Below are 71,722 nucleotides of genomic sequence, written 5' to 3' on the forward strand. Positions count from 1 at the left end.
TCGATCTGCTATTTATGTCTTTTTGGGTTATGATGAAGGTAAAAAGAGGTACCGTTGTTTTGATCTAATAATTCAAAAACTTTATGTCTTCTCATGTTGTTTTTCTCAAGCATATACATTTATTTTCTATTTCATCCATTACTCATATCCCGACTAGACCTAATTTTATTCGTATAGATTCTTTTTCTGAGGATTATGATAGTTTATCATCTTACGTTCCTAGTACCTCAGATACCTCTCCCTATGTTCGACCAATTTGTACTCATCAATTCACAGGTACTGACACTTTACTCTTTGGCATACTTGAAGCTCCATTCTCATCTACAACCCCTCAAGCTTCATCTGAGATTGTGGATTCACCTCTACGTCAATCCGTACATATTTGTAAGTTCACAAAATTACTATATTTTGCTTATTTTTGTTATTCTTTATCATCTACTTCCTTTAAGCTTCTATTCATTGTCTCTCTAAGCCCTCTTCCTATAAAGAGGCAATTCTTGATCCTTTTTGGTAGCAAGCTATGGATGAGAATCTTTTTACCTTGCATAAGACAGATACTTGAGATTTGGTTCTCATACCTTTTAGTAAGAGTGTTGTTGGTTGTCGTTGGGTGTATAAGATCAAGATTAATTCTGATGGGTTTATTGCGCGATGCAAAGCTAGGTTGGTTGCAAAAGGATACTTTTAACAATATGGTATGGATTATGAGAAGACATTTGCCCTTGTTGCAAAAAGAACTACTATTCATACTTTAATTATCATAGCTTCGGTTTGTTAGTGACATATCTCTCAACTTGATGCTAAAATGCCTTCTTAAATGGAGATCTTCAAGAAGAAGTTTATATGGGGTCTTCTTCATTGACGGTATCTCAGTTTGAAGACAAAGTTGGCTAGACAGTTTGAAATAAAAGATTTGGGTTATCTTCGATATTTCTTGGGTATTTAGGTAACTTACTCACCCAGAGGTTACCTTCTTTCTCAATCGAAATATGTTGCAGATATTCTTGAGCGGGTTAGACTTACTGATAACAAGACTGTAGATACTCCCATTGAAGTTACGCAAGATATTCTTCTTTTGATGGTTTACCTTTGACAAAACCTATTTTATACCGTACTATTATTGAGAGCTTGATATATCTCACCATTACTCGTCTAAATATTGCTTATGTTGTTCATGTTATTAGTTAGTTTGTTATTTTCTCCTACTACTGTTCACTAGGCAGTTGTTCTTTATATTTTGCGATATCTTCGGGGTACAGTCTTTTAGAGTCTTTTACTTCTATCCACCTCTTCCTTGGAGTTGCATGCATACTCTGATGCTGACCATAACAGTAATTCCATAGATCACAAGTCTGTTACTGGTTTCTGTATCTTTTTAAGTGATTATTTTATTTCATGGAATAACAAGAAACAATCTATCGTTTCTCAATCCTCAACCTAAGTAGAATATTGTGCTATGACATCTACTATAAAAAAGATTGTTTGGTTACGTTGGTTACTTGCGGATATGAGAGTTTCACTTTCTCATCCTACTCCTATGTATTGTGACAACCAGAGTTCTATTCAGATTGCTCACAACTCGGTTTTTCATTAACAAACTAAGCACTGAGATCGATTATCATCTTACTCGTCATCATCTCAAACATGACACCATTACTTTACCTTTTGTTTCTTTTTCCTTGTAGATTACAGATTTCTTTACCAATGAGTATTTCATTTCTCATTTATATTTTCTAATTGACAAACTCTTGATGCTTGTAGCGCCACATCGTGAGTTTGAGGGAAGATGTTAAATAATACATTTATTTAGCTTTATTTATTAAGAGTATAATAATATTTTTATTTCAACCTATATATAATCTTTTTGTATTTAGATTAACACAAATACTTTAGAATAAACAGATTAATAAAAATTCTAGCATTCTTCTCCTTATGTTCACATTTTTTTATGCTAATTTGAATTACTTTAATAATATACATTTTATATATCTATATTTATCACCTGTTATATAAAATATAATTAAGATTTTAGGGCGTTTTAAATTTATTGAGACAATTCACTTTTCATTGAGTTTTTTAAACACAATAAATATTTATCTTACTTTTTTGGTATTGATAATTAAATATCATTTTATAATTTAAACGAGACTAAATTCTATTTATTATCATATGATGTAATTTTAGTTAATGTTGAAAATTTTGGTTGAGTTGTTTTAACATTTTATTCTTTTACTTCATTCTTTAATGTCTAAACTGAAGAAAAATAAATAAAAATAATACCTTGTTTATTTAAATGGTGCCTCGTGCCCTGAAATCAAGTTGGTTCTCTTTACTTTCAGGTCCGTAGTTTATAATTTAAACACGCGAAGTTAATATAATTTGAACAAACAAATAAGCTCTTCTTGTTCCTCGTAATCATAAGCTCTCTCTCGTGTCACAGTCCTGTCCTGCTGCCTGAGTCCACTCCTCTCTTTCTTTCTATAAATGCGCAAAAGCAGCAAGAACCATCACAACCAACTGAACCAAGAACAGCTCCTCTTCGATCTCTTTCATTAACACTCTCCAAGACACACAAGAAAAACCCTCAAAACATGCGGGGTTTATGGCCCCCTTTCTTCATCACTATACTACTACTACTACTACTACTACTACTATTCATGTCTGTGTCGGTGGTTTACTGCGCTAGTCTTCTCCAACTGGAGAGGGCTTTTCCTTTAAACAACCACGGTCTTGAACTCTCCCAACTTAGAGCTCGAGACCGACTCAGACATGCCCGTCTTTTACAAGGCTTTGTTGGTGGCGTTGTCGACTTCTCTGTTCAAGGTTCCCCCGATCCTTACCTCGTCGGGTAATTTTTTCAGCATCCCCTCTTTCCTAATTTTAAGGTTTCTTTATATGGTTTATTTGCGTTATTTAAGGTAAAAAGTTTAATTTAAGTCATGGGTTTTGTTTAAAATTGGTAATTTGTATTTATGGCACATGATTTTCTGCATTTCTTGCTCACATGCACACACTTAAAAAGAACTTGCGGTGGGGATTGCTTGCTTGTTATTCTTTCTAAAAGAGGAAGGAAAGGAAAAGAAAGGATATGGGATTTTTGTGCATGTTTTGTTTTAATTATATTAACTGAAGATTGATTCTTTGCCTTTTTTTGTAACCAAAAAATTGATTTTTTTTTGTTATTTATATTGTATGCTTAGATGATTATTATTATTATTGACTAATTTTGCTGTTCTTTCTGTTTGGGTTTCCATTGCAATCAGGGTCACCGGAGCTTCAGAGCCCTTGTAATACATCTGTCTTGGTTCTCTTCAGTTTTTTATTTTGGCGCTCGTCCACATTCTCTTTAGGATTGGATTTGATAACTAGTCATTTTTCAGTACTTGATGATTATAGGCGTTGATATGGTTTAATTCTTTTCTTTGTGTTTAGACTTTATTTTACAAAAGTGAAATTGGGCTCTCCTCCTAGAGAATTCAATGTGCAGATTGATACCGGAAGTGATGTCTTGTGGGTCTGCTGCAATTCCTGCAATAATTGCCCACGTACTAGTGGCCTTGGAGTAAATCCTCTTTCTTTACCTTGTCACGGGTCTTTCTATACATATGCAGAATTGGAAAAAATAAGCCTCAACTTCCCCGTGGTGCTTTGTTTGCGTTAATGCAGATTCAGCTCAATTTCTTTGATTCCGGCAGCTCATCAACTGCAGGGCTGGTCCACTGTTCAGACCCAATCTGTACTTCAGCAGTTCAAACCACAGTAACTCAATGCTCTCCTCAGACTAATCAATGCAGTTACACATTCCAATATGAAGATGGAAGTGGGACATCAGGCTATTATGTGTCCGATACACTTTATTTTGATGCTATTTTGGGGGAGTCATTAGTCGTTAACTCTTCAGCTCTCATTGTCTTTGGGTAGGTTTTCTAAATTGTACTGTTGAATTAGTATGGGCGTGTTCAGATTTTTAAGATTGACAATGATTATTTGTTTAGAGAGAAGGGATAGGTACAAGACTAAAAAAATGAAGCGTAATATTTTGCTTAATTGTTGTTGTTAAAGATGTAATATGCAGTCAGTGAATCCACACAAGGGTATGGTGTTTTGCTGCACAATGACTACATGACAAATCAGTCACCACCTGGTGCTACGTGATCATAACCAGTTCACTAATGGCATGACCTTCTTATGGTAACCATTCTTATGCTTTCACAGCAAGGGGCATGTTCACCCAAAATACACAGCTATTACTGTAAAATAGTATTGTTGTTGCTGGACTATTTGAATGATTTATTGCCATTTCATTCTTGTGGAGTTAGCCAGCAAACTTAACTGATGCCAAGGAATAAAGGACTGAGTCCCCCTTGTGACAAAATATGAGTTGTGTGCTTCCTTTGCCCTTCATATATCTCATACTCTCCTATTTGAATAAGTTTCTTTTGTTCCAAGATTGATCTGCCTTTTTTGTATGTTTCTTATTTCGCTAGATGGTGGTGTTGAAAACAGGTGCAGTACCTACCAGTCTGGGGACTTGACTATGACCGATAAAGCAGTTGATGGGATTTTTGGATTTGGCCAGGGGGAACTCTCTGTTATATCACAATTGTCAACCCACGGGATAACACCCAGAGTGTTCTCTCATTGCTTGAAAGGAGAGGGCATTGGAGGTGGTATACTGGTTCTTGGTGAGATTCTGGAGCCAGGCATGGTTTATAGTCCACTTGTCCCATCACAGTATGTCATTTTTTCCTTGGAAACCTTTTCTTTCCCCAACAACCCAACTTCTTTAGATTGTTATCCTTGCGTTGTATAAGCAGCAGCAACTGAAATCTTATTGCCTGAGAAATGTCAAGGCAATGGGACAAGCTTTGATATTGCACACAGATTTTTAAAAGAAAATTGTTTTTTCGAGCATCTTATTGGTCAGTGATAAGACATTTTCGCAGTCACTTGTACATTACTTTTACCTTTAGCTAGGATACCATATATTACTGGTGTTTAGGAGTAGACAAGCACTTCACAGGCTTTGTTCAGTTGGTTTTGTATTTGGAATAACCTTTTAGAATAGTACCAAGCCAGATTTGCTTTTAGGATTTCTCATATTTTGCAGGAATCTTTCTAGGTATTTAAAGTGGTCACAGAAATTGGATATTTTCAATGTGAACAAGTCCAAAGAAATGAGACTTTAACTGCTTAAGAACCTTTCAAAAACTCAAAGAGGAGTTACATTTTATCACCAAATCTGCTTACTATCACACATCTTTCTCTTGTGAATGTTATTGCTCTGTTGCACAACAATTTGTATTTTTTTTACTTTTTGCATTCCTCATGCAAGCGTATTGCTGTCTGCCATCTTTAGTTTGATTTTGAGCAACACTAATTTGCTGTGATTTCCTTTTCAAAAATTGCAGGCCTCATTATAATTTAAATCTACAAAGCATTGCTGTTAATGGGAAATTGTTACCAATTGATCCATCAGTGTTTGCAACATCGAATAGCCGAGGAACAATTGTTGACTCTGGAACAACTTTGGCGTACCTTGTGGCAGAAGCTTATGATCCTTTTGTTAGTGCTGTGAGTAATTTTCCCATCTATACATGCAAAGGTTCCTGTTATAATAAATGATGTTTGCAGCTGAGAGAAATGAGCTTTAATGTATTATTTTTTACAATCTTAAGCTATTCTAACACCATTTTTTTTTCCATTTAAAATATTAGGAATCCTTCAATATGATTGACATTGTGATAACTAAGTTATACAGAACCTTGTTGCATAGTTTCATGACGAGACATTTTATGAGAAAGCAACTCATTAAGATATTATATAGGGTTTCATTCTTTTTCTCTTTGTGTTGCATGAGGCAACTTGTTAAGGTATTTTATAGGGACTTGTTCTTGTTCTCTGGTGTCAGCCAAACATTTCTCTACAGTAACTATGTCTTCTCAGTCTTTCATATTTCTGCAACCCTGATCTCACAAATACAAAGTGGACAGTTAAAGTAAAAATCAGAGAATGTAAGAAAGTTTCTTTTATCCACATGCAATCTCTTATAATTAGTAAGTTTTTTCCCAAAAAAATAAAAAATAATTATTTTAAGTTCTCCCAATAAGGTGATTTTAAAGAGCTGGTTTTGAGCCTTTTAATAGTGAGATAATAATGGTAGTGAAGTTATTGAACTGGAATGTAACAAGGTATTGAATTAGCATGATTTAAACAATCACAACTAAATTCACTTTCAGCATGCTAAGTTTATTTGATTGGTGAATGTCCAGGTGAATGTCGTTGTCTCGCCATCTGTTACACCTATAATATCTAAAGGAAACCAGTGTTATCTTGTCTCAACCAGGTTCATTCTTCTATTTTATTTCCAAATGATGTTTTTGCTGTTATGTTACACCACAAAAGTTTTCTTTCTAGCTTTTACTTTCCCTTTTTTCTTCCTCAATAACTTAATTGGTTTTTTTTTTTTCTATGCAGTGTATCTCAGATGTTTCCCCTGGCCAGTTTTAACTTTGCTGGGGGTGCATCTATGGTGTTAAAACCTGAAGACTACCTTGTACCTTTTGGTCCCAGTGTAATTTGCTGCTCTTCACTTTTGCTAACTTATTCATTTTCCCATCAGTATTGAACTGAACATGTTTAATCAGAATATATCTGCCATTGTCACTGCACTGAATGAATTGTAACATGGACCACCTTTCTCTCTCTCTCTCTCTCTCTCTCTTCTGTAGCAGGGTGGTTCTGCGATGTGGTGCATTGGTTTTCAGAAAGTTCAAGGAGTAACTATCTTAGGAGGTTGAACTCTAAACTTTTACTTCTTTTATTGACATGAGTATATCTGGGGAGAGGCTTAACCTTTTCTCCTTACCATCAACTGGTCATAATGTCAGTGCTGGGGGGTGGGTAAGTTATGAAGTAGGTGGGGACTTTAATAAAACATGCACAACTTTATGGTGGGCAACATAAGTTTTCTTAAAAATAAAAATTATAAATGCAGTGCAAAGTTGAAAATATTGGGGGGCGGGGGGGGGGTCTCTCTAGCTGCTGGCCCTGCAAATGGTCTCTCTAACTCCTGTTGATTGCATTGGCTTTGCAGATCTTGTTCTGAAAGATAAGATTTTTGTATATGATTTAGTACGACAACGGATTGGTTGGGCTAACTATGACTGTAAGTTCAAAAAACTATGATGGTTCGGTGAACTCCTTTTCTGTTTGCCTTGCACACATGGAAACTAACCCCATACATTTCAATTCTTTCTGTCAGGCTCCTTATCTGTAAATGTTTCTGTAACTTCTAGTAAGGACTTCATCAATGCAGGACAGCTGAGTGTGAGCAGCTCATCAAGGGACATCATGCTTTTTGAGCTGCTGCCTCTGACCGTTATGGTTCTCACTATGCACATATTATTGTTGGAGTTCAAATTTTTGTGATCTAAACCTCAAATTTAAGTTGATTCTTTGCTCAGTCTTCAGTGTGCGTTGGGTTGGCTGGTTTTTATTTATGGTGACCGGAAAGCCTTGTGCTGTTTATTTGGATTGCAGAGGTAGCTGTTTCTTGTTACATAATACTTCTCATGTTCTGGTGATTGGAGCATCGTCTATTCTTCTGATGGGAAACTCTATTTTCTTGTAAAGGATCCTCCATATTCAGCAGTGCAAGAATTGTAAATTATCTCCACATTGGATCAGGTGGTGTTGTGTATTGTAATTGTTGAAATGGGAAGAATAATTTACAAAATATGCATCTTTCTTGGAGGCTATAATTTCTCTTGAGCAATGTAGTCATATGATTCTTTTATTTTGGTTTAACAAAATAAGCATAAGTTTTCAAAACATGATTAAAAGATTTAGAAAGATTTGTTGTTGTAATATCAGTGACCTCCATCATAAGAAAATATTTATTTTTCTTTTGGTATCTACTCAAGTCATTTTTTTCATTCTAAATGATTATCGCCCATGTAATTAAATTATACATTAAATTTATGCTTTAAAGATTCATAATACATCCTAAGCAATATCTTTATGGCCAACAAATCTTTAAATTTATGATTGAAGTTGTTTGTTAGGTGTCTAACACAATTAATATTATCCAATCAATTCAGGCTAAATTTCTTTTATTTCATGCTTAGGTCCCGTTTGTTTGCTGGAAAGTAGTTTCTTTTTTTAAAGTGAATTCTAGAAAAGTAAATTATTTTTCGATGTTTGGTAGTGTAATGAAAAATAAGTTGGAAAACACTTCCAGTGTTTGGTTATGTCATGAAAAATAAACTGAAAAATAATTTATTAATGTTTTATTTTTTTCAAGTTTATTAAAATAACGAGAAACAAATCTTATAAATTAAAAAGTTGAATGATAATGAAATTGAAAAAAATATAATTTCATAAATTATCTCAAATAAAATTAATAATAATCAAAATAATAGAGATCAAATCTAATAAATAAATAAAATTAAAAGATGATGAAATTAAAATAATAATAATTACCATTTCATAAAATAAAATAAGTAACAATCAAAAGAATGAGGATCAAATTTGATAGATAAAAATTAAAAAATGATAAGGGAAAAGCAAATAACAATTATAAAAATGAGGACCAAAGTTAATATAAAAATCAAATTCTAAAGGATGAAATTGAAAACAAATATTCAAAACAAAATATATATAGCAATTAAAAGTTTGAGGACCAAATTTGATATAATCAGCAAATAATATGACATTTCTAATTTTTTCACAACTTCCGGAAAGTGTTTTCTGTCCAAAATAAAAGAAATAAAGGATGTGTTATGAATCTTTGAAGCACAAATTTGATATATGATTTGATTATATGGGTAATAGTCATCTAGAACGGAAAGAATGGCTTGAGTGGGTACCAAAAAAAAGATGGACACTTTCTTATGATGGGGGTCACTAATATCGCAATATAACAACAAATCTTTCTAAATCTTTTAATCATGTTTTGAAAGGTGCACATGTTTTTCCTATTTCTGCTTTAGTCCAATTGATATTTTTTAAGACTAATGCTTATTTTGTTAAACAAAAAGAGGATGCATATGACTACATTGCACAAAGAAATTATAGCCTTTTGTTGTTCAGCTAAAATTAGATGCCAAAATATTTAGATACAGAGATCATATTGCGATACTTTTCAATGTTGATGATGAAACTTTTCAGGTGATGCAACCATATTATTCGATAGTTTCACCCATATTTAACTAGTGTTTTGCCTGTATTTTATATATAAAATACCTTGATATTCTTTGTTTTATGTTTTGAAGGCACTTTTAGATGAAATATGCAAAAAAGAGTAAATTGGAGATAATTGGCAGATTTGACATTCAGTCAATGTTTTGTGCAGAGCGTGACCTCTAGAGGTCGAAATGAAGTAATTCCAGTGGCATTAAAAAGCTAACATCCATACCTTTTTGGAAATCTAAGACAAGAAAATAAAATAAGGAAAAGCATGAAAATTGCAGCCTTCAAAGTCAAATATCGCAATCAGCTAGTGTTGACCTTCGGCCATTCTAACTTGAATATATGGAGCTGCAGGAGTCTAAATGATGCAAACTCAATTTTTTTGGATTCCTGACTCAAAGACCTATCAACACTTCAAATTTAAGTAAAAACAGATGTCATATGAGGGAGATATGAATTTTCAAAGATGACAAATGAATTCTGCCAGCAAACAGGTTTCGTGAAGAAATGAGTTCAAATTACGTTCTGAAGCATCTAAACTGACATTCAAATTACGTTCCTCTAAGTCAAAGTTTGAAGATTTCATGCAAAGCTATTTCTCTGTTTTTTAGGAAAATAGTTATTAAAGTACTTAAATGTTAACTGTCTACTTAAGGGAGGACTATTTTGTAAAATAGAGACTAGGGTTTCCTAGGGTATAAAAAAAAAAGGAAAAGAGGAGAAGAGAGGGGATGGCCAGAAAGGAGGAACACAAACCCTTTCTTTTTTGTTAGTTTTTCAATAGACATACAAGGCTAAACTCTTTTTCTTGGTTGTAAGAACATAAAAACCTTTGGATTTCAAGAATTGTGAGATTTATTTTACCTTTTCTTTTTAGTTTATATGATGAATGAATATGTTTGTTCTCCTATGTTTATTTCCTATGATTGTTTATTTTAATTGCTAGAGCGGACTCTAAGTTATTATTATGAATAATCAATTGCTAAGTTTGCTATCAAAACCGGAGTTGTGGTATATACACTTGTGAAACAACTGAGATTAATAATTGTGGCGAATCCAGATTAGTAATCTTAGGGAGAACATTCAATTAATCAAATCAAACATGAAGTGTGGACAATTATATTGTTTAGATTAATCAACTCATTTAGTTCTTAAGACTGCCATTGAATTAAATTATTAGTGCGGACACTGTGGTTTTTTTATGGTTAGGATTAATTATACAGCGAATCTGTTAACTAATCAACATAAGAAAAGATAGATATTCATAGTATAAATTGACATCTCGGTTCTATGATCAGTTCTGATTTCTGTAGGTGGATGTTTACTTGCGATCAATGTTTGTTTTCTTGATAAATTTATTTAAATTTCACTTGATATTTTTTTGTTTACTTTTGCTTTAACCTAGATAACCTCCAAATCCCTCTATTGCATATCATATAGCATAAAAATCTAAACTAGACATTCCTCGTGGGATCGACTCCTTATTTGCTCTATATTATCTTGGGTGCAGTGGTAGAGCTAGAGTTTTTTAAACGAGGGGGGGCAAGTTATATAACCTTTAATTAATTCAAAACAATCAAATCAATGCCTATTGTTCAAAATGTTGCAGGTAGTCCACTAGCATTCACCTTTAATTGATTCAAAACATTATACATATCAAAACCCTTAAATTATCATAAACCCTAATATTTTTAATAACTAATTATAAAAAAATAAAAATTAAATTAAATAATAAAATAAATAGAAAAGATAAAGGAAATCTACCTAAAAATTACTTGCTTAATTGTACTTGAAGAGAAATTTATATAAGTGGGAGAGGCAGGAAGAGTAGCTAAAAAAAATAAAAAAGCTATCGGATAGTGAGCGGAAGAAAAAGAAAGAAAAGGTAAACGTGTGGGGAAATGAGAAATGAGTTGGAGTGTTGGAAGCCTAGACATATATTATATATATTATTTATTATATTAACTTACAAGTCAACAATATTTACTCTGCGTCTCTGCGTGTGTCAACCCCTCACATTACTATTATATTAATATTCTAATATAAAATATATTCAAAACATAATTAAAGGGGACAATTGCCCTCTTTTGACCCTACGTGGCTCCACCACTGCTTGTGTGTTGTGTTTTAAGTTAGGATAATTAATTCGTGTGACCGCGACATCACAACATTTGTTCTCAACACTATAGTTATTGATTCTTTAAATAAGATTTGAAACTCTTTTTAGGTTTCATTCTATCTTGCGCGGGGATTTACAATCAACTATTTGAGAATGTATAAAATATGTTTTCTAAATCACTTAGGGTGATGAATTCTCTTTTAATTACTCAAATACCTTCTTATAGTTCTTGTTATACCCAATATTCACTTGTTTGATACCCTTGATTAGAACTTGTATCAAGATCAAAGCATAACATTTTCTATATAAGATAACTTAGTGATTTTAAGTCTAAAGATCACTTACACAACCATCACGTGAGTTTTTTCATAGGCACCAGTGATCTTTTCATATAAAATTATCGTACAGGTCAGTTCAATGTATATGTCATCTGACAAGTACTTATATATTAGTTCTAAGTATCTCTCATACCTCAACTTACGAGAAAAAATACTTTCTTTCACAAAGAAAAAAACATACTATGCACTAGTCTCAACAACTCTAATTAATGTTCAGTCTTAATAGAGTATTGAATATGAATATTCAAGAACAAAACTTTAATGCAATAGAAAACTCATAATAACAACTATATAATTTTTTTTTTGCAAAACATTTTTGTCTCAGAGACTTTATCTTTACTCTAGATTCATTAATAAAATATTTGATAAATATTAAAAATAAATAAAATCTTCATTAAATATAAATATATTTACATGAATAAAATTAATATAACATGTAAGCAATCGATTGGTTGCAGATATATATATATATATATATATATTCTGGTTCTGTATGATTTGGAACATTGAAGATATGTAAACATTGCCTTGCCATATAAAAAAAAGAATTGTAAGCATTCTAAAAATTTCATACCCAATAGCACAAGCAACTTGCTGGGAGAATAAAACAATAAAAAAAGAACACAACGAGAAGAAGATAGGATGGGGAGTAGGATTTATACAAGTAATTAGTGCATTTATGGCTATGCTGATGACGTATTTTTACCAGCTTATACCAGCAGATTCAGTTCTCTTTGAGGCGAAGTGCAGAAGCAATCTGGTCTATAGAAAAGCTCAAAGCATGAACAAGCAGCATGCCAAGCAATATAGGCATTAACCTTCAATAACTTTTACGGGAGACCTGCATCCCAAACCAATGAGTAAGGCTAACTGCCAAAGAATTATCAAAATCGCAGTGCACTGGGTGGGCTGCCATCACTTACCCAAAGGGGCTTTGCTTGATGGCCAGCAGTTCAACATCCAACTGCAGATTCAACAAAGAAAGTGGCAAGTTAAATTCCATGTCTATATATTTAATGCAAACAGACAGATCAGTTACATAAATTGTGCTTATGTGGAAAGAAATAGAATAAGACTAAGAACTTGATGGCAAATCATATGGAATAGATAGCCCTTTCATTTGATTTTCCACCTTGAGCAATTTCAGAAACGAGAAACTCTCTCTACAATGTAAAAGCCACTACCAGAGAAATCAAGTTCTTGAACCGACAACAGTCCAGTATGTATCATTCAATAGAATCTCTTGCTATATGATGGAAGCCTGTTGTGATGTGGTTTGATTAATCTCTTCTATATTCAGAAGACTTGGTGGAAGAATTGATCACAGCATTCACCTGGCTTTCTTGAGAGTTTAAAAAAGTAATATTCAAAGCACTAGGTGATCAGATGAAAGAATAAACTGAAACAAGGAACTAAAAAGAGGAGATGAAGATACGGCCCTTGTGAACTGGCCTTTAACCACTGAAAGGGTTATTTAGAATTTCTCAAATTTAAATTACACAAGTGAATGAAAGTAAATAGTGAAAGATATAGGTTTACTTTACTTGTGCCATTCTCAGCAGAAATCATGGTTTACACTTTACAAATTAACACGAAGACTCGCGCAAAAGGCTAGGGTACAATTAATCACATCATCTCTTTTTCATGTATATACAATCAAATGATTTTCAAGAAACTCGGATGCGGGAAATGGATTTCAAAGCTAAAAGATTTTCATGCATTCATGTAAAAGATTTCTCCAAAAGGGAAAAACCTACAAACAATCAAGCTGGGTCCTGGGCGTTCATAAGACAACAACAAAGTATCTTGAACTACTTTGTGGTTTGACTCTGACGACAAAGGAATCACCGCGCAAGCTTTTAAATTTGGATGATGTACAGTGCTCCAATCTAAGAAATCCTAACAAGTTGAAATTACAAACACGGATGGCCAAAGATTAAGAATTTTGCCTCCTATCTTATTTGTTTAAAACCAAAAGAAGGAACATGAGTTTTCAGGATTCCTTTTCCTTGTCCTTCTATATGGTCTGCTCCAAGAAACATGCATGTCATGACTGAAGTTGGTGCACGCCATGCAATAACTGCAAGAAATATGACACTCAAGGAATTTTGTAACAGCATCCCATGGATCATACAGCTAATCAAACACCATATTCTTATAATTTGTTGAAACTACTCCCCATGGATTACAAGTTATGTTTCAGATACATGGAGACCGTAAGATTTCCCAGATGTCACTTGCATGAATATATCCGTACCCTTCACCAAAAAAGACAACTTCTTACCTCTATGGTTGCATTTGGAGGAATTTCTTGTACTCCCTTACTACCATATGCTAGCTCAGGAGGAACTACTAGCAAACGCTGCCAAAAAAGAATTAGTCATTCATCAGCACATGAAAAGAAACATTATTCAGTTGAGATTCAGCGAACATAACTATATATAGAATGTTAGTTCAACTTTAAGCATGATAACCATGGTGCCCCGCATGCTAAAGAGCAGAAATCAATAATAAGGTGATCCACATGCAGTTATTAAATTCAGCTTATTGGTAATGAGAGTGCAAAAAAACTGCATTAATTTCTTTCTTTTTTGCACTAGAATCGCTTTCTAACATATAGATTTTATATTTCAATTGATAGCATTTGAACTAAAGAGCTGAAAAGACCTACTCAACGCTGAACTATGGATATATGTAAGCTACTGCATGCCTTATCATATAGTCTGTCAAGATAGAACAAAGCTACAATACGGAAGAAACAGGAGTCACCTGGCCTCCTACACGCATGCCTTCAACCCCAAGATCTAATCCTTTAAGGACCGCTCCCCTCTCAGATTGGCCCACGTCAAATCCATAAGGCTGCAACAATTCAAGGAATATGTATTGGCCAAAAGGCAGAGAAATTTTAGGAAAGAAATTGCAGACTCGATGGTTGATACGTCAAATCATGCATGAATGATTAAAGTTATGTACGAAAGATGTATAACTGAAGAAGTGCACAACTCTAGTCTTACCGTTCCACCTCCAACACCGAGTCCCTGTCTACTAGTCATAAAAGTGATTCCCTTCCACTTGGCAACATAGTGAACCTAAAATAAACGCAACTACATCAGCTATGTTCTATATGTACTGCATGGTAACAGATAGACCACAAAAACATAATGGCTCTGGAATTTAGATTAAAAGAGGAGTGAAATTATCTAACTTTTTCTTTCATCCATGCAAATTATTCTATGCTGAAGCATGCATTAAACATCTTGTCTCCATCAGTTAGAAATCTGAAAAGTAAAAGTGGTAAAAATAATGCTGTACTTTTGAAGCTACAGAAGAACATTCCTTCTTCTGAAATGAGGTTGTTCATCATGAGATCAAAGTCTTCTTCTTCTTAAATGGTTTTGAAAAATCAGCAAGGTAATTCTAGTTTTGTACAAGTTCGATAATCTTATAAAGGTATAGAAACTATAGAAGTTGGGAACATGGATGTGGATGAGGATCTAGGGAAGAAACAAGTGATCTACAAGTACTGTGACAAGCACGTGAAATTAAGCCATAAGAGTTGGTGCTAATATTTGATGTATCAGTGTAATATAATAGGGTATAGTTTAAACATCAGTTACTCAAAAATTTAAATTTAACTGAGCCACAACCGTACTGCAACCCGAGATCCCTTCACGGCCTTAGGTCCACCCCCGACCTTCAAGTCATAGTACCTGAAGAATATCTCTATCAGAATTTGCATGATTTGCCTTCAAATATATAGACAAATATATGCTTGGTATGAAATTGACAAATGAAATAGCGTGTAAAAGGCAGGTTGTGAGACTAAAAAACGATTAATGACACAATCATTCAATATTGAATTCTCAAAATCTAACAATGTAGCTCTGTCCTTACACAGAGAGAGAGAAAAAAAAAATGAAGGTTTGCATAATGGTATCACATGATAGGCTCTAGCTTTCTGGTGAATTTACTAACAAGTGGCTATTCAATTATTTGAGAGAAGCAAATAAAGGTAAATTTCCAATGTCTATATTAGATAGGAAGGGTAAAAACCGGAGCAAAGAAAAGAATTCACATTAATTAAACTTTAATGTACTAACTTCAGACCATTGGAGAGGGTTGTGAAGTCACTCTCCGGTATTTTTGATGCTCTAAGCTGCACAGAACAAAAAGATTTGCAGAATTTGTGCAACTTTAGTACCCATTTGAAAGTAAAATATACATAACTTAAGAGACAAAAAATATCCCATATAGAAAGAAAGAAACTTACAGCTCTTCTACTCGTGCTAGCAGCCTCGGCCACATCACAGACATAAATCCCAACAGCTAAGTCACAGTTAAAAGAAGAAGAAGTAATGGAACGTCAAATCTCATCATTAATTAAAGAACCATCACATGAGAATATCATTGATGGATAGAACTAACCAGTTAAAAGGAGAGAAGCAACGAGTGCCCTCCTTCCCTCCTGGTGCAAAGATAGTGGGGTTGGTTTTGTAGTCTCATCATCAGAGGAAGACGGTGAGGAGCGACATTTCAACGCACCTGAATTTCCGTTGGACAGCCTCCTCTCTGCCAATTCAAACAAATTTTGTAAACATTTGTAAGTGGTATTATTATTAGTAGTAGTAGTAGTAGTCGTCGTCGTCGTCATAGCAAGTAAGAATCCAAACATATATATATATATATATATATATATATATATATATATAAGTGATTTATAAAATGAGAGAGATAGATCACTTGTGATGGGAATGGAGAGGAGAGGCTCGCGGAGTAGAATGGCAGTGGGGTTTTGATGATAGGTAGGGAAGAGGGAGATCAGTTCCATTTAGGTCTGGTTATTGCTTATTAGTGAAGAATGCCAGGCAGAGGCAGGAACTGCAACTGGAATCCGAACTGTAACTGTAGCCGAGGAGGCAAGCTTAGTTTTGTCTTTGTTTTTGTTTGGTAAATTGTATTTTTCAAAGCGGAAGAGGGAAAGAGAGGATAAGATTTGTCAGCGCATTACCATCCACATATCATCATTCATTTAACATTAATCACAAACTAACTGAACTTAACTTGGCAGACCATACTACTGGCAAATTTGACCTCTGAATAAGATTAATGATCTTCATTTTCTGTTCTATGTTTATACTTCATGCAGCAAGCTTTGTCATTATTTGTTTTTGTGATATCACCGTGATTTTAAAAAATTTAAGATTTTTTTTTATTTTCAATTAATTTTTTTTATTTTTTAATTATTTTAATATATTGATATTAAAAATAAATTTTTAAAAAATAAAAATAAAATATTATTTTAATATATTTTTAAATAAAAAATAATTTAAAAAATAAAAACTATCATAATATTAAATACAACCACAAAACAAAACAAAAAAAGTACGCCACATCAAAGTAGTAGTTCGTTTGGATCAAGATTTGGCCCTAATCATGTCATGGCATGTTAAGCTTTCTGATAACTTCATCAATTAAGAAATAACTAAAGAGATGACTTGCTTTACGCCGTTAACCAAATCAATTTTTAAAAAATAAAAATAAAAATAAAAATACCCAAGCAAATATAGTATTTTAAAAGGTGAAAGAAAAATTTAACGCCTAGATCATTGATTTAAATGAATTTTAATAAATTCAGTTAATTTAACAATATAATTATTAAAAAAATAAAACAATGACTTGTCAAAAACAAAATATTTGTTAAATATTATAAAAAGATACCCTCTAAATTTTTTAAAAAGATCTCAACAATTTTATTTGATGTTAAAGCAAAAATTGAATAAGAATAAAATAATCTCATAAAAAAACAAAAGAAATTCTGAAGCTTAATTACTAACAAAGTAAACGTTGAAGGATAAAATAAAAAAAATTATTCAAGTAAGTATGCAAAATTCACGACTCGATCGTGAGATCGTGATAAGCCCACACATAAGAAAGTGAATAAAATAATGGAGGTCAACTCTCAACCAAATTAAATGATAAAAGGAGAAACTAAAAAAAATCAATTTTTTTTTAAAAACTTGAGTCGACACAAGTTAACGTTGAAGGATAAACTAAAAAAATCTTAAAAATGATTAAACAAAAAACATTACTTTGAGTTAGCATGTCAAATTTACAGTCTAGTTATTAGACTAGGATAAGCTTGCAAAGAAGAAATTGAATAAAACAATGGAGTTCAAGAAAACTCAATGACCAAAGGCAAAACTGGAGTAAGCTCAGGTTAACTCGACTAACTCACGACCTGGGATATAAGATTGAGATAACCCCACATAAAAAAAAGCTAAAAAAATCACAAAGCTCAAGGTTCAATAACCTAATAACCTGATGTCGAATAATGAAATTGAAAAAAAATTATTTTAAAAAAATATCCTAAAAAAACCAAAATTAAATTAGGGTAATTTCTTAAACCCATGACCTGGCTCATGAGACGGGAATTACTCCATAAAAGACAAACACGAAAAAATTATAAAGCAAAATTCATAATCATCCAAAATTTTAGAAAAAAAAAACAAAACAAATAGTAATCAAAAGAATGAGAAACAAACTGGATACAAAAATTAAATGAAATAAAATGCTGAGAGATGAAATTGAAAAAAAAATCAAACTCAAAAGGCCTTAAAATAAAAATAAATAGAAATTTTAAAAATGAAGATCAAAATTGACACAAATATAAAATGACATGAAATCATATTTGATTTTTGAAAGAGATGACGCCAAATCCGAGGAGATGAAAAAGAAAAGAGGGAGGAAAAGAAAAAAAAAGGTCATCAAAGCCTAACCTCTTCCCCTTCATTCACACGCATTTGACCACTGGGAAGAGGATGATGCAACCCTTCCAACATGTTTGGTGGCATTTGATGGCCAAAAGGCACCGTATATGTCGTCCAAAGAGCACAACGTCTCTCACTCACTACCGCATGCTATGCACGTTCCAACCACTTTTAGATTTTTAATTTTATTTATATTTATTTAAAAAACTAAATCACCCCTTATTCAGATTGATTATAGCTAAAAAAACCACAATCAAGCGATGAAAATGCCCTTAGATGTTAGTTTTAACTTTTTTGCTTTTAAAAACAATTCAGTAATTTCAATATACAACCAAAATGTCGAAAGACTAAATGTCCATGCCCGATAATTTGATTTTTTCCTACTTTTAAATGTAATTAAATCATTCTATTATGCTACAAAAGCAAGAAAACCAATTTACCCCTATCTAATTTGATAATATCAATTGAATCTTGAGAAAAGACTATTTTACCTTCATACATCACTTCATTAGCTTTTTTTAAGACAATAACATCATTATACTATAGCAATATACATTATAGTCCACAACAAAACAATTGATACCTTTTTGTTTTTTCTTTAGTAATGACATGCAGTTAGTATTATATTTTTTGTTGGATGGTAAAGGATATATTCTTGGATGAACTTATTACGTATTGATTTGATATATTTAAAAGTTTTTTTTTTAAATACTATTCTTAAAATTCGAAGCCAACAAATCAAGAAAAAAATAATATCATTTTCATAATAAAGTCAACTCCTTAAAATTAATATAACGTGCATGGTTATATGAAAAAAAAAAAACAAACTTAGGTAATTCTAAGTATCATTCTCTTTCTATTTTCGGGGAGTTAATTTACCAATCGATAATTCAATATGTTATTCTACTGAATTTTGTTTTTTCCTTTTAACAAGTGGCTCTACCAATTTTACGTGGGTTATATCTTGTCTGTCTCTCGAGCATACATCCAATGAATGTAAACATGAGATACATGATATGCTAATAAGATGATAGTGTCATATTTTTTATTTTTTAAAAAAATATTTTTAATCACAAAAGAGATAATATAATATTAAAAAATAATTAAAAAAATGAATAGGATGAAGGTTGAGATTACAGTAATGTAATACAAAAAAAACCACTTTTATGTCAAATTTGTTAAAAAAATAATAAAGATAAATATTATTGATTATTTCATAATCAATAAAAAAATTCATGTATGTGAACAACTTTAAGCAATTAAAAAATTATTTCAATAATCTAATAAAAAAACATAATCAAGCATATTTTCTATAACTTATTTTATTATATTTATTTACATATCTTGTTATATAACTATATAAACTCTACATGAGTTAATGTAATACACATCAAATTATCAAATAATAACTTCCTCTACTATTCTAATTTTCTTCTAAAATACCTTTAATATTTTTATAATGCCTCCATTATACATAGTAAGAAAATTTTACAATATTAAAGAAGTTTAGGATTTAAAAAAAAGTTTTTGTAATGTCTTTAAAACTTTAGATAGTTTCGTTAATTTAAGAACTCATAATTATAACCATCGTATAAGATTTTATATATCTATAACTATAACCATCAATTATCAATCAATTATCTATTCAATGAACCGTTAACCATATGTTTTACTTAAAAAAAATAATTGAATAAAACGCTAAATTACAGCAACTCCTCTTAAATATCTTAAAATTATATAAATTATTAAAAAAACTAAAGAAATTGATGGTTGTGCACCACCATCAACAACATCAGCACATTTGACATGCCTATCCAGTGCCTGATGAACTAGGCCAGGTCGCCACTAGTGACAGAGACAACAACCATGGCTACTACCCTCCCTCTGCCATAATAGTGCCAACATGTTTGATATTGTTGTTGTCCAGCGCGAGTTGCCTCATGCTAGAGGAGTCGACCTAGTCACCCAACGTTAGGTTGCTACCTCGAGTTGGAGGTGGCCTAGTGTGAGGGTAGCCCCTTGAGCTATGCAAAACCTATGAAAGCAACGTTGCCACTGTTAAGGTGGCCACTAGCACAAAGGCAATCCCTCACAATGTAGCAAACCCAACGACAACAAAGACTGCCTCTGTTTAGATTGTCACCAACGATGAGCAGTAGATCCATTTAAATTGTGTTTTCATTGACAAGGGGCTAAAAGAGCTGAGAAGTGCCTATGCATTATATTTTCATTAGTCATGCATATTGCAATACATGGTGGCTTTTTAATGCATAGATCACGCATGTAGTAAATAGATGACAAAAAGGTTACGCATGTATCATATGCACGACCAGTATACAAGCATAAAATACAAGCACATCTCAATAGTTAGTGCATGAGCTATATGCGTGACTTCCCTAACTATGCTAGATTGTGAAACTTTTTTCCAAGTGTGCTAGTTTGGAAAATACTTTTGTCAATTATGCTAATATGAAAAAAACAAAACTCATTTATTCATGATTTTTGCTAGCACATTTCCCCCAAAATTGTTTTATAAAAAATACACCTTAATAAAAAAATTCAAATAATAATAAAAAAAAAATTTCAAAACAAAAAATATTTTATTTTCGAGACATGAGATAAGTCCTTGAGATGCAATATATCAAAATGTAAAAAGATTAGAAAAATTAATTAAGTTTAAGGACTCAATTAATCTTCTAGCTGGTATAATTGACTTAATAAAAGACTTCATTGAAGCAAAAATTAAGTTTGGAAGTCAATTTTGTAAAAATAAAAAGAATTAATTAAGTTTAAGAACTTAATTAAACTTTTAATGGGTTTTTTTGGATTCAATCAAGGACTCAATTAAAGAAAAATTAAGTCTAGAGGCTTAATTCGAGCTAATCTGCAATAATTTGAAGAAAGAAAAGACTTAATTGAAACTTTAAAAAGCTAATTTGATGCAACCAGGAGCTTAATTTAAAGTTTTATTATCCCAAACTTCAAAATCAAGAACTAAAGTGCAAAGGGCATGGAAATCCAGGGACTAAAATTGATCAAATTAGGGCCAATTTAAGAAAAATTGAAAGTTTGATGACAAATAGAGGTCAGATTGTATAATTTGAAAACCAAGGACTAATTTGTAAAGGGCACGCAAATTGAATGATCTCAATCAATGTTTTGAGGGATACAATTGCAAAGAGTAAGAAGTTTTCCAAATAATTAAGGATGCATTTGCTAAAATTGAAAGAACAGGTACTATAGTGAAATTTACTAAAAAGTCCTATTTAGAAACCCTAGTTTTTAGGGTTTAAAAAACGATGTGTCACTCAGACTTTAATCAAGAGAATAAGAGACACATTGTTTAGTCATTGTTTCTTTTTTTTCGATCATAAGGCTGACCGAGAGGGCAATTTCAGATGAATAAATGTGACTTCTCTAACCACTTTAAGGGCTTTAATTAGCACCAATCCATTCCTATACAAGGATCAACTATTCTCATCAAATGTTTATATCTCATTTAGTTCGATGTACTTACCAACAACTTATCCCAAGTTAGATTAGTAGTTCTAAATCTCCAAATCAAGTGTGGTTTGTTCTCAATGGTAGATCTACATCCCCTCTACAAGATTCAGGTCCATCAATGGTACGTTTATGTCTCAATATCCATAATGATCTCAACTGTTATAGAATAATATAAATCATATATTGGAATCTCACCTAAAAACTTAAGCTTTTGGGTTGAATCGATTTTTGACATGATATCAAAACCTTGATGACCAAGTGATCATAGGTTTAAATCTCAGCATCTTCATTTATTTAATAAAAATTAAACATAAGATAATGTGGACCTCTGTAAGTTTCAAGCCGAAAGGGATTAACTTGAGGGGATATGTTAGAGAACAATATAAATCATATCTTGGGACCTCACCTAATAGCTTAAGTTTTTTGGTTTAATTGGTTCTTTGACATCAATAAAGTACCTAACCTAATTAGCTATGACTAAAGAACAAATTACCCATGAAAGAAAAGACTAATGATGCTCTCTTATGATTGAATTTAGTTTACAAGAAGACATAAAATAGACTATGCACCATCATTTTTAGGAGGAAGGTTTTGGAAGAGAAAGAATAAGAATCTCTTATAAACCTCTTAGAAAAACCACCAAGGTTTTGTAATTTTCTATTTTGGTTTGCTTATAAAAGGCAAGTGATCTTAACCAAAAGAAAAAAGAGAAGACATAGCATAAAATCATAGAGAAAATAAAAAGGAAAGAAATAGAGAAGATCAAAAGAAGTTTTTGAGTTATTGAGAGAAAAATCCAAGGAAATAGTGTTCAAAAGAGGGAAAAGGAAAGGCAAACAAAATTAAGGATCAAAAAAGTTGGAAACAAAGGTAGATGAACCAAGAAAATACAGGAAAACGGGAGGAAATGATGAAAATAGCATTGCTTCTACGAGGTATACAACAACCTTTATTGAGAGGGTGTAACTCAATGGGCACACCTCTCTTTTTTAATGTTTTTAAAAAAACTATTGTTTGATTACTTGATGTTCATACATTAATGCTTTGGTTGTTAATGTGTTTGATAACAATTGAGTTTAAATGTATTTATTATATTTAAGCTAATATACATAGCTTATTGTTGTAGAGTTGTAACTTGATGTTATTAGTGTTGTTCAAAAAGTCAATAACATGTTTTGGTGTCTAGTTTAGTTGTTAAATTTGTTTTGATTCCTTTTGTTTCTCAACAAAATATGACTATGTGTTGTTCTTGATTAAATGTTGGGTTGATGAAGCTAATTTCATGATAATGTATGTCAAGAATAGATGTTAGAATTAATAAAATAATACTTGTAGTTAATGACATCCCTCTTGGATTTTTCTAGTTATTTATATGGATGAATCTTTGTTTTTGTTTCCATTTGCTTTCTTTTAAGTTCTTAAGAGTTTTGGTAGGACAGTACAAGCATGTTTTAAATAGTTTTGACTTGATTCTGGGTTTTTTAGGCCAGTTTCTAGGTTTAAGCTTTTTCTAAATAGTTTCTGGGTTTTTTTTTTAGGTTGAATGTTCATAACTGTCATTTTTTATTTCTTATAAATTGTAGTAATGGTCTATTTTGTGTTTTTCAATCGAAGCTTAGACTTATAGATGATTGTTCTATACCATTAATTTGTCTATTTATTGCTTATTTTGAATCAATCGATCTTTGACAACTTTAAACACCTGGGTTAGGGTTAGAAGTTGTTGGGTTCAATTCATGAAATTTACATGTCTTTCCATTTAAATATATAATTTTGTTCTAATCTTTAATGCTCTATCTCTCCATGCCTTTCAATCGATGAAATTTGATCTGTGTCATTAATTTAGCTTCTGGTTCATTGCATGTTCTTTGTGTTCTTCATTTGTTTCAAATTTCTTTTGTCTTTTAATGGATTACTACTTGGATGAGAAAGTTTTATATAAAAGATCATTTGATGAGGCTCTCTTAAGATGTTTAAATGAAAATTAAGCAAAGCAAACACTACATGAAATACATGAGGGAACCTATGCTACACACATAAACGAACACATGATGACTAGACAAATACAGAGAGCTAGGTATTTTTTGATGACCATAAAGAGGAATTGCATAGATTATATGAGGAAGTGTCACAAGTGTCAGGTACATGGAGATAAAATCAATACACCATCATTTTCTCTATTCAATAAGGTTTCATATTGGTCATCACAATGTGGGTGATAAATGTTATTGGGCTCATTAATTCAAAAGTCAATAATGGACATAAAGTCATCTTAGTACCAATTAACTACTTTACTAAATGGATTAAAACTTGTTCATATGCGCATATGACGCAGAAGGTTGTTAAATGATTTATTAAGAAAGAGTTGATTTGCCAATATGGGCTACTTAAAAGAAAAGTGACGGATAATGCTCAAAACTTTAATGAAAAACAATCACTAAATTATGTGTCAAATGGAAGATCAAATATTCAAATTCATCTCCGTATAGGCCAAAGATTAATAGAATTATAGAGGCCGCCAAAAAAAAATATAAAAAAGATTGTTCAAAATAAGATGGTCACTTATAAAGATTGGTATGAATGGCCCGCTCATACTCTACAGACTTGTACATTTGTAATTAAAGATATCCATCTTGGATTTTTATGTGGTTTAAATGATTGAATCCTTGTTTGTATTTTCATTTGCTTTCTTTTATGTTCTTGAAAGCTTTGGTAGGTCAATACAAGTATGTTTGTAGTAGTTTTGACTTGAGTTTAGGTTTTTTTATGTCAGTTTCTGGGTTTAAGCATTTTCTAGGTTTAAACCTTTTCTGGATAGTTTCTAGGTTTTTTTCTAGGTTTGGGTTGAATGTTCATAGCTGTCACTTTTTATTTTTTATAAACTGTAGTTTTGGTCCATCTTGTGTGCTTCGATCAAAGCTTAGACTTATACATGATTGTTCTCTGCTATTAATGTGTCCATTTATTACTTATTTTGAATCGATAGATCTTTGACAACCTCGAACACCTAGGTTAGGGTTAAAGGCTGCTGAGTTCGATTCACGAAATCTACAACATGTCTTTTAATTTGGATATATCATTCATACTATATATCTCTCTCTCTCTCTCTTTTGATATGTATCATTGATTTATTTTATAGGTTCGTTGCTTGTTATTCGTGTTCTTCATCGGTTTCAAACTTTTTTTTCTGTTTGATCTTCATAAATTACATTTTGATTCTAGGTTTTGTTTACGAGCTTTAGGCCCGAGCTGGGAAGCCCAGCCCACATGGTTAGGCTGGGCCCGTCAACTTTTAAGGACGTGTTTGGCATGTCCAAAATTTTTCAAAGGGAAAAATCCAATTTTTTATTCGTTAAGGTATATTTGTCAAACACAATCTTAAGATAATTTTTAACCGGATAATTTTAGATAAGGCCATGTTTGGAAAACAAGTCTTGATTTTTTCTAGCATTGTATATGGCCAACACTCTAAAATAAAAATCACATTTGCATAAAATAAAATACATGGCATGATTTAGCATTTTTAAATTCAAGAAAAATAGTTTTTATTTTTTATTTTTGCATGCATTTTGAATTTAATAACAAGTTTATTAAAACCATATGAACTTGACTTACATTTCAAAAACAAAAAAAAATAATTCTTTTATTTTAATACCAAGAATTATGAACTTATATATAAGATATATTCCTTAATATTAAAAAAAGTACCAAAAATATTTTTGAATTTTAGAATGGATAGACTCAATATATAAAGTTATAGTCCACTCTACTAGGATGGGTCTCTTTAACTAATAGCAGGACCAACAATTAAAAAAACACATCAATACCTTAGTAATCAAACAAATAAACAATACAACTTACCTTATATAAGATATATTAAGGGTAATATTATTCTTTTAATATACAATCAATTCTCTTATCTTGAATCAGTTAAGGTTCTTAGTAATGTGGAAACTCCAAACCGTTTAATTGAAGGAAAAAAAAATTCCTTATTTCTTTTTACCCACACACAAACAATCGCTGGATGTATTCCTCATTCTTTGCCCAAAGCAGTATATAATGTTTTCAAGGACTTATATTCCATTTCGTCTCTACTTATCAATCTTGGACATTAGAAATTGCATTCTCTCGTATTCACCCTTTGATTGTTAAATTAAATTATTATTATTTAATCCTTTAGTTTCTAGTGAAATAATTAGTTAATCTCTTTAATTTGAAAAACCCAATGTTGAATCCCTGTATTATTATACCCCCATTTTCATGTAAATTTTGTAACATGGATCCTTATTTTCCGCCAACTCTTTTAATTTAACCTAGTTAATGTTCTAGGTTGGTTTACATTAAAAAAAATAAATTGCAATCGCCTTTGGTTGGATGAATAGAGACCCTAGGACGAATAGGGAAGATGAAAAATCCATCCTATAGTCCTATCATTCCTAATATGTATCGATCTCCATTCTTGCTCTCTCTATGTCAGCCAAACTATTAGATGGATTAATTTATATCCATCCTTTTATTTTGCGCTCTCCATCCTTCCTACGTGTGTAAGAGACTAGATTGATGAATTGAATCCATCTTGTCATTTTACCCCTTTCATCCTTCCTTGTCCCCATCCTTCCTCAGCACAAGAGATTGAGAGAGAGTGAAGTTTCTAAACCTCCCTGACACTTCACTCCTTTGTCTAAATCAAGCTAGGTGGAAAATCAGCTGAGAAAGCGTTGTTTATGTAAAACTGGGCTCAACCAAAGCTAATGGCATACAGCAGTGATTTTATTCAGAACTCTTACATGCGAATCCCAAACGAATTCTACTCAGAACGATTTTCAGATATTCTCACGAATTCCTACAATTTTATTCAGGTATTGCACCAAATTTCTTTCCAACATGTTTTTTATTTTAAAAAAATGAAAATGAAACAAGCACAGCACACGATTAATTGAGTCCACCAACGGATAACACAAATCAATCTATCTATATTCAATGATGGGAGATTCCAGAATAATAAACTAGAAGCATTAATTACATGATGCTGTTCTCAAATATGTACACACAACTAGAGAGATTTGAATACCTGGACAAATGCGATCCTCTTCTTTATCTTCTTTGAAGCACAAAGTTGTTTCCAACAAGGTGTAGAGACTGAATATTGAAGAACTTGGAGCAAGAAGGATTGGAGCGACAACCATGCAGCCAAAAAGAGGTGTTTGCGTGAAGCTCACAACCTGTCCCATGCGGGAAGCAACAGTGGTTTAAGTGGCTAAACCATGAGACTAGTTTGTTCAACTACAAATTAACAGCAATTGTGAGGCCCTGGTCAACGCACTCCCTTGCCTCAAACTGTGGCCTTAGATATCTACCACACTCTAGGAAATGATCAAGAGGCGAGCGATAATCAAAAGGTTCCCCCTCTGCAGAAAGTAGCTAGTCAATGCATCATGCAATGGGAAACCCACATTCCAGAACACAGAGAATCAACAGTTAAATGATTGATCATTTGACTACTGAAATGACATGCACAGCTGAAACATTATACCAAAGTCCAATAAGATTTCCAGGCATACAGAGCTTCATCCATATTATTTTCAATTCATAATTTTGTTACAGGGTTCTTCATGTCAAGAAAGGCTTACTGCAGAATTATTATAGTAGAGATGCTCTGCATACTGCATTATCAGGTTTGCACAATTTTTGGTATGAGTTTCATCCCTCTAAAGCTGCTAACCAGGCCTTGGCTGTGATATATTTGAACAGGGATGCTTTATCATCTTTTAGAGCTAAACCTACCATAGCTAGAACAATTTACTCCTATGACATTTGCAAGCATTATAAATGAAAACCCTATTAAAATATATGGGTGGCACTTATCATTTCTTGAATTGTTAATCACACATTAGGTTTATTTTATGCTTTGACCAGATTAACCTTTTATTTTATTTTCTTTCATTAAGATTATATCCAAGATGCCAATTTTACACATTATAATTCTCAGTAATAATCTATTTCTCAACTTTTTAAAGAAAAACATTCAAGTGGTATCTTTTGATAATAATAATAATAATAATATAAACAAACATATTTCACAAAAAAAAAAAAAAAACAGAGAGGTTTACCTAATACTCAAAATAACATAATTTAACTAAGATTGCGGGGACATGATACCTGCTTATGTAAAAAAAATAGGTTGCAAAATTAATGAAATGATTCATGATATCAAATTTCATATATAATTTTCAAATTTATGTTTACTTTCTTTTTTTATTGCATGCAAAGGTTTAGCTGTTTTTCTCAGGTATGATATCACAAAAGAATATAAAGACAAACATAAAAAGATATTACCTTGGAGGGCCCAAAAAACTATGGAATGAAATTAACAATTGAAGTATTCTCATGGCCATGTGAAACCTTGTTAGCTAGTAACAGGGCTATTCAGTAGTGCTTCTGCGTGTTTCAAGACATTTATTCATCAACTTAATAAGATTTCAATTTCGGTTTTATGGCCAATACTGATTGTGACCAAAAGGATCAGCTAGAGTATAAAGTAAGCTTGTCAAGATAGTAACAGTTGGCAATCAAAAATCCAGTTTCAATTGAGTATAAAGCTATGGATTTAAGAAGAGGCAAGAAATTCACCTTAGCCAAAACAAGTCAAAGATCAAGAGATCCTTAAGAAAGTTCAAATCCAGTATTTGAATTGATTGCATAAAGAATTTTTGCTCTCAAAGTGCTTGCACGTTTGTATGTTGGAAGCTGTAACCATTAAAGAAAACAAGAAAAAGGCAGACACAAACCAAGGTTAGATAAAAGGTATTTGATGTTGTTGGATCTAACTTTAGGAGTTTGCACTAAGAATACCTTGAGAGTATTGTAGCAGGTAGAAGCTGATGGAAGCCGCTCCACATCTTGTCCTCCAATTGTTGCCCAAAGAGAGGCATCACATGAGACCTGTATAAGATCAAATTTCAGATTCAACCAGTATGGATTTTGGCTGCCCATTGGGTTTTGCACGAGGGTCATGGGGTGTTTAAAATGAGAAAAAAAACTCCCATTTAAAACCATCAGATTTGACAATCATGGTAATGGAATCAATCATAAGAAGAAATATATATATATATATATATATATATATATATATATATATATATATATATCAGTCCTTCTAAAGAAGGTTGAGGGTTGAAGTGTGAAGATGGCTTTGAAAAGGAGAGCATGTGAATCCAATAAAAATAGATACAAAGAAACCAGCAATAGTTCCTCAAAGCTATATGCTATAGGAAAAAATTGGTTGCAGAAAATATCGACAAACTACATGGGATTATCTTTAAGAACCAAAACCATATGTATGTACTCAATATAAAGTTGCTAGTTCAGAGGGCATGAAATATTTGGGAAAATGAAAAAGCTCAAGTTCAACTACTAGCTTGGCTTCTATTCTTTTCCAATACACGTGTTTGGCATGCCATTTTTAATGTATTACTAATCAGAAGGCCCCAGCAAGCTGTACAGAAGGACCCATGATTCGGTGTTCCCAGGATGCTTCTTGTTCAAACAAAACAAGCCTGAACCCGTTTATTGCTTCTTGTTCAAAAAACCATTTTTCAATACAAATGGGCATCTTGTTGTATACACATACTAAGGCAGAAAGTTTTTCTTTTTGAAATTGAAATGTGACATTGAAAATAAAAACAGAATATTTCTTTATGTGGCTCATTAACAAAAAAAAATATCCTATCACTATCCTATCTTCAATATTGTAAATATGGATATGCATTCCACACAACATAAGAACCAAGTTACTGTGGCATGCCTTCAGATGCTATCTGAAGTTAGGAAATTCATGATGTAGCCAAAGCATGCCTCATTACTATTGCCAAAGACACTACAAATTAAAATAAATAATATAGATCCTATGCAATAAGAATTTTGATCTAATATTTCTGGAAGACGCAAAAATCAAGAGCACACCTTATGGATTGTAAAGGATGGCTGCAAGTGTTTGAATCCAAGTAATGGAGCTCGAGAACAGCTGGTCACAAATTTAAGCAGCATACAGCGTTCATTTGGTTCAAATCCTTTAATTACCTGAAGCAAATAACAGCAAGCAACAATTTTTTTTTTAAAAAAAAAAGGATCATTTCAGGTAAATATTCTAAATGATAAAACTTTGAAAAGTGGGAATTCACGAGGCCTAAAGCATGGACTAACGAGATTATGCCCAAAAGACGTGTGATTTTCTAAAGGAATCTATTTTTATTTTTTTGTAATGCAGTCTAGCTACTAGTAGATTTTTCTATCATTCAATAAAGCATTTGCATGCTAAATTGAAGGAAAAGAATGGCAGAAAGGGTCAGGATCAGATGCTTATTAATCTTTTATACACAAACTGAAGTTCAAGACATACAAAAATGAAGTCATTCAACTTCCATTACAGGGCAATACCTCCCAAAAAAGTTTAATTGTTCGACTCCCCTCAGAATAGCCACCTGTGTATCGTGTGTAATTTCTTAAATCATCAACATCAATGTCAAGGTCACCACCTGAAAGTAACTGAAAAAAAGAAATCCAAGTCAACACTTGATCCATTTAAGAGAAACCTACTACATAAAAAACAAAATGATCACCAGCCTCAAAAAATATTAAAATGATCCTATACAGCAGAAAGAGTTGGTAAAAATGATGCTAAAGATAGAAATGTATGAAGGAAATAATAACTTAATTTTGTCAACGCAAGGAATGTGAAAGTATTTAAAATTGAAGAGGATGGTTTTGCTATAAATTACATACAAGACTACAAATCAATTCCAAAAAATACACGGGCAAATTACATTACATTAGGAGAACGGCGGGAGGGCTTGAACTCACACTTCCAATTTCAGGAGATTGAGTTTCAAGAAGGATAGCTTATCATCTTCTTCTAGGTGGAATAGGTGCTGTCGCAGTCAGGAATGTGGACTTCACAGGTGTTAAATAGTGGTTACAGCTATCTTGTCATTAATCATTGGTAAGTCTGAACAAATGTTTGATTATGCATTCTTTACTAATGATTTCACTAAATATATACAATAATAACATTTCTAATAGCTAAATGTCATATGGTAACTATCGAAAGAAGGAAGTGTGACAACACAAACTTTAGGAAATCTTTCATAAAATTTTATAAATATGTAGACCATTATTGGGCAATTATTGACATGTAATTTTCACAGTAACAGCCAATTATATTATGACATTATAGGCACTATAACACCAAATAATGATAATGGAGTTCTCCAAATCCATTAAACAGTTGCTGTTAGCTGTCATTTGAATTCACATCCTATCACACACCACATGGATTTCAAGGATGCAGTAAATTTCTGGTCTTGAAAGAGTAAAATGCTCAAAAGAGGTGATAACAAGGCAACTGTTCAAATCAACAGATAAAATATTCTACCAAGAACTACAAAATTAACAGAAAAAGTAATCGACTATATGCATGCAATGGAGGCTACCTGATTAAATTCACTTGCATTGAACAACTTCAACCAAGATGGTGATATAAGATCAGCTAGCCCTCTATAAAATGCATTTGAAAAGGGCAATATCTGCAATCCGAATAGTCATAATAAGGTCAATCTCATAACAAGCTGATAGAATTCCATATTTCCAAAAGGTAGAAATTAGTGACCTGTCGATTGAGTTTATAATCAGCCATTGCATGAACATACTGCATCTTGTTCTCATTTGACACACAAACATCCTTGCCCCCAGGTTTCAGCTCAATGACATGCCGTTTACCAAATAATTCTTCAGTGACTGTGAAGTCAAGGGAGAGGTCCTTGACGTCACCATCATAATGCTGCAGTTACAACATGTTAAGAGACTCTATTAGATGGACTGACCTCTGGGATACTCAGTGTTAAACATCAAGATTTGAGAATTTATATATCCAGTGGTGTGAATGCACCTAAGCACATGCAAGACATCTATAGTATAGCAGAAAACACAGAACTAATAAATTGAAGACATACATACAAACAATCAATGTGGTTTAACCAAGCAGTCAGTTGTCAACAATACCTTATTTCCAACAAGACTTCACTATGCAACGAGTTGGATTGTTCGCAAATTCTACAAGAACACATGATGTGGAAGCCACTCTCAAATAACATGGCATAGTATTCTTAGGTTAGTTGTACTAGTTTTGTCATTAGCTTTAAAAATAATGAAATAATATTTCACTAAACATTTCACAATGATCTCAGTATGGCAATTTGAGTTTAAGAATGCTACCATGTTGCTTGCTTAGAAGCCTGTAAATAGAACGAACTTAAGAATATTACAAGTTGTCTACTGCCCTACCTCCCATCCCCCAACTGTTCTGCTCCAATCATCACCTATTTCTTTTTACTTTCTTCTCTTCTCTTGTTAGTCATCAATTCTCTTTACCTATTCTTCCTTTCCCCAGCCTTCTCTATCTTTTTGCCTGTATGCTTTTAAAGAAATTGGGATCTACTGGGAGGTGATGTTTTGTCATTCAACAACTTATAGCAGCCCTCATCCAACAGTGCAGCTCAACACTCCAGAATCTTATGGAGCAGAGCACTGTTATGACTTGCCACGTGGCACATCCTTACCCTCTACTGGCCTCTCATATGCTTCAATTCACTTCCTTTCCAACTATATAGAAATGGAGAAACAAAACTTTTTCCCTAGATATTCCAAGAAATAAGCATAGCAGTTAAAGGAGTGAGCTTGATCAGCCAATATCTTGATTTTGTTCACGTTGGTTAAATGCATTCAAGCAAACAGCAGAATTGTATTCTCAATAATATAAAAATACTTTTTTTATATTTTATTATGTTTTGGCCACTATCAACCAAACAAGACACAGAGACAGTCACTCTATCTTATACTTTACTAAGAAAAACAACTCTTGTCTCCTCTATTGTTCTATCATGTCTCCTTTGTCTCCAGTGTCCTCGTTTCTTCTATCTCTGAACAGTAACCAAATGCCATCTACATGTATGACTTCATTTATTGACATTGTGTATGGTATTCATGATTGGAATATAATATTTGTGCCGTAATTTTGTCATTGTAGACAATAATAAATGCTTTGCTCATCATCTAATCCCAAGGGTACTTCTAGGTCATCTAGAGCATGCAAATTTCTGGTTAATTTTATTTTGACAACATTCATCCACCTAAGCTAAGCTGTTTTCTAGAAGCATTGTCTTCTTATTTCCTGGTTGTCCAGAAATCAGCGATCTCGTTATCTAACTACAGCATTTAAAGCATATTTTAATGCAACCATCTAAAGTTAACCCATAAAATTACATTCATGTTTATAAGTTGATTAGTAAGTTTGATGGACTAAAAAAATGTGGGACCAAAGAAATTATAACTCAGGAACATGCATGCGCACACAGTGTGATTCCTGACAAGGGTTTACCTTCACATACAAGACATTCCTGTACAGCTCTGGATCAAGTGTTGATAGTTCATCAAGAAAGCTATATCGGCCTAACAGCTTTTGAACAAACACATGTGAAAAAGAGTAATCTAGTAATATTCCTTCATATAGAGCTTTCCCAACAACTCTTCCGAGAAATTCAATCATCTGGATACCATTCTCTAGATATTTTGCAGTTGGATTGGGAATTAGATGTCTCTCCGAAGTTGAGGTTTGTGAAAATAGCCCATGCCTTTAACAGTAATAATATGTAAAAGGAGGGTTAAAAGGCTGCTTCTAGGAAGAGTGAAAGAAACAAAGTAGAAACACCAGGACAAACTTACTCAGGGGAAAAGGCAGATTTTGATATATCTGTCAGAAACTCTTTAGATAGCCCACCGTAGTCCAAACCAGCCTCCGGAAGGCCACAGTCACTAACAAATGAAACATGAATGGATGACTTCAACCTTGACCCAAGAGAATTAAGCTGCTGAAATCCATCTTCAACAATATGACTGCGACGAACTACAATCTCCACAGCTCGTGAACCAGGTCCTGTAAATTCACCAGCCATTTTTCTAGAGACTTTATCCATGTTTATGAACTCTCTAAACATTTGAACCCTGCGAGGATAATCCATGATGTCAGCAAACAGCTTGGAACATGGAAACAAAACCAAAACTAAACAAAAATAATGAATTTGTGAAGGCCATCAAAGCAAATGGTCCCATGGGAAAAAGAAATTTGGTGATAACAGGGATGCATAAAAGAGGAGTAATAAACCATGCAAATACACCATCCAAAAACTCTTTGTGTGTGTGAGAGAGAGAGAGAGATCCCATGAAGATGTGAAGCTTCAAGCAAGACTAACATTCAACCAATAGACTAGGAATGAAATTGGAAGCTGATTTAGAGAACTCCACAAGGACAGTGGAAAGCTTTCTTTCTAAGGGGTAAAAAGACAGAAAAGAAATACAGGTTTTCATGGAGAAGAATACAAAAAAGAACAAAAAGAAAAATGACCACTTATAGAAAGAGTTAGGTCAAACACAAGTGACCATTTTGGTGATTTGCAACTCTAGGAGTTTGCTGTGAATACAGTGAACAAAATCAAGATGACAACCATTACGTATCTTATACTAACCTTTCTTCAAATGGATATACATGTGGAGTCACCGTGATTACAGAACCCATGCTTGGAACAGTCAGAGCATCATCTGATTTTATATTAGCTGACATAGCTTCATGAGTTCTGGCAGCAACTGCAATTGGAGCCCGGCTCTTTCTAGCAGGTGAAAGCCACAAAACAGGGGGGCAGAACTGATGCCTGCAATCTCTTTCATACATTAAATGCAAGCATCTGATCGCGGAATCCATAAGGGGCCTATCCTGCTGACTTATACTATGGGCCAAGCCATTGTATGCTAAGGTGTTAAGCACTGATGCAATTCTTTGTTGTTGCTCCAACATAAATGGAACCTAAATCGCCACAAAAGCACAAGTAAATAATATAGACTACAAATGATCAGGTATAACAAAATAAAATAAAAACCTTGCCTGTTTTTCATAGAACTCTATGTCATCAAGAACTAACAGCAGGTGTGAGTAGGTCCCACAGAACAAATGAAGAAGACATGACATTTCTCTTGAAATCTTTTGTGGACCACACCTTAACAGTTCTACATCCCAAGCATCATGCAAATCATCACCAACCTGTGCACTAGGATTCCCATTAACTGAATCTCCGTGATCTACCCCTGCTTGTGACTTTCCTGTAAGTTTATGGAGTACGTTGACCAACTTATTACCTCCATCCTTACTGGGTTGTTTTTGTTGTTTCTTGAGAAACCCATCATTTTTGTTTGCTGAAACTTTCCTTGTGTGAAAATCATTAACCACAGAAATGTCTCCATGTCCAGGAAAAAGTAAATTTTCCAATGCTTCCCATAGGGTAACAGGAAACCCAGGAGTAAATGACAGCATATTGAGAACAGGCAATGACCCAACTGTAGGATTCAAGATTGCAAATATTCGGAGCATGCAAGAATAGAAATATGCAATACCAAGAAGGTTCAACTTTCCTGAGTATTTCAGAGTTTTTGTGGGCAAAGTCTCATCCCCATTAATATTGGCATCCATCTTTGACATTGCCAAAAGTTTTGTAAGATGCCACTGCTGACAAACAGGTCTGAGTAAGCTCACATATGTCATCTTTAAGGCACATGTTGTTTCAATCTCGCACAAAGCTTTACCGAAGGGCTCAGCAGATGTTTCTGCAATGACCTGAGCATATTGGTTCTCCTTTTCAGTCCATCCACCATCATCAAGCCATGACAACAAGTTTTCAGCAAGAATGATCACAACATGGACATAGACTGCGTAGTCCAGTCCTTGATTGAGGCCTCCAGGTTCCGCATAATCATTCTCATCCCCTGTGACTAGGCAAATGGTGTTTGCAAGAGCCCAAGCAACTGGCGGAATTGCTTTGGAAGAATGCAGGATTTTCAATTGATCCATCTCTGACATCTCCTTTAAAATATTATCTCTCAATATCTGTCATCATCTGCCACAGTTTGATCAGTCCCCACATGTTTTTAATAATATATAAAATCAATAAACAAGAACCTTAGGACTTCAAAGACTTCAGGAATTTAATACAAGACAAGTTAATGTCCATATTATTACTTTAAGCTCAGCATGCATGGAAATCTATCAAAAGGATTTGCTGCATAACTAACAGGCTTTAATGGGCTAATTTAGCTACAGACACCATAAAGTTCAATCCATTAAGCTACATCTTTTATTCGGTGACTCAGATCCGTACAACAAAAGAAAGGGTGACTATCAATTGATCAACATTTTCTTTTTCTCATGCTAGTATTACAAATCAAAAGACCTCAAATAAGGAATGCTTTACTATATAGAGAAAATAGGAAGATAAGCTTCATTGGTTTCATAGATCAGAATTAATAGTTAATTGCTGCAAAATTCTCAACCAATCTCTTCTGGTCAGCAATGAAATAGGAATAAGGGAGATTTGAATTAAAAAAAATTACCAAAAGTGTAATGTTTTAAGATGCTTTTAAGTCAATGATTGAGCTGATGTAAAATTGTCTGGTGACCTCACTGTGGATTTGAAGGCTCAACTCCAAGTAGAGAACCATATCAAGAATAGACCAACTTACAGGACTGAATCTATGCAGACAGCCTAGATAAGGTAAGTTGAAAAAAACAATGTATAGTACCGAAAAGTGAGAGAATATGGATCCAATCAATAGAACCATTGACAAACACTTTGCACAAACATTTCCAGTTTGATCAGAATTTAGAAAGCGATGTTTCAGAGCAGCTTGTTTTGCAGGATATTAATTTCTTAGGTCACAATATAACAACTTTCCATTTTACATGCTGTAAGCAAAAGGATGGCGTATCCAGAGGAAAGTTAAAGGGACCAATCTTTTTGCAATGTCCTCTCTCTAATCATTGCGTATTTCTGATATGCTATACAATATGAAAGCTAGACAATTATAGATAAGATTGTTTAGTCTGTACTGGGACTTACAAAGCTTCAAGAGTACTTTCCACGTCTAAACCTCAATAGCAGACAAACCAATTTGTATAGTTCATCTCTCCATAAACTGGATAAGGTTACACCTGTAACCTACCCTTATTTGAAGCATTTTACTACGTGGATCAAAATGGGCAGAAAAGGCACAGGCATACATATAAAAACTGAATCAGTTGGCATTGGCTGATCATAGAGCACACATGTAGGTACGCTTATGGATAAGTAGCAAAAACAAGAAATAAGCAACTATTTTGTGAAAGAAAAATATTAAAACAAATCTACTGAAATAAATCATTAGCAAGATTTTGCTCGAATCTCAATGATCCTTACCAGTAGAGTCTGGAAACATGGTGAGAGAATAGACTTGTGCTTCAGAGCGGGTAGAAGAACAGCTGGCAGACGTTGAGTGAGCCAGGGAATTGTGAGTAGAAACAAATAGTACTGTGCAGGGGCAGAATTGATGTCCACCACGTCAGGGCCAATAAAATCAAAATTTGTCACGTTAAAAGGCCTTAGAGCTAAAGTTATTGCACTTGCAGTGATCAAGAATCTATCATCTGTCTGTGCCAGTGTGCTTGTTTGTGGACAAAAATGAATATCCAAATTGCTAATGTATCGTCTAATGGATAAGTACAAGCCACTTTTAGGTCTTGCCATAAACCTGACCAAATCCTTCCATGCTACATCTGCATCCTTAGGACTATTGTTGGTAATGCTTTTCCAACACTTCTGATCAGTTAAGACAACAAGAAGACGCATCGCAAGAGAGGTAAGAACCAGGATATCTTGAGCCCGTTGATGAGATTTATCACAGTTCGCAAGGATAATTGAGCAGAGAGAAACGAGCTTCTGAGATTGGTAAGTCCACGTTCTTCTCTCTTCTGGCGTACCCAGCGCCAGGGCGCAAAAGTTGTTGCCTAAATCTGCACGAGAGATTGCATCACATCAATTCTATACCAAGTTTAAAAGAGGCATTTCCAAAGGATGGGTAAATGAGTAAAAAAATTAAATTTATGATGTTGCATTATTAGTACACTCCAATGAAATGCGGTGATGTAAATGAAAATAGAAAAACAGGGCGGGTGGGGGTGCAGAGTGTACCAGTAGAATTGATGCTTTCAAGAAGAAGCTTGAAGCACGTGTGGAGGCAGGGTATATCTGCATCGCGAATCTTGTGATGCCGAGTCGATAAACAGTGAACAAAGAAAAGGAAAGGTCTCAAAACGCGAGTGGAAATCCAGCTACCGCTCATTACGGTTAAATCATTCTTCACCAATGCTGCTTCTGCTTCCCATTCTAATTGAAGCTCGGCTGCTACTTTCTTTGTTACAATGAAGCGTCTCCAAACCCTCTATATATGAACAAAATAATCAAAATCAATTATGGCTACTAAATAAATAGAACTTGTTTAATTAATTAACCTGAATAAAGATAGCAGAAGCAGTAGCGCGTCTAGCATAATTGCGTAGCTCTCTTTCGTGAGAGACTTTCTGGAGAAGCGCGTCCCTTGAAATCTCCCTTGCACTTGCTCCTCTTAAAGATACCTAACCTCATCAGATCAAACATTTTAATCCAGTTTCAGTTCAGATATTGATAGATTGATGAAGGAAACCAATTCAAACAAAAAGAAGAAGAAGAGAGAGAGAGAACCTGATGCTTGCGAGATGGTGTTTCGTCCATTGGACTTGGATTGGATCGGAGCTGATGATATGAGCGTTTAGTAGTGAAAATGTGCGATAGGATCAATAGTGACACGGCCTTCTGTTTTCGGATGCCAACAAACCACGACTGCTTGTACTTGATATTTTATTTGATGATTCCTCTCTCTCTCGATCTCGATCTCGAGTTTTCATCACCTTCTTTTCCTCTTCATAGCATTTAGCATTTCCAATGAGAGATGGTATTTTGAAGAATAAAATTGATAATATAGTATTTTGAATAGTATAAATATAGAATTTTTTTCATTTACGTGTGCACTTCAATTGTAAAAGGTTATTTAGATGAGTAAATTGTATTTTAATATATTTGATATATAATTATTTTAATAATTTAATATAATTTGATGAATTTGTTAGTTTTAAAAATAATTGAATGATTTTTAATTAATTCAATATAAAAAAAATACAAAAATAACATAAGTCAACAATTGACACTTATAATAATTATTATAAAATCAGAATAATTTCATAAAAATAAATTTAAAAAACATAAATTTTCAAAAAAATTAAAAGAAAAAAACTTGTGAGTATTTTAATATTTTTAAAAAATATATAAAAAAATATTTTTATAAAAAAAATAATAAAATAATATTTTGTTTATCATTCCTATTGAAACATATAAATTAAAAATTAAAAAAACTAAAATAATATTTTTATTATTATTTTTAGCTCTTATTTAGCATCTTCATTACACGACAACAAAATTAATTTTCCATTTCTCATTATTTGTTTATTTAAATAACAAGTAGAACCTTAATGTTTGACAATTCCATCAAATTGCACCCCTCTCTCTCACTCTATTCGCTATCTCTTCACATTTGAGTTGTTATGCGTTTTTTTGTTACTAAAACTAAAAAAAAGTAATTTGTATAGTTTTGAAACTCGATCTGATCATTAATCCGGTTAAGTAATCGGGTTACGGGTTAGATGGGTTGACCCGGGTAACCCAGGTGAACCAAAAAAAAAACCCATTAAAAGGTGTTAAAATTTTAAATTTTTATGCGAAAAGAGAAACAAAGATGCCTAGGAGAGTTGTGTTTCCTAACACCCTATCCAAACCCATGAAACCCATCGATCCGAGGAACAGGTTAGGTTGGTATGTGGGTTTTGTACTAAAAAAACAGTTATGACTCTTGCTAAACAACCAACAAGGTCATGTTAGTTCTCTCTCACAGCCTGCACACTGGTCCATCTCCTAATTATTGCCTCCCCCCACTCTTGTTTTCTTAATTTCTTGTTTATTTTCTGTTCTTCTCTCTCTGCACCACCATTATATTCTCTGCAAAACCATAAACCACCCCAAATGACCATTTGTTTATGGAGAGCAGCAATAAAGAGAGGAGAAAAAGATGTTGTCTTGACTTGACAGTTGCTTTGCCTTGCCTGGAATCTTCCTGCAAGACAAGGGGAAAAAAAGGGGTTTCGGGTTTTGTGGGTAGTAGATTAAGTAAAACCCGTTTAATGACAGTGAAAATTTTAAAAAATTAACCGGGTCTCATCTGGGTTTGGTAGGGTGAACCGGGTCTTGGATCGACCTGCCAGTTCGATCGGGTTTCTCCGAGCCAATTCCCGAGCAGGTTTTTGCCTTTACCTAGACCGGTCCTAGGTTCGGGTTGACCCGCTGAGTCGGTCCGGATTTTAAAACTCTGGTAATTTGTCTCTCATCCATTTTTAGCATCTTTATCCGTTCACTTTCCCCGTAAACATCGTAGTTGTAGGAGATGAGATGTTTTTTTTTTTAAAAAAATATTTTAAAAATAATATAAAAGTTTTTTAATTTTTTTATTTTAAATTAATAGTTTTTAATGTTTTTAGATTATTTTAATATGCTGATTTCAAAAATAATTTTTTAAAAATAAAAAATATTATTTTAATATATTTTTAAATAAAAATACTTTAAAAAATAATCATAAATACATTTTCAAACATATCAGTAATGTTGAAGACAACATGTCCATTAAATTCTTTCAAAAAAGAAAGGTGAGTTCTTGTTGTAACTGCTGCTGTGCCCCTTGTTCTGTTTAATTATCTACTATCAAATTGTTAATCTTCTCCACTTAGGAGAAAGTTATAACAACATTAGAAGAGTTCTATTCTTACCTTCAATTTCTAGTTCTCAAGATCTGTGTTGCTCATGGCTTTTTACTGAATTTTTTTTAATTTAAATCTGTAATTTTCTAATTCAAGGTTTTTTCTTTGCTTTTCTAGGTGTATTTAGAGGCTGTTTGCGGCCATGTTTCTTAAAAAATTTTATTTTTAAATTTAAATTTAATTTTGTTATATTTTTTAATTATTTCGATCTTCTAATATTAAAAATAAATTTTAAAAAATAAAAAAATATTATTTTAAAATATTTTAAAATAAAAAATATTTTAAAAAATAATAAAGAAAAGAAAAATAACCACTATTGAAATATTACACATTACTTTATAATTAATTAGTTAATGTTTAAATCTGCCTTCAGTTTTTCTTTTCTTTTATAAATATTGCATCCTTTGAATATAAAGTTAAATATTTAAACACTAGATTTTTTTTCAAGCATGAGTTCATAGCTACAGATTTCATGTGATTTTAAGAATCTAGACAATGGTAAAAAAGCATCTAGGTTCAAGTCGCTTCTAGACTTCATGTGATTTCAAGTCGTTTGATTTGTTTCATATTTGGTACGTCATTGTTGCCATAATAATAAAAAATTATTCTAATTTTTTATATTCTAGTTAAATTGTTGTTTATTAAAAATTTTAAAAATGAATTTATTTAAATTTAATATTTTTTTAATGTAATAATATCAAAAATAAGTTTTTTAATATATATATTATTATTAAGTAAAAATAAAAAAACACCACTGACACTATTAATAATATAACGGTGAAGTATGGGTTGAGCACGGTGGTGAACGGGAGAAAAGGTACCCAGCAGCACATGAAACACAAAAACCTTTATGTAACAACCACGTGGTGATATTTAGTTCAGCAGTATTTGGCACTGACAATAGAAGAAAGTGTTTTTTTTTTAAAAAAATAAATTTTTATTTTATTTTTTTTCTTCAAATTAATATGTTTTTGATATTTTTATATTATTTTAATATGCTAATATCAAAAATAATTTTTTAAAAATAAAAATAATATTTTTTTAATATATTTTAGAATAAAAAATATTTTAAAAAATAACTATTATCACACTCTCAAATATCCTTATAACCAAAATCTTTAACTAGTGGAAAGGCAATATATAGTGATAAAATAAAAATAACATAAATATTAATATCTTTATCACTTGTTTGTCAAAAATATATTTTCTTATGAAATTTATAAAACTTTAAAAAATATATTTTTTATGGAAGGCTGTATGTTTTTTATAAAAATAAAATTAAAAGAAATTGATTTAATCACTTCACAATTTATCAAATTTTGAATCTTTATAAATTTTATCAAACAAGAGAGAACAATTAAAAAAAATGGAAGCAAACATGGACATGTTTTTCTTGTTCCCACTTTATTATATTCTCAAACAAGTTCAGTTCAGGATGTCTAAGTACCTAATCCAAACACTCTAATTAGAGTTTGTCCTAAAATCCCCCCTTTAATTTCGTTGTTTAAGCAAGAAAAGGCACGAAGAATTGTTTTTGCAAATAAAGTACAATTAGATAATAAATAAAAAACATGATTTTTTTAATATATTTTCATGTCTAATACCTTTTCTCCCTACTTTTATTTTGTGCTATTTTTTCTAACAAGCGGGCTAAAGAAGAATCTATGATTGTTGTGCTAGATATTGAGATAGCTGGCCTTTGCTTCGATGGTTATTTCTTGGATGTTTTCTAGTCATAATAAAATTTATTACACCTGATTTCAGAGGACATAAAAGCAATTATAGATTTTTTTTAAGAAAAACTATTTAAGTTATTTTAACTAAAATTTAGTAAAAAATTAGAAGAGCCTCTTAGCAAATTAAACACAGTATCTAAAACAGTTGCAATTTTGTAAAAGAGGAGACTATGGTGGCCGCCTCTTATTCATGGCTTCCATTTCTCAAACCCCCGTTACCACCGCTATCACCCTATCTCCCTTATGTCTTCCATCTCAAAACTACTTTTACTTCCCTTCAAAACCACCACCAACCACCAGCCAACCACCGCCTCAACCGCTTACTTCACACGTTCTCTCTAAACCCAATCACCTCCACCGCTGTCATTTCTCCTCCTGCACCTCTCAATTCCTCCTATCCTCACCCCTTTCTCTCACTAAACCCCAAAATCTTGAATCCTCTTTCCCTTTAGACTCTAATTATCATTCTCCTCAGACCAACACTGACTGTCTCATTGAAGTTGACGATTTATTCAATTTGCTTCGCTTGTCGGTCAAGTACACTGACATTGATCTTGCAAGAGCCTTACATGCTTCCATTCTCAAACTTGGAGAGGATACCCATCTGGGCAATGCTGTCATAGCAGCTTATATCAAGTTGGGTCTTGTTGTTGATGCTTATGGGGTTTTTATGGGAATGTCTACTCCCGATGTGGTGTCTTACAGTGCTTTAATTTCGAGTTTTTCTAAGTTGAATCGAGAAACTGAAGCCATCCAACTTTTCTTTAGAATGAGGATTTCAGGTATTGAGCCTAATGAGTACAGTTTTGTTGCTATTTTAACTGCCTGTATTCGGAGTTTGGAATTGGAAATGGGTTTGCAAGTTCATGCTTTGGCAATCAAGTTGGGTTATTCACAACTTGTTTTTGTTGCCAATGCCTTGATCGGTTTGTATGGAAAGTGTGGTTGTTTGGACCACGCGATTCATTTGTTTGATGAAATGCCTCAAAGAGATATTGCGTCATGGAATACCATGATTTCGAGTTTGGTGAAAGGTTTATCATATGAAAAAGCCTTAGAACTGTTTCGTGTCTTGAATCAAAATAAGGGGTTTAAAGCTGATCAATTCACGCTTTCGACTCTTTTGACTGCTTGTGCTAGGTGCCATGCTAGGATACAAGGCAGAGAGATTCATGCTTATGCCATTAGAATTGGATTAGAGAACAATTTGAGCGTGAGCAATGCCATTATCGGGTTCTACACTAGGTGTGGAAGTCTGAACCATGTGGCGGCTCTGTTTGAGAGGATGCCATTCAGAGATATAATTACTTGGACTGAGATGATCACAGCATATATGGAATTTGGGTTGGTGGATTTGGCTGTAGACATGTTTAACAAGATGCCCGAAAAGAATTCTGTGTCTTATAATGCACTTTTGACAGGATTTTGCAAAAATAATGAAGGGTTGAAGGCACTCAATTTATTTGTTAGAATGGTCCAAGAAGGAGCAGAGTTAACAGATTTCACATTGACTGGTGTCATTAATGCTTGCGGATTGCTCTTGAAATTGGAAATCAGTAGGCAAATTCATGGGTTTATCATCAAGTTTGGTTTCAGGTCAAATGCTTGTATTGAAGCAGCCCTGATTGATATGTGCTCAAAGTGTGGAAGGATGGATGATGCTGATAGGATGTTTCAAAGTTTGTCAACTGATGGGGGTAACTCAATAATCCAAACATCAATGATATGTGGCTATGCTCGAAATGGGCTGCCAGAGGAGGCAATTTGTCTTTTCTACCGTTGCCAGTCAGAGGGGACAATGGTTCTAGATGAAGTTGCATTCACTTCAATACTTGGCGTCTGTGGAACTTTAGGATTCCATGAGGTGGGGAAGCAAATCCACTGTCAAGCTTTAAAAACTGGGTTTCATGCTGAATTAGGGGTTGGAAATTCCATAATTAGCATGTATTCCAAGTGTTACAACATAGATGATGCAATTAAGGCTTTCAATACTATGCCGGCACACGATGTAGTTTCGTGGAATGGTTTGATTGCAGGCCAACTTCTTCATCGGCAGGGCAATGAGGCCTTGGCTATCTGGTCAAATATGGAGAAGGCAGGCATAAAGCCGGATGCAATCACTTTTGTTTTGATTGTTTCATCTTATAAATACACCAGCTCAAATTTACTGGATGAGTGTCGCAGTTTGTTTCTCTCAATGAAAATGATTCATGACCTGGAACCCACTTCAGAGCATTACGCCTCCTTAGTTGGTGTCTTGGGGTACTGGGGTCTCCTTGAAGAAGCAGAGGAGTTGATCAATAAGATGCCTTTTGACCCTGAGGTTTCTGTTTGGCGAGCTTTGCTTGACGGTTGCAGGCTCCATGCAAACACAAGCATTGGAAAGCGTGTTGCAAAGCACATAATTGGGATGGAGCCCCGGGATCCTTCCACATATGTGCTTGTATCAAATCTATATGCTGCTTCTGGGAGGTGGCATTGCTCAGAAATGGTCAGGGAGAATATGAGGGATAGGGGGCTTCGAAAGCACCCATGTCGAAGTTGGGTTATAATTAAGAAGCAGCTTCATACATTCTATGCAAGAGATAAATCCCATCCCCAGTCAAAAGACATCTATAGTGGATTAGATATACTAATCTTGAAATGCCTGAAAGCTGGATATGAGCCAGACATGAGCTTTGTTCTTCAGGAAGTCGAGGAGCAGCAAAAAAAGGATTTCTTGTTCTATCACAGTGCAAAACTAGCTGCAACCTTTGGACTTCTGAAGACCAGACCTGGAGAACCCATTCGGGTTGTGAAGAACATCCTTCTATGTAGGGATTGCCATACATTCTTGAAATATGCAACAGTAGTCACCCAGAGGGAGATAATTTTTCGGGATGCTTCTGGGTTTCATTGTTTTTCTAATGGTCAATGTTCGTGCAAAGGTTATTGGTGATTGTTCTGTACTTACTAACTAGTCTCCTAAGCATGAATTCCTACTAGTATTAGTTGTATATTGTTTGTATTCAATGGAAATAGGAGACTCTAAGGCAAATGGAAAAGAAAGGAAGAAATTAATTTAGTTGATATGGGTGTGTTTATTTGATCTGAGTAGATATATGGAGGGCATCCGTGTTTGCAAAATGTATTGACAAGTTATTTGTATTATTTAAAGACGGAAATTAGGATTTGTTTTGAGGTAAAAACAAACAAAAGCTTCATGGATAACACTAGATCCGGTGCCCGCTTCAATGGTTAGGGTTTGGATATAAAGGACTGGACATTTTTTTTTTGCATGCCTGTCCTCCCAGCGAGGGCAGCGATTGACTGATAACAGTGTTACGGATTGCTCTAAAGTACGTACTAGCACTATGCAGCGTGCATTAGATTCATTGTCGATCACTGAGCTAACAGCATAATGAGCCTAATAAAAGCTTATTATAGAAATTTACATTTCATAAATAGTTCTATAATTTCAATCCAAAAAAGTTGCAAGGAACCGAGTACGTAACGAGTCTTGTTGTGGCAACCCAAAATAATAATAATAATAAAATAAAAAAATAAAAAAAACACTTAATTGCTCGTCTAGAAACCTCTTCAATGAATTGAGACCCACTCCAAACACAATTTGCTTGTGATTGATCATGCTTCACAGTAGTTAAATGTATGGATAAACCATAAAAAGTAGAATCTTGTTGTCCAAGGAAAAAGCCTAAGAAGTACTCATTTCAAAGGCTTGAATGGAAACGAAAAGCATAAAGAAATAAGTAGGAGCAAAAAAGGGCAAACGTAAAACAACATTCTTCTCACTTGTACGTATCATAACAATCTGCATCCATGTCAACGGTTATTTAAAAACACTTTAAAACCGAAGTTCCTACTCATAGGCACAACAAGGAAAGCTTGAGAATCACTTGTGATCATATATAGTGCTAGTGCAAAACCAACACCACCACAACGTTTCTCATAAAGGATGAAATTCTATATGGATGCATTTAGCAGGAGCTTTCACAACCTATTATCACCACAAAAAAACTCATCAACCAAGAAACCCAACAAAAAATAACAAATTCCCTTAGGTAAAAAGATAACTCAAAACGCAAAAAGACACCAACAACTACATTGCTAACAATTTAAACCCTAGAGATGTGCACTCGAATATCAAGGCTTTTCAAATTTACAAGTGTCTAATAATGCCGACCACAAAAGCATGGACAAAGTCACAGGGCTTGTCAATTTAGTTGTGGATATATTGGAATTTTACCTCCTTTTCTGTTTATGACTCTGTTAGTTGTTTCTTCACTGCTAAAAGGTCTTACCAATCACTGCCGTAGAACCATGCAAGTCAAATAGATTGTCTACACTTGGTATGTTGGAGTGATCGAAAACACCGGGGGAACTAAGCTTGTGTAGAGGTGAAAAGCAAACAACTAGGTTATGTTGCGAGATGGCAAATGAAAGTTAAGGCTAAACAATCATGCGATTTCATAAACAAATGCAATTCTTTGTTAAAGATATATATATATAGAGCTGACTGTCTTGAAAACTAAAATGATAAAAATCAAAGGATCTGGAGCGCTTTTTTATGTGTTTTGTGTGAACCTAGCTAATAGTAATTCAACATGGGAAAAAAGAAAAAAAAGACTGTAAACTTGTATTGCACTGCTCTAATTGTGAAGTTGAGCCCTCGTCTTGCTTGAGCTCTACGGTCTATGAAAATATTAGCTAGAATTACAGATGTTATTGCCAACAAAGAATCAAGAATTACTATGTGTGGTACAATAATGTTTATAGGGGTCAAAGGGCTCACTAGCTGGTCGTCACATGGAAAATGCAGGATCGTTGGTAGAACTTGTCAAAAGAGCTGCTGGGTTTCTAAAAGTTGGGTTGGCAAAAACTTCATGAGATTTATATATCTTTGAATACATTAATGGCAATGATGAGGTCGCATAAGCTAACAACCGATTTGAAAGCTCCAAAGTGCAGTCCTTGGAAGATCCTAGTTTTGTTAAGCTCTGCTATCACATATGGGTCTTTGAACTTCCTGTCATAAACCTAGATGTGTGCGGACGCCCCCTAAAAAATAATACATTCTAATATTCTCAAGGATGACCTCCCTTTTAATTTATTCTCCAGCCTCTTACCACTAACTAACACGTGTTCAATCAACTGCACAACTTTTAACCTACGTACGTACCTAGGAAATCTTTGTGCAAATCATAATAAGAATTAATGTTAAATAAGATTCATTGAAGCAACGATGAAACTAATTACCAGGGCAAGAGTTAAAAAAATCAAATAGACATTTAGGACTAGTTATTTATCAAGTATAAAGTTGAGTTTAAAAAGAGATTAAATCTTAGATTCATTTGTTTGCTAGAAAATAACTTTTTTTTTAAAGTAAATTTCGGGAAAGTGAATTATTTTTTGATATTTGGTAGTGTAATGAAAAATAAGTTGGATAACACTTTCCAGTGATTGATTATGTTATGAAAAATAAGCTGAAAAATAACTTATTAATATTTTATTTTTTTCAAGTTTATTAAAATAATGAGGAACAAATCTTATAAATTAAAAAATTGAAAGAGAATGAAATTGAAAAAAAATATAATTTTATAAATTATCTCAAATAAAATAAATAATAATCAAAATAATAGAGATCAAATCTAACAAATAAAAAAATTGAAAGATGAAGAAATTAAAATAATAATAATTATCATTTCATAAATTATATTAAATAAAATAAGTAACAATAAAAAAAATAAGGACTAAATTTAATAGATAAAAAATTTCAAATAAAAAAATGATAAGGAAAAAGAAAATAATAATTATAAAAATAAGAACAAAAGTTAATATAAAAATCAAATTCTAAGGGATGAAATTGAAAAAAAAATATTCAAAACAAAATATATATAACAATTAAAAGTTTGAGGACTAAATTTGATATAATCAGCAAATAATATGACATTTTTAATTTTTTAACAAGTTTTGGAAAGTGTTTTTTCCTTAAAATAAAAGGAAAACACTTTCCTAGAAACCAAGTCAAATTTTTCTTTGACCAGAAAGTGTTTTCTATTGACTAACTTTTCTAATGATAAATAAGCACAAGAAAGTTTGGAAAATAATTTCCAGAAAATCACTTTTCACCAAACAAACGAGACCTTAATCAATATAATCGAAGTAAAAGATGAGGCTTTTTAATACGTCATAGAACTTGGTTGCATGACTTTATATAAATGGTCATAATTATTAATCTAATAATTGGATCAAACCGAAATTTATGAAAATATTTTAAGGGTCTTATTACCTATAGGGTTAGAATTTTGTAACAATTAAATATTAAGAAGATTTTCCGATAAGGTCTAGAAGTTATTATCTTAATTGAGCTTTTATATATTAAGACATAAATTTTGTTATTTTTTTTAAAAGTACTATTAAATTATTTTATATTTGGGTTTTAATTTCAACCTAATATTCAAGTAGGGTTTATTTTATTGAACTATAAATACTTTCTCTAATTTCAAAAATAATATTGGAGTATCTTACTATTGGTTCTTCATTGAATTATTCAAAAGTTATCAAAGATTTTTTATTTACAATATTCAACCTTTATAAATTTGATTTTTTATTAAGGTAATCGTTTAGTTTTATAAAATCTGATTTTTAATTTTTTAGTTAGAATTTAATTTTTATTATGTGTTCTGGGGCTCTTAACCTCCAGGTTTATATTAGTAATTGGTATCAGAGTTTGGTTTTAAAACTAGATTTTATTTATCTATTTTTAAATTAAATTTTATTCATGTTTTGAGTTTTATTTTTTATTGTTAAGTTTAATTTTCTCTTAAAATTATGGGAACCTAATTTTCCTGTTCTTAATTTTGTCTTTAATTTTAAAAACATAAATTAATTTTATCATGTTATTTTATCTCCTTGTCACACAATCATTACAAAACCTTACCATTTATTTTTTTAAAATATCTTTATTTTTTAAATTTTCTTACACCAGCCCATTAAAAATATCTTTTAAAACAAAAATAATTTTAAAAAAACTTCTAAAATCATATTCAATCACATAAACAAATACCGCCTGTGCTCACTAGTGTCAGGTGGGTTAAAGTTCCAGCTTTCATCCAGTTTTTCCTTTCTAAAGAAATAAAGACCCAGGGGTCGCTTCCTAAAAAAACCAGCGGTACTAGTTACGAACGCAAAACCATGGGCAGTTTTCTGTCAAACACAACAACAAAACCGACTGCTGCGCTCTCTGTGTTCTGGTTTTATCTACTCTGTCACCATCATTCTCTAGGAACTTCTCACATCTCTCTCTCCCCGTCTTTCCTTTGTAATAAATATTCACCTGCCAAGTCTGAATGGGGCACTAAAATTCTCCAGGGTATTAAAGAAGTTGCTTTGCAGAACCTGATATCATGATGATACTTTTCAGCTTCAATCTTTCAGTTCTTGGTGCCTTGAGCAGTCATCTTTACTTGTTTTTGTTCTGAGCCTCAGTTCACCTGCTGTTTCTGGGTATGCTTTCCTTTTCTCTTTTTACCGCCGATCAATTATGCTCTAGAATCAATGCTCCAATATCTTAGAAAATCCCAAAGTTGGTTGGATATTATTCCTAAAATCTTGAAAGTGTTAGAGAAGTAGCTGACCACAAACTTTTCTCATTTTAAGTTAATTAATTAAGTGTAACTTCGAAAGTTGATGGAACACAATGGTTTAGGTGGTGGGATATTTCCGGGCATGGGATCAGGAATGTTAGGACTAGAATTGCCGCTCCACCAACCAGAAAACCCACAAAACCCTAACCACATGAACCATCCCCAAGTGTTAGCTTATACCGACCATGAATCTGATCACCGCCAACACTCCCAACAATCTGTCAAACATGCCTATCCTTATGCCTCCTCCACAAAGCCCAAACAATTATTATCGCCATTGAGTGATGAAGATGAGCCTTCTTTCACTGGAGATGACAGCACTACTGATGGAAAAAGGAAAATGTCTCCATGGCAAAGAATGAAGTGGACTGATCACATGGTTAGGCTCCTTATAATGGCAGTTTTTTACATTGGTGATGACGTTGGGTCTGAAGGGAGTGACCCTATAGGCAAGAAAAAGCCAGGTGGCCTGGCGCAGAAGAAAGGGAAATGGAAATCAGTTTCTCGGGCAATGATGGAGAAAGGATTTTATGTATCTCCACAGCAATGTGAGGATAAATTCAATGACTTGAACAAGAGGTATAAGAGGGTTAATGACATCCTAGGGAAGGGGACTGCTTGCAGGGTTGTGGAGAATCAAAATTTACTTGATACTATGGATTTGTCACCAAAAATGAAGGAAGAGGTGAGAAAATTGCTCAATTCCAAGCACTTGTTTTTCAGAGAAATGTGTGCCTATCATAACAGCTGTGGCCATGCTCCAAGTTGGGTTGCCTTTGGTAGTAATCACTCACCAGAGATGGCTACAGGCCCATCTCCTGCGCATGCTCAGCAACATCAAAGGTGTTCTCATTCAACTGAAAATGCTCAAGTTGTGACCAATTCAAGGACAGAAACAGAAGGGTCAAAAATGGCAAAAAGGGCAATAAATGAAGAGGATGAGGTAGAGGATGACGACGATGATGACAGCGACAATGATGAAGATGACTGCGAAGATGATGGGGATGAGGCAATAGAAGGCAATTCTAGGCATCAAAACGGGCATGGGCAAGGGGATGAAGACAACCGTGATGAAAAATCATCAAGGAAAAGGCCAAGAAAGGATGTGTTTTCAGCAACATCATCTTTGATGCAGCAATTGAATGGTGAAATAATGAACGTGCTCCAAGATGTTGCAAAGAGTTCTTGGGAGAAGAAGCATTGGATGAGGCTGAGGTTGATGCAATTAGAGGAACAGCAAGTGAGCTACCAATGTCAGGCGTATGAGCTGGAAAAGCAAAGGTTGAAGTGGGTGAAATTCAGTAGCAAGAAAGAGAGGGAAATGGAGAGAGTAAAGCTAGAGAATGAGAGAAGGCGGCTTGAAAATGAGAGAATGGTACTGATTGTGAGGAAGAAAGAGCTTGAGTTGCTTGATGCTCAACATCAGCAGCAGCAGCAGCAGCTACCTTCAAACAAGCGGAGCGATACATCTTCCATTGCTGGGTAAATTGTAGTTATATCAGATCATCCTACAAGATAGTTTTGATTGATAGGAATGACATTTTGTTGTAGTTCTTCAATGTTTGTTTTATGTAATTTGCTACCATTTTCCTGTACGCGCTACCCTTCAATGATGACAAGTTAAAATATATCCCTAATTAATGTATAGGATCAGGAAATTCGGAGTGTATTTTGCTTAAAAACATGTTCTCTTTGTTTTGAAGATGATGCCCTGTTCACTTCAGAGTACCATCCTTACATATTCATTTCCCACTAATTAAAACTCTGCTTCGAGAAATGATATGGGCTTAAGAATTTATTTTTTTTTTTTGCAGAGAAGGAAAAAAAAAAGTGACAGATGGAGTTTTTTCTTGCGTTAATTTTGCGAGAGTTAAAGCTCCGGGCGGATATTATTTGATGAGAAACTGTGGATAAATCAATAAGAGTCAGCCCCGTTGCTGAAGCAGGGGAGTGAGATTGGGCCAACTAGCAAATTTCCTAAGAGGGCTGGAAAATATAATATTGTCGAAAACCAGAAGTCTTTGTAATATATTTTTATTGTGTTTGATTTATGCACGGAAGTCATTCGAAATTCAAATAAATTTATTATTATACCCTATAATAATAACAGGTGATAAAATTTAAAAGATCATCAACAATCTTCCTTCCGCGAATAGGAGCAGTCCGATGGCCATTCCCTCCTGCGCGCCTCATGTTACCTTCAGAGGTTATATAATGGTCATTGAGTCCTTACACTCTAAAATGGTTATATAATAGCTTAGTAGCAGGCACGTGACGTCGCCTCACCATTTTCCTATCTAAAATAGCAATAGGATAGGGAGGTGAAGTTGGATCAACAGGAAATGGAAGAGTGCCTAGGTGATCTCCATAAGCAAGTTTCACGTGAGAAACATGGAATCCAGGATGAATCAAAGACACATAAGGTAGATCTAATACTACAAATCAAGTCAGGTTTGAATTTGATTTTAAAATATTTATTGACTAGTTTTGCAAGATCGAGTATATTTTTCAAACTGTATATCGAAAGAAGCTGAAATTTTATAGGAAGATATTAAACACATGAAAATATATTTTGATAAATTTTTAGGTCAAACAGAGTTCGAGAATATATTATTTCAGAGAGTCAAAGTTACTAGACAAATCTTGTCAAATTTACCACACTAGACCTTTGTGTAAGGAGATACTAGACACATGAAAATATATTTTGGTAAATTTTCAGGTCAAATGGAGTTCGGGAATATATTATTTCAGAGGGTCGAAGTTACTAGACAAATCTTGTTAAATTTGCCACACTAGACATTTGTGTACTGTTTGGGACATATATGAAGTTATATGTGTAAGTTTGCTGCAATTAAGCTTGGGCTGGAAACCAGACATCTCAAGCTTTTCAACCATATATATGGTATGCCCCGTAATTCATCCAAACAAGAGAGAATGATGTGTTAAGAATGTGTGAAAATTAGAGATTCGGACTACATGGAAGAATTTAGCATGAAAACTTTGTTTTTATTATTTTATTTTATTTATTTATTTATTTTATAATTATTTTTTAATTTAGGTTTGTTCTGGTCTATTAGAAATTGTTTAGTTTGTTTTGGCCCATTAGACATTGTTTAAGGATTTATTTCATTATTGGACTTATTAGTTGATTACTAGTTTAGGCTCATTAGCTTGCAACCCAAAAAGGATCCATTAGGATTAGTTAGAGAAGACTATATTATATTTTTTTAGCTGCAAATTTCAGCAGCAAGTTGGAGAATAAATATGAGTTTTCATTTTCTTTGTTTGTGGCAAAACAATTTTTTTTATAGGGACAAAGATCGTACACTGACTTGTCGAAAACTAACTGATATTGTGGCGTAATTTGCATACTTAAGGTTCTTAGATACAAAATTATTTCTGGGTCCAAATCATTTTTCAACACTTATGGTTCTTAGGTACAAGATTACCTCGGGGTCAAGGTTGTAACAAACTTGATTTTTAGCTTTTTAGGTTATTATCTACTTTATTGAGGGTTGCTTGACCACATGATAAAGAGATTCATATCATCAAATGTATAAAAAACCTTACGAACTTTATCAACGACTTTAAAAAGGGCTATAAAATCATGAGGAAAGCTTTTGAAATGGATGACGAGCCACAAAATTTGCTTATAATCCTGCAACTTTAGATATACCATGCCTCCAATCTGAAAATCACAATTAGTTCTCTTCTTATCAGCGTGCTGCTTCATACGATGATGTGTATGCTGAAGATGATACTTGCGTAAATGCAAAATAGACTCCTTATCAAACAACAATTTATCAATTGCCTTAACTTTATTCTAGAATCTCCAAGGGAATAGGATAAATGTAAAGCAGGAGAATATCCATAAAAAGCTTCAAAAGGAGATGCGTATCATACAATGGTTATTAGTATTGTATCATAAAGCCAAAGAAATCTTTAGGAATGGAAGATGTCATGAAACGTAGATAAGTCTCCAAATATCTGTTAACAACTCCAGATTGCTCATTTATTTGTGGATGATAGAAAGTAGACACGTACATATTCTATACCTTGCAGAGTAAACAAATCCTTCCAAAACCTGCTTAAAAATGGATTGCGATCAGAGAAAATGGTAATAGGCAATCTATGCAATATAAAAACATTATATAAGAATGCCTAAGCCACCACAGACGCAGAATATGGATGGGCAAGGGGAATGAAGGGTGCATATGTGGTTAAACGATCCACTGCAATAATAATAATAATATTGACAAGTAACCCTTCAATAAAATCCATGGTTATATGCACCGAGGCTTGTGGCCCAGCGGTCCTGGCAGGGTTTCCCTGCCTCTGCATCTTGGGTTCAAGTCTCAGCGTGCATGCCTGTCACCCCAGCGGTACCTTATCTGCCTACTGGGCTTGCAGGGTGTTCAATGGGTTCGGGGATTAGTCGTGGTGCGCGCAAGCTGACCCGGACACCCCAGGTTATCAAAAAAAAATAATCCATGGTTATATTAGTAAAGTAAACTAGGGAATCAACATGCAATGGTTTCGTATTTGCATTGTTGGCACATCGAATATGGTTTTATCAGTGAATATATCCCTTAACAAATTGGTTGGTTACACGTTTATTGTAAACTTTTATATATATATATAAACTTAATCTAGAAATTAAGATTCAAAGAAATTAAAAATTAATGTTAAAAGTGAAATTGAAAAATAAAAATAAAAGTGATGAGACACTTGTTAAGAAGGGAGAAAATTAACAAGAAACTTTAGGGACAAATTAAGATTGTATGTAAAGGAAGGGTTAAAGTGTAAATAATAAAAAAAACAAATATTAAAGCAACCTCCGCCCCCCCCCCCATGGTCGGCTATAGTTGGAATATAAGAGGGGAGAAAATTTTGGTTTTTCTTCAAAAAAAAAAAACAAATCTTAGATAAAACATTAAAGAATCAAGGGATTTAGAGGGCGGGTTAAGAGAAACACTCGCCACCACACCATTAAACACCTAAACAAGAGAGAAAAGTGAAGGAAATCAAGGGGAGAAACAAAGCAAGGGCATTTGACAGAGGGATTCATAAATTTTTGACTAATTGAGATTCAAAGACTAGATTATCATTCGATAAAGAGTTCTAATCCTAATCTAGCAATTTCATATGAAGTGGATAACAATTGAGGCGATTAATGAAATTAATGCTAGGGTTTATGATGTAAATTTAGGGGAATTGTAAATTGACTATAAATTGAACAAATCAAATTAGATTAGGTTAGGTTGGGTGTGAAATTAGGTAGAAATGATGAAGAAAATCATAAGGTTCTTAAGGGTCCAATGGCTAGCCAATGAAGGACCAAATTGCATAAAGTAGATTTGTATGTAGTTAAGATAAATTGTGGTGAACTAATGTATAATTGTGTGAGGAAAGTGATTTTGAAAAAAATTAGTTACAATTTAAAGTGTAATTGAAATACTATAATGTTGAGAATCTAGAATTTAGAATTTAGAGAGGATTGGCGCTTTGAAAGGTAAAGAAATATTGGGTAATGTTTGACTTTTCATATAAGAAAGAATTAATTAAAAATGTCAAGAATGAATTATGATAAAAGAAGAGGTGGTAGTGCCGGCCAAAGAAAAAATAATTGAAATAGAAATACGATGATGATTGTAGTATATGAATCGTAGTGTAATTGTAAATGTCGTTAATTCATAAGAACCTTGGAAGGTTGAAATTTGAGATATTGTAACAAACAAACGAGAAAAATGCATGTTTGAATAATAAGAAGGTGAATGGAATATTTTGTTGTTTGTGTAATTCATGGATGAAAAACTGGATAGTTTCATCTTTTGACTTTCAGAGGAGTTTAGGGCATGAAAATGATGAAATTTGGAATTAGTTTCTTCATAGTAGTTATAACAATGGACGTTAACTTTCCAACAAAATTGATCTTGCATAATTCGGAGTTATAAAACTTCGGATATAGACAAATATATGAGAGGTATTAGGGATGAGAATTGTGTTGGACAATTTCGTCGAGTTGCGATATCGAGTAAATTGGGTTCGTTAAAAGCTGAATTAAGTCTTCCCTTCTTCAGTCTAAATATAGTCTAGTAGTTGGTGAAGATTAGTTACAATCAAAACTATATTTCTTATGATTATAATTGTGATGTAATGAGAGACAATATTCTTAGTTCATGTTGAGTTTACACTATACTTATTCTTACACCATTAGTGTAACCTTTTCACCTTGATATAATAAACTTAACTAAACATAATGAAGAAGAGAAGCATAAATAAACAACATAAGAACATAAGTATAGTAAAGGAAATTAATGAAAAGCATAAACAAGAGATTAAGAAAAATATAACATGAAATAAAACTTAAACATTACAAAAAAATAAAGAAAGAAATAAAGAGCATGATCTTGATCTAAAAACTAAGATGCCTAAATGTATGACAAAGCCTTCTTTTATAGGCCAAATTCAAAACTATTGATTTGATGACTAATTGTTGAGTGGGTGGTCACATCTTGACTTGGTGACAATCCTTATCTTCTTGTCTGAACAAAACGTCCTTGTTAAAATTAGAATTTGAACAGGTAGTCTTCATGAAAGTTCTGGGAAATTATCTCAGATTTCTAACAAAACAAGAATCAACACATTTGGACTTCTAAAACTCGAGATATGGGCTGTAGGATAGATTCTGACTTCTCCGTTGTTGCTACCATTTGAACTTGAAAATAACACTTTTAAATCTTGGACTCTTCATCAAAGTTTTAGGCCTATGTCTTAGCTTTCCATACATATAAACCAGACCTAAATCCAAGTTCTACAACTCCTGTTATGATCCCATAACCAAATGGTGTTCCAGTATGGTTATTAAAAAACCAATTCTTGAACCTTGTGAGAAAGATGATGAGTCAATCTCTAAGGGTAAGGAAGGGGTTAAACTTGAACATTGCAAAGAACAGATTGATTCCCCACCAGTACTTCCATTTCCTCATGCTATGACCAAACAAAAGAAAGTCAATCATGATTCTGAAATCTTTGAAACTTTCAAACAGGAAGGAATCGAGGATGAAAAAGGCACCAAAAATGTTATCGCGGATCATTTGTCAAAATTGACAATAGATTCGACATTTGACATCTCACCAATTGCGGAATACTTTCCTGGTCATTCTTCACTTTCTATTGCTTCAATACCTTGGTCTACTAATATTGACTATTTTCTTGCTTCAGGATTTTTGCCAGCTCATTTGGATACCCAAGACAAAAGAGTTTTTGAGTGACGTGCAGAACTTTTATTGGGATGACCCTTACTTATTCAAATATTGTCCTAATCAAATATATCAAAGATGCATTTCTGACAATAAGGTAAGTAGTGTCATTAAAGTTTTTCATTCTAAGGCATGTGGAGATCATTTCTCGTCAAAAAAGAAGACTGCAAAAATCTTACAAAGTGGATTTTACTAGCCCACCATGTTCAAAGACACATATGCATTCTGCAGAACAAGTGAAAATTGTCAAAAGGTGGGATTTATTTCAAAGCATAGAGAGTCTTTAGATAATCTTCTATTGACTCTTAAGTCTCATTATAGTGGAGATGTGCATCGTGCAATTCATGATTTATGGCCTCATTTTCATAAAGAACATGATCGACTTAGTCTTGGGAATCTGACTAAAAAAGACCTTGTTTGTTAGTTTTTAAGAAAACTGGATCGGAAGCATATTTTCGACCCATAGAGGGCGTTTAAGCCGTTCTTGGACGTAAAACCAAGGGAAGATGTGAGCCACAATCACAACTACGATTTGAGCTTTAGTTTGTGAAAAATTATGTCTTTTGGTTTTTTAATAACATAATAGTTGTGTTTTGTTCTTTCTTATATTTGTTTAAGTGTGTTTCAGGTGATGTTTTTTATACTCTATCTTTTTACTTTAGAACATTGAGGACAATGTCTCGTTTTGGTTGGGGGGAGAGGGTAGTAGTTGATATTTTTTTTAAATAAATTTAACTAACTCTGTTTTCTATTATTAAAACCATTTGCAAACCTGTTGTTACTAGGATGATAGAGTAAAAGAGGAATTTTAATGACTCTTGAGACGCATCTTAGTAAACATTCTTAACAAGGTCTATCAGAATACTTCTTGAAATATTCAGGTTTACAAACTCTCGCATTGTTATCACTTGATTCTGCTCATATACTCATTTAACAAGTATTCTTAAACCTTCATTTTCACACACGACTTTAACATATGATTGTGGGTTGCACCTTGGATTATTACATTATTCATGTTCTTTTGTTAAAGGTAACAACTAAGGGAAATGGATAATATATAATATGCAAAAAAAAACAAAATAATAATAATAATAATAACAAATTGAATAAATAAAAAGGTAGATAAGTTTGGTTTCGTAGCCTCCTTGACTTAAGCAATTAAGCCCGAAGGGGTGTTTTAACACCTAGTACCCTAAAGTCAACTGACTTGGGAGCTATTGGCCCAGTGCTTGTTACATGGATTGAGAAGAAAAGCTTAAGGGAATCAAACATTGCACTATCTACGTATTAGTATCTGCAACCCGAGTTACTAAGCTCGTAGGGGTGTCTCAACACCTGATGTCCTAAGACCAACTGGTTTGGGAGTCATTAGCTGAAAGCTCGTTACATGGGTTCAAGATACATTGTGTTATAAATTCTTGCTTTATTTTTAAAAAAAGATAATAATCCCAACCCAAGGAAGTTAACCTTAAACATTGGAACAAAATTTTGTTTTCTTCCATGAAAAGCTCCATAGCTATGTTTTGATTTATTGAGCATAAAAAGAAGGTTTATTAATATCTTGTTTAAGTATGAAGCAAATATATAAATTTAATGAGAGTTTGTTTATTTGGATAGATTAATGGAAGTTGAATGATGAATGCTTTGCTTTGTGGTTGTTTTTCTATTTTAACGCTTTGATTACTAGGGACTACTAATAAATTGGTTGGGGGGTATGATTAGTACTTAAAAGTGCATTCTCATTAAGGCTTTATATCATCATATTGTACTAAAGTATCATTAAATTCCCTAACTAAAGCATGTTTTATAATAACAAGTCTGATAATATAATATATCTTTAATTTATGGTAAATGCTTGTTTTGAATGCAGGTATATCTCACAATTCAAAGGATTGATTGATGTGATTAACTATTGAAATTAAGAAGACAAAGAAAGGGCTAATAGAAGAGATACTGGTTTAAACTGGAACACCATTTGGTTATTGGATCATAACTGGAGTTGTAGACCTTGGATTTAGGTTTGATTTATATGGATGGAAAGCTAAGACATAAACCTAAAACTTTCATGGGAGTCCAAGAATCAATTCTGTCATTTTCAAGTTCAAATCTTAGCAACAACGGAGAAGTCGGAATTTGTCCTGCAGCTCAAACATTGTTCGGTGTTCAGCTCATTTCTTGAGTTCTAGAAGTTCAAATGAACTCTGGTTTTTTTTTTTTGTTGTTGGAAAGCTGAGACAATTGCCCACAACTTTCATAAGATAATAGGCTCTAATTCTGATGTTAGCAATGACGTTTTGGCTAGCAAACAATATCAATAACCAGCCAACAATGTCAATAGCAGCCAACAATGTCAAAAACCAGCCACCAAATCAATGGTTGGCCACCAACTAAATAGTTTGTCAACCAATCAACAGTTTTAAATTTTAGCCTATAAAAGGAGATATTTGCCATGTATTTAATCATTTTGGTTTTCAGATCAAGATCATGTTCTTGTTTTCTTTCTTTATATCTTTGTAATGTTCAAGTTTTCTTTCATGCTATATTAATATCTTGTTTATACTTTTTCATTTCCTTTCCTATACTTAGTAAACTTATATCATGTTTATGTTCTTATATTGTTTATTTATGTTTTTCTTCTTCATTATGTTTAGCTAAGTTAATTATGTCAAGGTGAAAAGGTTTCACTAGTGGTGTTAGAATATGTATAATATAAACTCAACATGGACTTTAATGTTTATATCCAAGAAAGATTGTTATTAACATGTTTTATCTTTTTATCTTACTAATTCTTAATACCTTGCTTCTTAAATGGTTAATCTAGATTTGTGTTGTATAACACTTGGTACATTAAATGCTTGATCCTTCATAGTCTTCGGCCGACATTGTTATTATGATAGGAACTTGATTTGTTGTTAACATAAACTAGCAACATGAATGCCTGATGATATTTATAAGTATGGTGTTACTTAGATAAGATGATTAATATGATCATGTTAATAATTTATAATGAGCTAATAACAATAAATCATCCGATTAGAACCTCCTTTGTGTGTGGTTTCCAGTTGAGTAATAAAAAGAGTTTATATTATATTTATTTGAAATACCATTATTTATTACTTCGACACTCCTGCACTTGGGATAAGACATCAACTCTTTAATCGTGTCATTAGACATTGGGTATTAGTTGATGGAATTTATAGATATTAAAAATTAGACTAAGCAAAGGACTAATGAAAGTATTAACTGTTAAAATGCATAAAGTTTCGATACTGGATGAATATTGACTTTTACTGCTAGATGAATAGTAAATTTTGTTGTTGTATGAATTTTATAACCCTTTTTGGTTTATGCAAACCCACATGCAGTTGCATGGTGTTTATATTATGGTAATTAAGCAAAGTAGTGGACATAAAAGGATATTACAAAAATAGGTAATAATATGCTTGGATAATGAATGCATTATGGAAAGGGGTGCTCATGTAAATGTGTTGACGTTAATATAATGAATGAAGGAAACTAGTGCGAAACTGATTGTGGAATCCTAAGTTTAATGTATGGTTTGATAATTGTTTGTGTCATGTTGTTATAGGAGAAGCACGAAGAGTTAAATCGCCAGCTACAGGTGCATGATCTTTGACAAGAACATGTAAGTTCTAAATACCCTAATGTAGCTAATTACGTGTTTAAATTAAGTAGGCAATTGCAACTTCTTTTGATTTAGGGTTGTGTTATTAATAATAAGTATGAGCTATTTACCCTGGTTTAGGGACTAGCGTCCGATTTACGCAGTGTGAGCTAGTTGCCCCGGTTTAGGGATTAGAGTTTGGTTTGGGCAATGTTAGCTAGTTGTCCTGGTTTAAAGACTAGCATCCAGTTTGGATAGTGTGAGCTAGTTGTCCTGGTTAAGGGACTAGCGCCCAATGTGAGCAACATGATTTAGTTCCTTGGTTGAGGGTTTGGACCTGGTTTTGGGCAGAGAGAGAAATTTTACCACATAAATGGGATGGATGTTTGAGGAATGATTCAAGTTAACTTAGTCAAGTTAAATAAAGAAAATGTATTTAATAAATTTATAAATGTTGTGATTGATGCGTGTCATATCCCCATTCTGAGTTATTCCCAAAAATTCACTTTTTTCAAAATAAAAATAAAAAAATAAAATAAAACCTGGCAACGTGGATAAAGCAGGCTGGGAATCAAGATGTAATTTTGAAGGAAATTCGAAACCTAATTGTACCCCCATTATACCCAAAAATGGAGAAAAAAATACAAATTTAAGGTCAAATTAAATGCTTATTGGACGAATTAGCATAAACATTAAGACCAGGGGCATAATTAAATTTTTAATAGGCCAATTTGATTTAATCATGGGCCAAATTAAAGTTTAATTATGTTTAAGAATTAATTTGGGTCCAATTGAAGGATTTAATTAAGTGCAAGGGCTTAATTATACTTTAAAATGATCAAATTAATTTTATTAGAGGCTTAATTAGTGAAAAATTAAGTTTTGGGGCCTAATTTGGGCTTAATTGAGAAGATTGAAATTTTAAGAGATCAAATTTAATTTTTACCAAGTTAATTGATTGAAATTAGTGACAAAATTACAAGAAAATTAAAGTTTTGGGGTCAATTAAGGGTCAAATTAAAGAAATTCACAGCTAATGACCAATCTGTAAAAGACGTCAAACTATAGGGGTTCATTTGAGAGAAACCAGGGGTGAAATGGAAGAAATTAAAAGTGTAATGGTCAATTAGAGGCTAAATGGCATAAATTCGAGACGAAGGATCAAAATGGAAAACGCGCATAAATCTGGGGTTCAAATGGAAGTTCGGTAAGGACTTAATCGCATTAAATCAAAAGTTTAAGGCCAATAAGGGGTATAATCGAACAAAATTCAAAGCTGAAGGACTAAATTGAAGTTGGACAAAATCCCTAATTTAACCTTAAACAGCTCCATTTTGAATTTAAAAAAAAACATCAGACGACGTGTCGTCTGCTCACTATTCATTATCTTCCCCAATTTTTAGCCAAAAAGTTGTCTGGATGACTACTTTTCAGGTGCATTTAATGCCTTATATGTCCATCAAATTTGACAACTAGTTAACCAAAATGATTATCTAACGACCCTCTATCCCCGGGTATGGCCCATTCATTCTGAATGACAACACAGCGGCCCCGACGCCGGCCTAAAGTGGCCACCTCAAGCAGCCTTGAACTATCAGATTTGACAGTTTATAGTGCCTACTTTGAACCAACGGTTGAGATCCCTTCCAATCGAATCAATGACTGCAATTTTTCTCCATTGTTGTCAAGATTATCCTCTTCCACCTCCTATAAATAGGGGTGGATTTCAAGGTCTGAGCATGAGGAAAATCGTGTCCAAAGTTGATGAAAAACCAACCACTTCCCCCAGTTTTCGACCATTTCTGTCCCTTTTTATCTTTGTCGTTCCAGCCTTCGAACCACGCTACCACCAGCTCTTCCGCCACCAATCCACAATAGAAAGCCAACACAACCACCAACCGACCACTAAGCAGCCACCGTGACTCTCTCTTCTCCTTCTAGCCTTTCTATCTCCTCTGCAAACCTTTTTCTTCTTCCTCCCACAGCCGACTTTGGCCACCATTCCCTCAACTGACGCCTCCCAAGCCACCGACCGAACCTACTCTGAGTCCAGACCACCATTGTGCCAGGTAGCCTTCTTCTTCCTCTTCTTCTTCATCTTCTTCATCCTCTATTCGCTGCATGAACAGTGGATGTGAATTATAAAAACATTATCAAACTTTCCCCAAACCTTCTTAGATTCGAAAGGTATGGATCATGTAACTTCCTTCCTCCTATCTTGAGACCTAGAATAAAAAATAAAGAAGAAGACCCTAAGAAAATGACCTAGGATTTCTAGGCCAGCTGTAAAGGAAACCAAAACTGACTAGAAGGACAAGAAAATAGAGATGAAATGGGGCCTAATTCTAGCAGACTTAACAAAGAAAAATAAATAAATTGAATGAACAAAGCTTGGTAGAGGGCCGACCATAGCTGAAGGGTTGGATAAAATGTATTGTGTGATAAAATGCATGTAGATGTTCATGTTGCTTGAAATTGTGTGATTCTGCTTAATTCTAATAACAAACTGTGTGCTGGAACCAAAATGCATGTAGATGTCAATGCTTAAAATTATATGATTCTGTTGGGTCCTAATAACAAATTATGCGCTGGAATCGAATTGCATGTAGATGTCTATGCTTGAAATTGTGTGATTCTGCTGAATTCTAATAACAAATTATGTGCTGGAACCGAAACATATATGGATGTTCCTGCCAAATTGTTTTGTCTACAACGAATCAATTTTTGCTGCTGAATTATGGTGTTTGCAGTAAATTAGCTTTCGCTGCCGAATTATGTTGTTTGCAGTGAATCAGTTTCTTTGCCGACTTGTGTTGTCTGCAGTGAATTAGTTTTCATTGTTGAATTGTGTTGTCTATAGCGAATCAAGTTTCATTGCCGAATTCTATTGTCTATAGCAAATCCGTTTTTCCTGCCGAATTGTGTTGTCTGCAGCGTATCAGCTTTCACTATCGAATTGTGTTGTCTGCAGTGAATCAATATTCACTGCTGAATTGTGTTGTTTGCAATGAATCAATTCGATGGTGAATCTGCGTCACTAGCAAACTAGTTTTCACTAACTAATTTCTGCAACAGATTTACGTTTCTGAATTGATCCAATGATTAAAATAATTGCATTGTGTGGTTGCGATATGTGGAACACTTGAATATGAACTTGTGTATGCTTGTGATTTGCATGGTGACAAGTTGTGGATTATTGAATACGAATGTACTGATTTGTGGCCATTGATGCTTTAGGTGGTGCGACTAGGATCGAACCTTTGTCAGGATAAGGACACCCTATGGGTGGAACAAGTAGGTGGTTTTCACCTTCCTCTTTCATAATACTAATTATGAAATGTTTTATTATGAATGCTATAATATCGCGTTAGTAGCAATACCAATCCATCAAGGGAGTATTTGGTGATGAATAAATGATTAATTTTGGCTGATGGCATTCTAAGTGGATGACCGAGATGAACAAATGATTAACTTCGGCTAATGGCATCCTAAGTGGATGACTGAGATAAACAAACGATTGGCTTCAACTAGCGGCGTCCTAAGAGGATAGCTGAATTTAAGAATTATAAGTTAGTGTCAAGAATTGATGGGTCATGTGTACTATGTTTTGTATAAACCAAGTATATGAAAGAACTATGATTGTTATGCTTTAAACAAAGAATAACATTAATGCTTTCATTAAACTATTTAATTGCATATTATTAATTATTTATAATTCTTGTAAATATTTGAACTACTGTAGGAACGTCACACTAACGAGATGCCTAAGAACCCTATTACACGGGAACCCACTTTTGCAAAGAATCATGTAGTCACATTTTAAATTATGATGTATTTTGTATGAATAAAGTGTACTAAATGTATAACTATTATTCAATACTTTTGTTTAAATGAGTGATGTCTATTAGGAGTACAAGAATGCAAACTTAAAATTATGTACGTATATTATAATGTGAACTTGTAATCATGCAAACGTAATATTATGTGTATGTGTAAGAACCACTTTTAATGAAATGTTGATTGGTGTTTTGTGTATGGATTGTACCTCGATAATGAGTGGAAACTGGTTTATCAATTCCCAGAATGATATTGTGTTTTAAAAAAAATTATTACCGTTGTTTTGGCTTTGAAAAGTCGGGTTGTTACATCTAGGCTCTAAAAATCAGGTCATATCATTTATTTTCTTCTTATTAGTTTCAACTTCCTTAGGTTTAGTTGTCTTTGATTCAATTTTTTATTATTTCATATCTAAAGCTTAATAGTTTGCGTCTAGGGTTCCTTGAGAAAAAAAAGGTTTTATTTTAGTTTGTTGTTGTCTCATAATATATCAGTAGCATAAAGAGTCAAGAAGAAGAAGAAGAAAACATCCAAAAGTCACTTTTGTTGAATCTACTACAATACAGAAACAAGGGATAATTTGGACAAAATCAATTCTAAAAATTTTCAAATTTTATATACTGGTTCTAGGAATCCTAATAGGACCCTATATATAATTTGAGCTTATTTGGAGATCATTTTCTATAGTAACCAAGGTCGGGATTAAAACTTATCGTAATAGGTCAAATTTGTATAAGAAGGGAATCTCAGGTCATATAAATTTTGAAAGCTCTCAAATTATATATGTTGGGTTTTACAGTTCTAATCACACATCATATAAAATTTTAGGTCATTTGGAGTTCGTTTGCTATAGGAAAGAAATTCATAATTAGAACTTCTCGTAATGAGTCTAATAACATCATAATTGATATATTTATGTGTCATTTATTTATTTTTTTATATAATCTTTGAATCTTTTTTTTTCATGTCTTAAAAAACACCTATTTTTCATACAAATTCACTTATTACTCGTGAAATTATAATTGTAGTTGTCTTTGCTTGTTTTTATATTTTTCTTACTTCTTGATTCATAAACACATATTTGGATACACTCTATGGCTGTTATATTTGGTGTTGATTTCAGTTCCACAAGAGTTGAAGAAAGGTGAGACAAGAGAAAAAAGGCGTAGTAAGAATATTTAAGTGAAAAACTTATATTTAAGTGAAACACAAGGGGAGTGTAAACATGTGAGAGAGTTGGTGAGGAATATATATTTATTGTCAACTAACCAATTTTCAAATTCAAATATGTCAAAGGCAACAAACAACATGGCACCATAGAGAGGAGACAATAAAATTGTAACTCAATTACGCATTATGAATCAACAAATTGATCGATGGCTAATGAATTTGAAGATAGGTTGGAGAGGAAACATGTTAATAATCATGGTAGGGTTCAAATTAGGTATGAGTGAAGAGAATTTAATGTTAGGAGGGTTGTTAGACGAGTTAACACTAATGTGGATAAGTCTGTGGCTACTAATGTGAACATGAGTGATGTTGATTTTGAAGATGTGTTCATTGAAAATGGGGAATGTTTTGGACAACAACAAAATTTTCAGTTTGTAGGGGAAAAATATGGTGATAATTTTGCCTAGAAAGATAATTATTGGTATTGGGACCATAATGTTGAGTTAGGTGGAGGTTTGAGTATAATTATGTTGAAAATACTAGCTTTTTAGGGGAAGAATGACCCAGAAGTTTATTTAGAATGGGAGAAAAAGGTGGAGTGGATTTTTTAGTGTCATAGTTATCAAGAGCTTAGAAAGTCAAGCTTAATGTGATTGCTTTTATTGACTATGCTATTATGTGGTGGGATTAGTTAATGACAAATCGCAAGAGGAATTATGAGAGGTAAATTGATACTTGGGATGAGATGAAATCTCTTATGAGGAGGAGATTTATGCACAACTACTATTATAGAGAATTATGTCAAAGGTTGTAGAGTTTGAGTCAAGGTATAAAGAGTGTTGATGAGTACTTTCAGGAGATGAAAATTGCTATGATTCGAGCTAATGTCGAGGAGGACAAAGAGGCTACTATGACTAGATTCATGAATGACCTTGATCATGATATAACTCATATTATAGAGTTGCATCATTATGTGAAGTTGGAGGAGATGATGCATATGGCCGTGAAGGTGGAGAAACAACTTAAACAGAAAGGTGTCATTCGACAAATCCAACTATTAGGACCCTTGAAACCTTGGAAACCTAATTGGAAGGCTAACACCGGAGGTGGTCCATCACAATAGAATGAGAAGGGTAAGATCGAATACCCTAGAGAGAAGAAAGACACCTCAATCATTTTTAAAGGTAATAAGTTATTTCTACTTCTCCTAATCGTGACATTAAATGCTTTTGTTTTATGGGTTTTGATATTGCTTCATATTGTCCAAACAAAAAGAGTCGTGGTTATGAAAGCTAATATTGAGGTTGAGACTGATAGGGATGATGAAAAGGAGAAGATGCCACCATTGGAGGATGTTAATGATGTTTGTGTTAAGTATCCAGTTGAGGGAGAGACACTTGTGGTGAGGAGAGCAATGAATATGCATGTCAAGGTGGATGATTCAGAAGGTCATAGGGGAAACATGAGATGCCATGTTCATAATAAGCTAGCTTAATTATAGATGGTGGTAGTTGCACTAATGTAGCTAATACTGAATTGATGAGAAAGTTGAACTTGCACATTACCAAATACATGGTTGAATGATGTGGTTGAATGATGGTGGTGAAGTGAAAGTGAATAAGCAGGTTTTGGGTGCTTATCTATTGGTAAATATTGTGATGAGGTTTTATGTGATGTTGTGTCAATGCATGTTAGTCACTTGTTTTTTGGTAGACCATGACAATATGATAAGAGAGTTATACATGACGAAGTGATAAATAAATATTCTTTAAGATGAATGAAAAACTTATAACTCTTGTATCTTTGACACCTAAACAAATATATGAAGAGAAATTGAAATTGAAGAAGGAGAATATGGTTGAAAAGGAGAGCTTGTATATCAAGGGGACCTTCTTTGATAACAAGATTCTTCTTGGTTTTGAAGATATTGCTATTTTTCAGTCTGGTACTGATTTATTGACCTTAGAAGATGTTTTCCATGATGTAGATTCAAGGTCAAATCTTTTTAATTTACAGGGAGGATGATACAACCCAAATCAGGTCTAAATTTGTCTTTAAAATGTTTGTTGATCAGTTTTTCAAGATTGGGCATATCTCTCAAATAATACATTAGAACAAGCTGAAATCTTACAAAGATATACTAGATACATGGAACTATATCTTGGTAATTGTTCAAGTAAAATGGACTCGCAAAACATATTATTTTAGAGGGACAAAGTTACAAGACAAATCTTGTCAAACCTGCCATACTAGACCTTTGTGTATTGTTTGGAACATATATGGAGTTACATATGGAATTTTGCTATGAATCAATTTGAGATGGAAACTAGACATCACAAGCTTTCTAACCATATATATTAGACCCAATAATTCATCCCGACAAGAGATAACAATATGTTTGAAGTCAAGACTGAAAAACTGCCAAGAATGTGCGAAAATTGAAGATTCAAGCTACATGGAAGAATTTTGGCATGAAAACTTTGTTTTTATTATCCTATTTTATTTATTTATTTAATGTTGAATAATTATTTTTTAATTTGGGTTTGTTTTGGCTCATTAGACATTGTTTAGAGGTTTATTAATTATTGGACTTATGTTAGTTAATTATTAGTTTATGTTCATTAGCTTGCAACCCAAAAGGAGTCCATTAGAGTTAGTTAGAGGAGATTATATATTTTTTTTTAGCTGTAAATTTCAGCAGCAAATTATAGAATAAACGTGTGTTTTTTTTTGTTTGTATGTGGCAAAACAACATTTCTTTGCAGAGACAAAGATTGTACACTGACTTTTTAAAGATTAATTAGCTTTATGGTGTCATTTGGATACTCAGGGTTCTTAGATACAAGATTATATCTAGGTCCAAGTCTTTTCCAATACCTTTGGCTCTTAGGTACATGATTTTTGAGTCAAGATTCTATCAAACATGATTTTCAGCTTTTCGGGTTATTATCTACTTTGTTGGGGGTTGTTTGACCATATGATCAAAAGGTTCACATCAGTTATGCTGTTAATGTGTTTTTTCTCTAGCTTCTCTCTAAACTCTCTCTAGATGATTTCTAAGCCAATTTCTCCCCACCAAAAATCACTTACATGCACTCAAAGCTCATAATTTTTATTGGTGAAAGAACTTTCATGGTGTTCTGGCCAGTGCATGTAAGGGAGAAAAAAGGAGTGTGTTTTGTCCTAATGTATTTATAATCCCTTCACTTAATGCCTTAGGCCTTATTTGGTGGTACCACAAATCATTCCCTAGTGTTTTTGTACTATTTTATGCTCAAATTGTTAACATCCCTAGGTTAACTTTTAGAACACTTTTATTATTTATAATTATTCATTCCATGCTCACTACTTATGTATTTATTTCCCATTTAGTTTCTCCTATCAAAAGTTTTCATCACGTTGCTCGATCATCCTATTTATAATGTATCAAAATTAAGTTCCAGTATTTTTTTGTACTGATTTGTGTTGAACTCTTAACATCCTCAAGTTAACTTCTGAAATAATTTTTATCATCCAAATTATTCCTTCAAGGTATCCTAACATTTTATTTAATATTTTTCTTTATCAAGTCTTCTTTATCAATTTTTCATCATGTTTCTCAATCATTTTATTTATGATTCATCAGGACTTTATATTAACTCTATTTGATTGCTCGAAAGAATCAATTTAGATATGTCCATAATAATCTAATTAGAATGATATTGATGTGAATCAGGGAGTATCACTAAAAGATCCATTAGAGGTACCAATTGGGCCTATTACAAGGTTTGAAACTAAAAGGATCCAAGGGAATTGATTGAGTTGATTCTGGATAGTTGGGTTAATAGGTTGTAAATCTATCATACTAGACCTTTGTGTCCTATTTAGGCTATATTTGGAGATATAGATGGAATCTTATTATGATTTTAGTTGGACTGAAAACTAGACATCTCAAGTTTTCTATCCATATATGGTAGTCCAAGTAGTTAATCCAAAAGAGAGAGAAAAAAATGTTTGAATTCAGGCTATAAATTATTGTATGGGTTTTGCTATTTGTTTCTTTTTTATTTGTGGACTTCTTATTTATCAAGGATTCCTTTTTTGTAATATATAAAAATCATATATAGTAGTAATTAGGAATACTATGGAAAGGGTTTCCATGTTAGAAACTTTTTTTTTTTATGGATTTGATCACTAACATGGTTTTCTTATCATTCAAGAACATTAGAGGAGGTTTTTGGGCTTATTTTTCCTAACTCATGGTTTTACGCTAACAATCATAATTTTTTATCTGACCATTGGATCAAGCTAAAAATTTACCATAATATTCTAGAGTCCTTTTTTATATACGGTTATAATTTTATATCGATCAAACATTTAAAGGCATTGAGATAATGTCCATAAACTACTATGTAGGAATTGTATTAGTTTCTTAGTTGATTTTAGATTTTTTTTTCTATTTTATTTTAATTTTTTTTTATTTTTCCATCATTATTTATGTAGTTTTTAGCTAGTATAAATACGGTTATTTAACTTGTAATTAGATTTTTTTTCAGGGGACTAAATTTGAATTAAGAATAATGTATTATGTGCGGGAGAGGAAATTCTCTTAATTTGGCTCTAGCTTCATTACATCTTTCATACTTCTTGCTCATGTCTTTTCATAGGCGTTAGGTAGGCGGGAGGGGGGGTTGATTTCTATAGTCTTGGTGCCTTGGTATAGGTTATCGTAGTATCAAGCTCAATCACAAGCCTGAAATTAGCATTCTTAGAAAGGGTCAATTTGACTATGGATTTTTGGATTTTTATATCCACAGGGTTTGCATTAGTTGGTATTAGAGTAAGGCTCTAAAATCAGGTTATATCATTTTATCTTGTAGTTTATGTGTTATTTCATCATTGCTGTAATTCCATATAGACTTGTGGCATAGTGTGTGTATGTGTGTAAAGGAATACTATTTATGATCTGATTGTTTACAATTCAAAAAAAAGGAAGAAAGATCAAAGAAATCACAAAAAAATTGAAAAAGAAAATCTAGGGTCAACCACAAATTAGGGTTTTCATCAAATCTTAGATTCAACAACTCAAATCTAAAAACAAAATAATGACTCTTAGGTTATATTAGTATCATATCTTGATTTTAGGCTTTTTAGGTATATTTTGTTGGGATATTTTCAAAAATCACAAAATAAATAAATAAATTCATAACGACTAGTTTTGGGTCAATATTCTCATTATTGATAGTTTCGGCTAAGTTAAACAACAAAAAATAGTACTGCGTAGTTGGGTTATTTGAGTCTTATTTCATTAGTTCTTTTATTTTTGTAATTTTTTCTCGTGTCTTTGTATTGTTCATGTTTTACACGAATTTGTTTTGTTATTCGTGATTTCATAGTCGTGGTTTTGTATTGATAGTTTTTAGTTTATAATGCTTCATGAGTCTTTATATTATTTTTTATTGCACTATTAAGTGGTTTTTTTTTATTTGTTATGAATTAGTTAAAGAACTAAAATTTTGAGATTGATTGGTAATTGCATTATTGTGCCTTTGTATCGTTCAAAATTGATGTGGCCAAAATGTTTTGAATTAAGCCATGGAGTCAATCATGAAGGTCAGTTTGATGAGTTTCAAAAGGTTTGCCTACTAGTGCTTTGTAAGACACACCTTGAGGTTTGATCATGCTATAAAAACCATTATCATAAAGAAATATTTATTTATTTCAATAAAAAAAATTAGA

The 71,722-nt window shown here is 33.0% G+C and overlaps 5 protein-coding genes across 10 annotated transcripts; 3 read left to right on the plus strand and 2 right to left on the minus strand.

Annotated features, from left to right (window-relative positions):
• Window positions 1–2,372: 2,372 nt before the first annotated feature.
• On the plus strand, window positions 2,373–7,763 carry LOC133677213 (aspartic proteinase 36-like). 4 transcript variants are annotated; one of them, XM_062099108.1, is made up of 12 exons: window positions 2,373–2,848; window positions 3,264–3,287; window positions 3,433–3,562; window positions 3,667–3,917; window positions 4,507–4,734; window positions 5,412–5,574; window positions 6,273–6,346; window positions 6,478–6,574; window positions 6,732–6,795; window positions 7,097–7,168; window positions 7,265–7,386; window positions 7,543–7,763. In XM_062099108.1, the coding sequence occupies exons 1-12, from the start codon at window positions 2,592–2,594 to the stop codon at window positions 7,546–7,548; spliced, it is 1,488 nt and encodes a 495-aa protein (XP_061955092.1). In that variant the 5' UTR covers window positions 2,373–2,591; the 3' UTR covers window positions 7,549–7,763. The 4 variants fall into 4 exon arrangements, with proteins under 4 accessions (XP_061955092.1, XP_061955090.1, XP_061955091.1 ...); XM_062099106.1 differs by having other exon boundaries at window positions 7,265–7,763; XM_062099107.1 differs by having other exon boundaries at window positions 6,735–6,795; window positions 7,265–7,763.
• Window positions 7,764–12,162: 4,399 nt separating this feature from the next.
• Window positions 12,163–16,654, minus strand: LOC133676743 (peptidyl-prolyl cis-trans isomerase FKBP16-4, chloroplastic-like). The gene is made up of 10 exons (XM_062098473.1): window positions 16,390–16,654; window positions 16,075–16,218; window positions 15,920–15,975; window positions 15,750–15,805; window positions 15,302–15,359; window positions 14,664–14,738; window positions 14,419–14,508; window positions 13,934–14,011; window positions 12,573–12,613; window positions 12,163–12,490 (listed from the first exon to the last, which is right to left on the minus strand). Exons 1-10 carry the CDS (start codon window positions 16,475–16,477, stop codon window positions 12,463–12,465), a joined length of 714 nt encoding a protein of 237 aa, XP_061954457.1. The 5' UTR covers window positions 16,478–16,654; the 3' UTR covers window positions 12,163–12,462.
• Window positions 16,655–26,873: 10,219 nt separating this feature from the next.
• LOC133677175 (E3 ubiquitin-protein ligase UPL7) lies at window positions 26,874–38,833 on the minus strand. Of its 3 annotated transcripts, none has more exons than XR_009835706.1 (16): window positions 38,570–38,833; window positions 38,341–38,463; window positions 38,021–38,270; window positions 37,250–37,842; window positions 34,909–35,904; window positions 34,496–34,830; window positions 33,696–33,974; window positions 33,352–33,604; window positions 31,585–31,755; window positions 31,409–31,501; window positions 30,357–30,464; window positions 29,883–29,999; window positions 28,773–28,862; window positions 28,551–28,667; window positions 28,031–28,079; window positions 26,874–27,328 (listed from the first exon to the last, which is right to left on the minus strand). XR_009835706.1 is itself a non-coding variant. In XM_062099039.1 (15 exons), the coding sequence occupies exons 1-14, from the start codon at window positions 38,597–38,599 to the stop codon at window positions 28,584–28,586; spliced, it is 3,522 nt and encodes a 1,173-aa protein (XP_061955023.1). In that variant the 5' UTR covers window positions 38,600–38,832; the 3' UTR covers window positions 26,874–27,328; window positions 28,551–28,583. The 3 variants fall into 3 exon arrangements, 1 of the variants encoding a protein (XP_061955023.1); XR_009835707.1 differs by lacking the exon at window positions 28,031–28,079 and adding an exon at window positions 28,257–28,358; XM_062099039.1 differs by lacking the exon at window positions 28,031–28,079 and having other exon boundaries at window positions 38,570–38,832.
• A 3,743-nt stretch (window positions 38,834–42,576) lies between these two features.
• LOC133676625 (pentatricopeptide repeat-containing protein At5g03800) lies at window positions 42,577–45,533 on the plus strand. Its single transcript, XM_062098336.1, has one exon. The coding sequence runs from the start codon at window positions 42,655–42,657 to the stop codon at window positions 45,400–45,402; it is 2,748 nt and encodes a 915-aa protein (XP_061954320.1). The 5' UTR covers window positions 42,577–42,654; the 3' UTR covers window positions 45,403–45,533.
• Window positions 45,534–49,578: 4,045 nt separating this feature from the next.
• On the plus strand, window positions 49,579–52,186 carry LOC133676948 (stress response protein NST1-like). Its single transcript, XM_062098766.1, has 2 exons — window positions 49,579–51,592; window positions 51,925–52,186. The coding sequence occupies exons 1-2, from the start codon at window positions 50,154–50,156 to the stop codon at window positions 52,022–52,024; spliced, it is 1,539 nt and encodes a 512-aa protein (XP_061954750.1). The 5' UTR covers window positions 49,579–50,153; the 3' UTR covers window positions 52,025–52,186.
• Window positions 52,187–71,722: the final 19,536 nt, after the last annotated feature.

The sequence above is a fragment of the Populus nigra genome, chromosome 17 (assembly GCF_951802175.1).
Source record: "Populus nigra chromosome 17, ddPopNigr1.1, whole genome shotgun sequence".
In the NCBI taxonomy this organism is placed as follows: Eukaryota; Viridiplantae; Streptophyta; class Magnoliopsida; order Malpighiales; family Salicaceae; genus Populus; species Populus nigra.

What these genes read in the sequence shown, in the direction of transcription:
- LOC133676743 (XM_062098473.1), bottom strand. Translation starts at nt 16,477, where the DNA reads ATGGAACTGATCTCCCTCTTCCCTACCTATCATCAAAACCCCACTGCC. An exon ending in CTAGCACGAGTAGAAGAGCT is followed by an intron (nt 15,806 to 15,919) that starts GTAAGTTTCTTT and finishes TGTTCTGTGCAG; the next exon opens with CTTAGAGCATCAAAAATACC. An exon ending in GCATGCGTGTAGGAGGCCAG is followed by an intron (nt 14,012 to 14,418) that starts GTGACTCCTGTT and finishes CTTTTTTGGCAG; the next exon opens with CGTTTGCTAGTAGTTCCTCC.
- LOC133676948 (XM_062098766.1), top strand. Translation starts at nt 50,154, where the DNA reads ATGGAACACAATGGTTTAGGTGGTGGGATATTTCCGGGCATGGGATCA. An exon ending in GATACATCTTCCATTGCTGG is followed by an intron (nt 51,593 to 51,924) that starts GTAAATTGTAGT and finishes TTTTTTTTGCAG; the next exon opens with AGAAGGAAAAAAAAAAGTGA.
- LOC133677175 (XM_062099039.1), bottom strand. Translation starts at nt 38,599, where the DNA reads ATGGACGAAACACCATCTCGCAAGCATCAG. An exon ending in GTATATCCATTTGAAGAAAG is followed by an intron (nt 33,975 to 34,495) that starts GTTAGTATAAGA and finishes TTATCCTCGCAG; the next exon opens with GGTTCAAATGTTTAGAGAGT. An exon ending in CAATTAAACTTTTTTGGGAG is followed by an intron (nt 30,000 to 30,356) that starts GTATTGCCCTGT and finishes TATTTGCTTCAG; the next exon opens with GTAATTAAAGGATTTGAACC.
- LOC133677213 (XM_062099106.1), top strand. Translation starts at nt 2,592, where the DNA reads ATGCGGGGTTTATGGCCCCCTTTCTTCATCACTATACTACTACTACTA. An exon ending in CACGTACTAGTGGCCTTGGA is followed by an intron (nt 3,563 to 3,666) that starts GTAAATCCTCTT and finishes GCGTTAATGCAG; the next exon opens with ATTCAGCTCAATTTCTTTGA. An exon ending in TGTTATCTTGTCTCAACCAG is followed by an intron (nt 6,347 to 6,477) that starts GTTCATTCTTCT and finishes TTTTCTATGCAG; the next exon opens with TGTATCTCAGATGTTTCCCC.
- LOC133676625 (XM_062098336.1), top strand. Translation starts at nt 42,655, where the DNA reads ATGGCTTCCATTTCTCAAACCCCCGTTACCACCGCTATCACCCTATCT.